Genomic DNA, 72,089 nt, shown 5'->3' with positions numbered 1-72,089 from the left:
TCTGCCAGACCAAGTACCAACCTGCCTTCTCAGATAGATTTCAAATTCATAATTGATTTTAAGGCAGATTACTTGCTAAGGTGCAATAGTAGGACATATTTTCATGGGCAAAATTGTTATTGATTTTTCTGTTTATTTAGGGAATTTCTTAGAGACTTTATAGAAAGTGGAAATGAGTCCATATCAGCACAAGAAGGACTTGAGCTTTATCAACATTTAAATATCTGACTGAGGATTATGGGTGAGAGGATTTATATTAAGATGTCCTTGTTAGGGTAGCATTACATTCTCAGGGGACTGGTTTTCTAAAACAGTAGAGGGATTCATAATTCTTTTCAAGAACAATGTTTTCAATTGAGAAAACAGACTCATTATGAAAAGCAGCAAATACGCATTTTCCTTCTCTGCTGCCTCAATGTTTCCTAGCAGACTATCCAAGCAAAAACAACTTCTGTTTCGAGTATTTTGTTTTACTTATAAGTTCTTTCATTTTCTGCTTCCTTCCTGTTTGTTTCCTGACCTTGGCAAGAAAATTTGTGTGACTTGGTGTAAACTTGAATTCTCTTTGGGAGGGGGCCAACTTCTCCACAATGACTTTTGGGTGCATATAGAGATTAATTCCCCTTTCTGAGTAAGAAAGTCTCAGTTCTAAACTCGTGTAACTAAAGACTGTATAACTGGAATTGATTCTCAAAATAGAAAATAGAAAGAACTGTGAAACGGAAATCATGTACAGTGGGAATCTTTTATTTTTAGAACTTCCAGGTAAAGTCCAACTCCAGAGTGTGGATGATATTTAGGATTTTACCCATCTTTTTGATTTTATTGTTCAGTAGTTAAAACTTGGAGTCATTATAGGAGATGTTGTCAGGCCAGTCTCACTAGCCGCCTCCCCTGTCCTTCCTTGTTTGCCTGGAAGTTCCCGGCTTTTGAGATTATGGTGTAAATGTAGAAGAGACAGAAGTCAGTAGGAAATGAGTGAATCAGTTGTCTAATGTGCTGTGTGTCACATAGCAGGAATTCCAGTATTTTCAGCAGTCCTTTTGCTCCCTTGTGAGAGCATGGCTGTTTCATATTGTCCTTTTAAGATAAGAACTGGTGCCTACTGCTGCAGTGCCAGTATTGCCTGAGCGCCTCACTGCATCAGTGTCATTCTTTGATGACTCTGGCTTGCCAGTGTCTGGTAAGAGTGGCTGCCAGCAGGACCACAGAAGGCTAGTGTTCCCTGAGCAACGCACGTAACCTGTGACAGCTTCTGTTTTTCAAAACTGCTTGAGAATAAGCTTCTGCACTTCTGCAGCACCACACACTGCTAGTGCCCAAAATTCGTGTTGGGAGAATGCAACAGTCCTCCTTTTTGTTCCCATTTCCTTCCTGTCCTTACAGTGGTGTTCTGGGGGAACCTGGTTGGAGGCAATGACCTCAAGGACAGCAGGCTGCACGCTCCCATGCGGACACTTTCTTTAATCAGAAATAAAAGGGGCTTCAAGAACTCCCCCATGTCAGCTTAACCCCACATCCAGAAGCGGGAAATATGTTGTCCTTTAGTCAGAGACAGGGTCAGTGATGTTTCTTTCTCTGATTATGAAACAGGGAGTGTTGCAGTCACCACTTGTATTTCCTGATAACAGCGATACTGAGTTGTGTTGTCAGATACCTCACTGCGGAAGGAGATGCTGTCACATTTAATCCTGCTGCCTCCCAAGGAGTGGATGGAGCAGGATGCTGTAGGCGATCACAGTGGATGGGTGCCAGGCACCAGGAAACCACGGAGCCTCTGTCACCCAGAAAGGTTCCTGTGAGAGCACCCACTGTCATGGGGAGCTCCAAGTTGCAGATGAGATCCTGGTATCTTTAGGAGACAGCTACCTCTTGTTCTTTCCAATGATTAAGCATATTGATGCCAGATTACACAAGTGCATGAGGTGCTGATGGGATGTGGTGGACCAGCTGTGGAGGTGTGAGGAGATGGGGTTGTTCAGAGTAATTTTGACTCTGCCATCAGCACTGAGTTTCTCCAGCTTGTGGAGAGGAGACAGAATCAGGAATTAGCACGTGGAGTGCAGAAAGCACGTGGTGTTTTTGACTGGGCTTTTTTTGGATGAATATCCCAAACGATGAATATCCCCTGAGCCCCTTAACTTCCTTCTCACCCTTCCCTTCAGGCTCACTCTGTGCACTCATGCCCTTTCTCTCCTTCCAAACCCTTTCCACCCTTTCCCACTTCCTTGTTGTGATTACCTTTCCATCTCACTGACCTTTCTGTTATGGATATGACACTCCTCCCTCTGCCCAGCACCCACCTGGTCTAGCAGTGCTCAGCCACACTTGCATTTGCAGAAGGGCAGCAAGCCTCTTCTTGTGCAGAACTGCTCTGAATTTGGTGTTGCATCTAAGCAGTGAGTCTCTGAATTAACTGAGGGCTGTGAAGCAACTGCTGTGAACAAATGCATTTTTTATTTTTGATTTAGTTTCTGAGACAGGTATTTATTAAGAAAAAGATAAACACACATGCTTACACAGACCTTCTCCACAAAATGTACTCTCTTTTACTAATCAGAGAAGGGACCAAGCAGTAGTATGTGCGAAGTATGAAGAACATGAAGTAACCATATCTCCTCTGAAAATGTTCAAATGAGTTTGGAGAACTAGACTGATTTGTGGTTGATCTTCTGGATAAACAGAGGCTTTTGAATAGGGGGAGAGGGGGGAAAAGAACCCCCAAGAAAATAAGAACTATATTTTTGAGGACTTATTTAAGCTCTAATCAAGCACAATTTTTATGGTGTGACAGAAGATCATCTTCAGCTTCTCAGTTTAACTCTAGGAAGACAATAGATTCACTTGGAGACTAAAGGCCTTAACATTAGGGAGAAAAGATCTTGCAATCTTTTTGACAAAATTTATAAAGGTCTTCTGTTAACTGAAATGAACTGCTGCCTAACAGGCAGAAGAATTTGGTTCTATGACAGAGCAAGAACTGAGTTTGCAATGTTAAATTACTACAGACCAGAACTTGTTGAGATTATGCTCGGCTGATCCTTCGCTCTGTTAAAAGTATCATTTCTGTGAGTCATTCTAGGTGATTTCTGAGATACTTTTCTGGTCCTACAGCAGGAATCCTCTCCTTCTTTCTGGTGGGAATTTTCCCTGTGCAATAGCAGAGGCTGCTGTGGTTTCATAGAAAAGAAAACCATATGTCCTTCCCATGTACACAACTGTCAGGTCTGTGGTTTTCTTTGGTAATTACAATATTTTGACCATATGATCAATTTATTCCTTCACTAACTCTGAGAGCAATGAGCAATTGTATTTAGAAGGTTCTGTAGCTAGTGGTGTCATGAAATATTGACAACTCTTGCTCTCTCTGTCTCCTAAAGAGAAGTGAAAAGCTCTGGGGACATCACAGACTGTGATGCTCTGCTAAACATCTTTTTCCCAATGTAGGAGTAATTGCTGCCCCAGCCAGCAGTGTCAGCTGTTGTGCTTGTACTGCTCAGGGCCAGAGTACAGTGACTGTATCCAGGTCACAGTGGTCTTGCCCCAGCCCTCTGTGCTCCCTGCAGTGCAGCTGGAGCTTTAGGACATGACTAACGTTTCTTATGTGTTTTCTCAGTTCAAAATGTCTGAAACAATGAGAGGGCAGCCCACGCAAAGGTACTTCTATAGCATGAGGCCTACGGATACTTCCAGGCTGCAGCATGCCAGACGTGTGAGGTGAGGTCATGGGGAAGCTGGTGCCTTGGGGAGCCTCTGGGGGACAGGCAGGACAATGTGGAGTAACAGTAGCCAAACCTGTTGCAGATCTCCTACACCACATCCTCAGGCCATCCTGGGGTGAACTGTTTTCCCCATTGCACCTGAGCTTGGTTAACAGTTGGACTTGATGATCTTAGTGTTCTTTTCCAACCTTAATGATTCTATGGTTCAGAGGGAACCAGCTGCCCTCTCCAAAAGATAGGAAATGAGCCTGTACTTCTCCAGGGTGGATGAGCATGGGGCTAGGAGTCATGGTGGGACTGTCTTAACTCATATGCTGAATGAGGGTATGACGCCACAGCCAGAACAGCATCTGCTCCCACCCATAGAACAATAGAGTGCCTAAGGTTGGAAAAGACCTCCAAGATCCTTGAGTTCTACCATTAATCTGACACTACATTTCACCATTTTGTCATATGTGCCAGTTATTTTATCTTGTTATCAAAAGACCAGACCTCGAAGGCTTCCTGGAAATGGCACCATGACTCCAATTCTCATTGACTTGGGGATGCAAGAGAGACTGTCATTTTGCTGAGGCCCAGAAGCATTTGGACATGACTCCAAGTGCAGCATAACTGCATAGAATGCCTTTGAAAGGGCATGTCTCACTCTTCTTTGTTGCTGGCTGACCTTCCTGCTGCTTTCCCAGAGTAATTTAGTGAGCAGGTGGCCAGACATGGAGCTGGAGCCACCTGTAGAACAGCCAGAAAGAGGATACATCTACTAGAGACTGACAGGTTGGCAAGAGCCAAGCTATCCCTTTGAAGAGCAATCCCCAATCCTCAGTTGCAGGAGGATATGAGCCAGCAGGGTTGTCCTGGCACCCAGTTGCAAGCCCAGTCCTGCTCTCTCCCACATTACTCCTGGAATTTCCCCTCCTCTTAGTATGTGGTAGGTGTCTTGTAGCCGTTGTCTGTCGGGGACACAGGGAATCCTCAGGATGCAGTGGGGGGGGGATTGGAGAGTATGTCTGTTGTCAGCCCACCTCCCAGGGACACGAAGGAAAACTGGGATGACTCAATTAAAACTGCAAACTCAGTCCACAGAAATGAAGGCAACTTAACTGTACCCCAAGCATGCTTTTACTTGTAGAAATGGAGTTCACACCTTTAGCAGAGCCTTCTTAACTTTCTTGAGAGTCAAGCTAGCCCTGTTTAGATAAACATTCAATGATTTCCAGAGGAAGACAAGAAGCCTTTTTAATGTCAATGTAAATATGGCCAACAGGCACCCCATCTATGTGGGTAACAATCTTCAGCTAACAAGCCTTGCCTTGGGCTACTGGCTGAGAGGGGAATTTTGGTGATGTGCCCTTTGACAAAGAAACCTGAACAAACAGGGTCTGACAAATTCAAGTAAGAAAGCACCAAATGGCAGTCACTTGCCTTCACAGGATACTCAGAAATAAGTGTAAGAAATGCAGCTTAAGGATCCCAGTCTTGGTAAGGGCAAACAGACACACTTGTGTTTCATTTTTCCTAGGGTGAGTCAGGAATAACAGTATCTATCATGATTCAGCATGAAATAAGCTTGTCACTAAGAACAATGTCCTACCTGGACTGTAACAGAAAAAAAGAAAAGGAAAAAAGGAAAACGTAGTTTAAAGAATTAGATTTGAGAATTGGCCATGGACTCACATCTCTGGCTCCAGCTGTGTCTGGTTACTGACTGCAGCTGCTGTTTAGAGCTTTAATCTAATATCATAAGAGGAGCTCATCTAAACAACCCACTGCACTGTAAACTGGGGAAAAACCTATTTACATAAGGATTTATACTTTGTGCATACTTTAACATTTCATTCCTGCTAGAAGAACATTACTTTTCTACCAGCTGATGGAAAACACCTCAGGAAAACACCAGTTGCAGCTTCCTCTCTGTCTGTCAGCACACTGCCAGGATACTGATGATGTGATTGATGCCTGTCCCAACAGTATAGTCATCCACTTCCGTCATACAGCACTGATTGGTCTGCTGAGAGCTTTCATCTGTGCTGGACAAGATACTTCCTCATCCTCTCTATTGCCTCTTTTAAACCTAGCAACAGTTTTGGTAACATCTTTGTTTGCTGCCCAGCTTCCCAAGAAGGGAATAAATGGACTTTTGTCATTGGAAAAACCCAGCATGAACCATGAAGGCCTCAATGAAGAGATGGAAGGCAGAGATACTGAGATGAAAAAAACACACAAAGCTTGTGGAGAGGTGGATGTCTTTGAAATGCAGGAGGCCTGGCCCTAAGGCAAATGAAAGCAAGGAGGGAGCCAGTTGCAATGCAATCCTGCCTGATTTCCTTTTAAATGTGGGGAATTTTCTCCTGGTATTCTTGCAAAGTATCTTGTCCAAATATGCAAAACCCCTCCTTTTGTTTGTGTCATCTCTGCATTGTTTTCTTGAAGATGCCTTTTGGTTCTTCACTTGATATCCTGAATAAAACTCACTCTACTTTTTCCATAATAGTGTTGCTTTTTATAAAAGCTCTGTAGGGAACATCCCTGTAATGTCTGCTCTACAGGCTCCAGAGTCACAGGCAGTGCCTGCCTTCTGTAGGACTCCCTCACCTTCAAGAGTAATGCAAGGGTACTTGAAATTACTACTATACTCACTCCCTTGTTGAGACCACACCTATAAGCTCCCTTTACTTAAAATGAGGGGCTTGCATGGAAGCCCTGTATTAGCCATGCCTACATATACCCCTGTCCTAAAGCAAGCTGTCCAGAAAAGTGCAGTATTTTTACTGCCTCTTTCCATTCATATGTAAAATAAGGGAAGGTAGGACACTTCCCCTGTGACCCCAGTACTCAGTGCTCTGCAGTAACAGGTTTGGTCTCCTCTGAGGTTCAGCCCAGCCTTGAGGAGTTACTTCTGGCCTCTCAGAAGCCTCTTGAAGCAGTCGTCCTACACCTGCTTGCATAGAAATCCTATACTTCCTTGCAAAAATGCTCTACAAGGCATTGCCCCTAGGAGTAGCAGAGAAGACTTTGTGTTTTCAAACCTGGGCTCACACAGGTGCTGGGAGTGCTCAGCCCTGCCCAAATACTCAGATGTACACACTGGCCAGTGAGAGAGATCTTGGCATGCTGTGCACCTGACTTAGTACAAAAACACCCAGAACAAATGAAAAAACCTAACAGAACCACTGGTAGAAATTCCTGAGGCAAATAAATCTGTGGACTCATTATATGTAAAACCTTTCCAGCAATATCAGGTCAGTTAGAAGTATGGAGGGTTTTTACTAACATGGTTATGCCACTAAAAGCACTAATGTAGATTCAGTTATACCAGTACAGATTGCTTTTTACTCAGGTTTTACTCATTTCCAGAATGAAATAATCATACTAGAATACTACAAGATGGAGTTCCTCTTGTGGAGCCTTTGAGCATTTTAGGCTGTTAGAAGACATGGTAGCAAAAGCTGTCTATTCTCTGGACAGAAAGCCAAGGATCTCTCAGTCTAAGTTACTACAAGAGCCTCCTATCTGGGTAAACTGGCACATTCACAGCAACACTGTGGTGCAAAACAGTTTATTCAAGTATTCATACACTTGAATCTATATATAGCTTGAATGGGAAAACATGGAGAGAGATTTTTGATGAAGAAGGCTTCCAATTTACCCACGGTGACAGAGACTGAGGAGAGAAGGGAAGACTGGGAGACAAGTACTAGAAAAGGTTGGAGTCCTGAGTCAGGGAAGGCAAGGGTTTCGTGACCACTGCTGTCTGTGAGGAGAGGGGTGGACAGATCAAGACAGTTGTTAATGAGTATTTGTGAGGTTTAGCTAGGAAAGAGGTGAACAGAATCTCAGCAGAGTGCCATTTGGAGGCTCTAGACTGAAGATAATGTAAAACCCTTGTGCCAATGAGTTTAAAGGGAAAGAAACCCAGAGGTCTTCACTGAAAAAGCAATAGAAATTGAGTCTGTTGTTCAATAAGGGCAACACCCATTCATAATATGAAGGAAAGAACCAGAGGAAAGTGAGGGTGGAGCTACAGTCAGTGTTCTGAGCCAATGTCACAGCTTGTGGCCACTGAAAGAGGAAGGTCCCAGCCCGCCACCCACTGCCCCCTTTCTCTCCTTGGCCAGATGTTGCCTCTTCCCCTGCCCTGCTGGCTTTCAATTCACTACTGTAAATTCAGCCAGATAAAAACCTGGAGGAAAAAAATCCAAGCTAAAAGCCTCAGAAAGACATTTTCTGCAGGGTTAGTAAATGGAATTGGCCCAAAAAAATACTCAGTGAGCTGTCATTCCTGGGGATCAGTGAGGGAATGGCAGGAACTGGGAAAGACGGGGCAACACAATGGTCCCCTCCCACAACCCTGAGAGATGAGATTGTCTACATTACCCTGTGTGATGCCAACCTGAGAAGCTGCAGAAGAGGTAGGGAAGGGGGATGAAGAGATAGGCTGGGGTCCTTGGGGAAAATGACTAGGCAAGAAGGGAAAGGAATTCAGAAAATAACTTTCTGACAACAAAAAGACTGTGCTGGTGGAGAGGCAGGAGGAAGAACAAATTAAGCTAGAGGTGCAGAAATGTTTCAATAAGATTAAGGAAGAACAAGAAAATGAATTTTGTAAGGCTACAGGAAGTCAGCCTGGCCATAGAGTCAGCCAAAGTGGTCCTCAGCTCAGCCACGTAGCAGGTAATGTGGGCCAGTTAGCAGTGCTGGGTGAAGGTAAGAGCAGTGCTCAGCAATGCTGGAGAGAGCACAGTGCCTCCAGAAACCCAAGTGCCTTAAATGTCAGATGCAGTGCGTGGGAGGACAGGACTGTGCTGGAAGGCAGTGTGACAGAGTGACACCAAAGAAGTAAACAGCTATGAAATTACGGCAAAATATTGATGTTATGAGAAAGGCAGAGAGTTGACAGTGGTCAAAGACAGAGGGAAGGGCATTAGGAAAGGGGGAGGGAGAGGAGATGACTGGAGAAGGAGGGAATGTGGAATATAAGCTAAAATGGGAAGGAGAAGCAGATGCAGATTCACTTATTGGTCATGTGAAGAGACTAAGGCACCATAATTAATACTGTTTTAGCCTTTGGCATATGACAAGTGACACACACTCTATGTAATCCCAGTCTGATCCTCTGACCCTGACTCCCAGACTTTTATCCCTACCCATTCCATCCTGCCTAATTTTGGTGCTTGGTCCATCTGCATTTGTGTAGGCATCTGTCTTTTCTCTCTGTGTCCTGGGTTTAGGAGGAGCCAGGGCTCCCCAGATGTATTAGCACCATTACTGTCTCAGCTCTGGTGTTTAAATCTGGTAGTGCTCTGCATCAGCCTTTAGCACAAATCTTTCGGAAGTCCTGGTTCTAGACATGCTCACTGCAACTGTCCCTGGGGAAGATCCAGTGAGGTTTTTCCTGAGGATGTGCAAACTGAAATTTCTCCAAAAGCTTCTATATTTTGACCAAATTTGGGTAGATTGTTCCAAGAACAACAAAACTCCCTCCTCTGACTGAAAGCCATTTGCTAACTGCTAAGCCCTGCTCCAGCATGTTGGGATACTGCAGCTTTGCCAAAATTATATGTCTGCCAAAATTATGGGCTAAACAGTGTTCGTTATCCAATCTCACACTCACAAAGGGTTTTGGCTGCAGGCTCCTCCATGTTCCTAAGGAAAACTCATCCCAAAGCAGTCACTTGGGCATGAACAAATTGGGCCTGAAAGCTGAAAGTCATATGAGCAGCGTCAGGAAGCATAGATTTCTGTGGACATCTTCCCACACTGCCTCATGGCTTCACTCTGCTCCTGCATGCAAGAAGCATCTTCCTCTCAGCAGAGCTCTCACATACTACATCTCTTTCCTTCCAAAATCTGCACCCCAGAGTGCATACACTTCTCTTGTTTCTACACCCAGGAGCAGACCCCACTCCCCTCGAGGCTGTGGTGGCACTGTGCAATTTGGCAGGTGCACTGGCACAGGTCTGCAGGTCCCCTCCTGAGGACATGCAGAGCCCAGGCATGTTCCTGGCATCAGCCCTCTTGGGTTAGGTCCATGAGCTGGTGGGGCAGTAATGGCTTTTGCTCCCATCTCTCACCCCGAACCCACACAATATCAGAGAACCACTTGCCCTCGAGGCGGGTGATGGCAGCGTGAAGGCATCTGGCCATACTTGTGTGCCACTAATGGGGTATGAACAGATGGAGTACAATGAAGGGAAAGACAGCCCGTGGACCTGTGGTCTGCAATAAATAAATACAGATGAAAGGTGAAGGAAAGCAAGGGAGATGTTTTCTATTCCCCTTCTCCACTGGGGATGGACACCATGTGTGGACACTCCAGCAGTGCATGGTGCAGGGTGGGGTACTGATGTTATCCAGCTGGAGTAGGCAGCCTGAACTAAGAGAATGCCTGCCTGCTTAGTGGGAACAAGTGGGACTTACAGCTTCTCCTCTGACTATGTGGGGGACACACACTCAGCTGCCACCTTAGGGCTGCTGTGCCCCTTAGGAAAGTCAATGGCATCAGCAATCCTCTGTCTTGTTTGTAGCATAAGGTGGGAGCAGGTGAGCAGTGCAGAGCATGTCTGATTGAGGATGAAATAAACATCAAATAAACACCTTTATTCATGGGCTGAGGAGGCCAAGGCACCTCAGGCTCAAGTTCATCTGTGCTAGGGCAACCTGCTGCAGGACACCCCTGACACTTGGCCAGGTCATAGAGATGACTGGCTGAATTAGGACCTTTGGTGCTAAGTGGAACCCTTCTCTTGTCGGAGCAAGGGGGGTCTGAAGCACCCATGGGAGCCCTTATATTTGTTTGTCAGGGCCTCAAATCTCTCTCCACTACTCAGGGGTGCAAAAGCCATTCATGGCTGTTGCCCAGCACAACAATACCCAAAGCACAGTCCTGTTTATCTTCCCTGCTTTGGGGTGAAGAGGGCAGAGGGGAGGGAGGAATGTGCAGTGCCTGACTGGGGGTCAGTAGGGCTGGTAGGGAGCAGGGGGTGGGCACAGAGGAGGAAACAGGACACCCAGGAGATAGAGAAGGAATTTCTAAGGGTCAGGGAGGACAGTCACTATGGGCCCCTGAAAAATGCAAGGGGGAATGGAGAGCTGATGTGGGGTAATGAGGAGGAGAGGGACTCCAAAAAGCCTCCAAAGGACCTGGCGTATCTGGAAAGCAGGGTGAAGGTGAAGGGAGGAGGCACCCCCAGCTCCTTCTGTGAGGGAGCAATGGATTTGCTGGCAGAAGTAGCCAATATATGGCCACCTCCAATGGATTTCCCTGTCTCGTCCTGGGGTGCTAGCTTCACCTGTTTCAGGAAATCCTTCAGCCACACAGGTTTATAGGGAATGTGAACTTCCAGCTATTAGGGCAGCTTGGAAACACCAGAGGATTTTGCTTTTGGACGTAGAAGGGGCACAGACACCTCACTTTGCTTTTCCAAACATTCGACGCGTCAAAACAAGCTGGAAAGCCCGCACGGGTATTTTTGTCTCCTTGTCTGAAACCTCAGTGCCCGCAGCCTGCCACAGTAGGACTCGAAGGAGGAGGAGGTGAAAACAAAGAGGTGATTTCCCCCGGTGCTGTGCGCCATTCCAGCTGTGCTTGACTTCCCTTTCTGGCGGTGGGAGGGAACTGTGACTTATTTCTTCTGTCAAGAAGTCGCTGTTCCTCTTCCTACTTCACCTGCCATTTGATTGCTACAAGGGTAGTACTTTAAACATTGGTGGAGCAAAAGGAATACCTTAAAATAAGTGTAAATAAATGCTTTCTTTCTGCCTAACAAGTGATAGCTAGCTAGCTGGAGTCATTTCTTTGCACCTCCCAGCCCTGTGAATCATGGTTATTCATCCCAGAAGGAGGCTTTGATCTTTCTGCATGTACTTATCCATTAAATAACTGATATGTCTCTTAGACCTCTTGAATGCTGATATAATTTTCCTCCCTTTGGCTCTTGAAATCCTGATTCTAAGTGTCTAAATATATCATTCTCCTGTTGACTAGAAACCTTTGCTTCGGTTGCCTATGTTTCAGGAAAGGAAATGTTTTTTGGAGCACACGCAGAAAGAGCTTTGCTTAGGGACAGGCTCCAACCTTGGGAGTGACTCTATATTCCCAGGGCTAGGATACATCTAAGATCTGGTAATGGAATGCTGTTAGGTGCCAAAAGATCAGCCTGCTCTGATGCCCAAAAAATCAGGATATTTTTGAGAAGGGCAAGGAGATATTTCATAACAAGGAAGACTTTTTTTTCAGGACTATATTAAGCAGCTTTAAAAATAGAAGGTTTTGTCAAGGCCCATCATGGCTTGCCACATGCTTCCTGCTGTGTCCCTTCATTCCTGCTTATCTCATTACTTTTTTCTTTTGCAGAAAAGAACTCCTTGGCCTACATTTAAAAAAAAAAATAAAATAGAACACATCCCTGGCAGCATCATTTTCAGTGCCTCATGCATTGCAGCTACCTGGTGCTGTGCCATCCAGGTGGACACTGGCACTGGCAGCCAAGTGTGAGGGCCACTCTGTGCTGACGAAGGTTTCTCTGGACCACTTCAAACTTCATCTACCCCACCACCTAATCTCTACCTCAGTGGCAGTGCAGGCCTTAGTAGCTTCCTTAGTAGCCAGCTGTCCCAAGGGAGCAGCAATGTCTTTGGCACAGGCTGGGTGATTTCCTGGTGCCTGCCCTGCCTAGTCTGGGGTGGGGAGGGAGTTTCCTTTGAAGATCTACCAGTGCTGGTGGCTGCACTCCCTCTTGGCCCCCAGACCAGGGTATCAGCTACCACCTCGCTGTTCTGGACATCCCTATGACCCCCTGGGAGGGTAGGAGAAGTAGGGAGCCAGGTGGTCCCAGGTGAGTTATGGCGCTTCAGTGAGGCTCAGGTCATCTCCAGTTCTCCACCAAGGGAGGATGCATTACTGATGTGTGATCCCGTTTGGCCAAAGGGCTCCCTTTGTGGGACCATCGTATCAGCACCCATTGCCCCAAAACTGCCTGAGTGTTCCCCTCCAAGTGGCTGTCCAGTGATGGGGACCCCTGACCATCTGGCTGGAGTGGCTACGGAGTGCTGTGAATGTGACATATGTTTTGGAAGGGTGCCTTCAGAGAGACGAGTGAACTGGAAGAGACTGGAAAAAGGAGAAGTTGGTGCAGAGGGAGAGGTGAGGAAGAAGCAGCCAAGAGGCCCACAGGAAACACTCGGAGAGGGAAAGAAAATGAAAAAAGGAAGAGATGAACAACAGAGAAATTATTTAAAGACACAGACCCTTGGTGAGATTCAGAATAAAGAAATTAAAATAATTTTCCAAGGAATATTTGAGCAGCAACCAATGTACCTTTCAGGCAGCACTCCTGTTACCCTTACATGAATACAAGCACCCAAGCTGGCAAGGACTCCCTCTGTAAGCCCTGTCCCTGCTACCTGTCACCTCCACTATGCTGTCTCATCTCTCAGGAACAGTGCCAGTGTTCACATATTCTTGACTGTGCCTGACAGCACTGGTAGATTTATCATGCACAGCTCTTTCCACAGCCTGTTTCGTGAAAGAGGCTTTGGCAGACACCTTGGCTTGTGTCTGCGGAAATGGAAGCACAAGAGGTGAAATGACTTGCTCGAGGTTATCTGGGAAGGCACTGGCAGAACCAAGACCAGAGCCCAGAGGTTCAGAATCCCCTTGACTGTCCATGGGGCCACAGTTACTGCTTTTAATTTATTTAATATCTCCAGAGTGCATACAAATGCGAATTTTGAGGTGCTCATATCTGCAGTGCCAGGATCTTTATTTAAAACATCTGCTTCAACATTTCCACTTTGAGCCAAAGGAAACATTCCTCTGCTTTGTAAGTACATCGTCAGCCAGACCTCTGAGCAGATACCTTACCGATAGCCAGCAAACCTTGTTTTAAGTTGACCTGTTCTGAATAACATTCTCTAGTGCTAACTGCTGCTTCTCCCCAAACACACATCTTCCCCTGAGGCAAAAAAAACCCCAACCAAACACAATAATAATAATAATAATAATAATAATAATAATAATAATAATAATAATAATAATACTATTTTTATTTAGTTGGAGTATGTCATAAGGACTTCCCCTTCAGCAACCTCAAGAAGCCTTGCTGGCACCTGCTGGGGGATCTGCAGACTATTTACATTCCAGAGGAATTTGCTGGGAAAGTCCAGGACTCTCAGGGCTTTGAACACATCTGAGGAGAGACGCCTGATTGCCGTAACCCGAGATGGGGTTCTTTGCTCAAGTGTCTGAAGCCCTGGTCCACTTGCAAACCAGCTCTCTGCAAGTTTGACTGACTTGGTCTGTACCAACAACAACAACAACAACAAAGCAAGTGTGCAGGTGCTGGCCAGGCACATCTGGCTGAGTTTGCAAGGCTACATAGCCTGTGGTGAGAAACCTCAGGTTTGCTGTTTGTTTGCCACATACTCAACACTGCTGTTATTGTTTTACTGCCTGTAGCTGAGGTGCTTTACAGTCACAAATATCAAAGGGAAAGAAAATGTTTTATGGTTCTCCCCCACAATCCTGTTAACAGAATGTGTTACCAAAGCAAAATGATTTTCTTACAGGTATGACCCCCATAATGAAGCAGAACAGACTCAAAGGTGAGTACCTTGGACCACAGGTCCTTTCAGTCCTGGAGGATGCAAGGGCAGTTTCATCAGCTAGCTCACAGCTGACCTTTTGGCTACATGGGACATAGAGAAAATACCTTTTATTGTAAAAAAACAAAAGACAATAAAGGCCTAGCATCCAGGTGAATGTGTACTGCTCAGTTGCCTTTGGAGCTGGCTCAGAGATTCTCAGCATTGTGCAGAAAATTGCTTTTTGGTGCCTTGCATGTGCCAGCAGCAGCCAGCCTGGATTTCTACAGCCCTGACTGTGGAGCCAGAGTCATCATCACACCCAGCGCACTCACTCTACAACCCTTCTCCATGCTGAACTCTCACCTCCCTGCTCAAGAGAAGAGCCAGAGTGCCTCCCAGAGTGCTGGGGCTCTTCCAATTGCCAGTTGATGTTTCCTAGAAAGACCAGAACTACCAGGTAGAGCATGGGTATAGCACAAACCACAGAAAAGTGCTGTGTGATCAAATACCTAAGCAAAGTCTTTTTTGCACATGCAGCAAAGCAAACACTGACTATAGGGGCATATGTGTGCTCACCCTGGAAAAGAGGTGGCTTTCTGTGGTAGCACACTGGGCAGAATGTATTCCCAAAGGCTGTGGCAAAAGAGGGAGGAGTGGACCTGGGGGGTTCTTATCCCCAGTCTGCTACCAGTGGATTATCCTGACACAGTTAACTTCTCTGTTTGCAGACCCACAGAAGACTAATGCCTGATGCTTTCTGTTCCCAGCACTGCCCTTTAGCCTGCATTTTGGGTGTGCAGAGCAGAAGTGAAGGCATTAAACCCAGAGTCCATTTTCTGTCATGCAAAGGTGGATGATTGTCAAGGGCCATAGGTCTCTGACTCACCCTCCCAGCTGTATTGGTTTAAGACATTGCATCCATCCTCCCTCTTTCTTTCTCCATGCACTGATGTCTGTGCCTCTGCTCAGCTGGCTTAACCTGTGTGCTGGCTTAACCTGTGCCAGGTGATAAAAGCTAATAAACCATCTGGGAACTGAGTCAACAGAGCAGTAAATACACATTTACACCTGCACACCTAGCAGGCACTGGTTCATTGGCTTTGCTTGTCAGAGGCAAAAGGGTTCTCTGAGCCTACATGTTGGCTACCCAGATTCATTCTGCCTTTCCCCAAGGGTGTAATAATTTCCTCCCTTTTCTTTTCTAACCATCAGGGTGAACAGTCACAGCCTTAGGAATGGTTCTTATCTCCCACTGCTGTGGTTGCCCTGTGGTCATAGACAATATAATTTCACGGGGCATTTGGAGTTTCGTGTTGCCTTGCTGCACTCCCCGAAAGTTTGTCACCCATTTCAGCCTGGCACGGGCACAGACCCATGAGTAACACTGCTCCCATGCATCTCTCTGTGTGCCAACAGAATGAACATCACTGGTCTTGACCTGAAATGGCAAGACTGAGCCTGCTTAGAGGTGCAGAGATTTCAGGATACCACAATAGCTATTTGTTTATATTATATAACTCCAACATAAACAGGCTTTGGCATAATGTTTTCATTTAAAACACTGCTGTATAGGAGAGCAAATATTATGATACTTTTTTCTTGGTAGAATCAGATCTGGAAAAGGGGTAAGAAGGACCATGTGTTTCTTAAAGAGTGAGCCTCCACAAAGCAGGAACCTGGAGAGTTCAAAGGCAAATCGCCTGGCACTGCAGAGCATCCTACAAAATCACATCAGGTTTTTTGACTTTGCTGTGAGCCCACTGGGGAGAGATTGTGCTTTTGGCCTTGGGTAAATCACTGGCTGTCTCTCTAAATGCCATTTGTTTTTTGGGCTATGAAGTAATGACTTTGAAGGGAGGGAAAAAACTTATTGGACTTCCCCTTTGATATATCTATTCAGCTTGCCAATAAGCAGTGGAAGTTTGATGCTTCCTTTTATGTCTACAGTAGAGCCCAAAAGTACACGGTAAACTCCTCTTTCCACTGCAAACAAGTCACACAAAAATAGCATAATTGTAAGGGTGATTTCTCCTGGAGATACCTCAGAACGAAAGAGCATAACTCCCACGCATTTAACCTCCCACAAGGCTCAGTGTGAGCCACCAGCAACATTCTCTGTGTGGTCTGTCACACTGACAGAAAGGGCCAGGGGATTAATAACCTCATGTGAACTGGTAGAGGCCTTCTGCCTATGATACAGCCCTCTGAACACCCCCAAACTAAGAAGCAGCTGTATTTAAAGAGATCTTTAAAGTCTCACATCTGGTAAAGTTCCCAGATATTTTTATAAATGTTAAAATGAAATTTAAAAGCAGAATGAATATGTTTGGTTAAGTGAAAACCTGGATACATCATAATTTTGTAGTAATTCAGTATAGTAGTACTGTAATGAAGAATCAAGCAATTTCTTTTAAGACTCAGCATAGCAGATCTTTGTAATCACAAATTCAATGACCCTCAGATTGACCCAAGCACAGAAGATCCATGTAATCACAAATTCCATGACCTTCAGGTTGATACATTAACATAACTTGCATACTCTCTCATTTCTTGCAAGAAACAGACCAAGAAAGGGAATGTTTTCTCTTGTTCCTTGTATAGAAAAAAACTAAATTAAAGAAACTAAGAAAGGAGAATGTTCTTTTCTTCTTAGCACCCAAACCTCTTCCAAAAAGGAAGAAAAGAAGCCTTTGTTCTAAATATTTGTGCCAGTCCTTTCAGCTTGAGATGCAGATCTGTAGTTCTACCTAATACTGAGAGCTTTTAGCCAGCTTTACAAGAAGATGAAAATATAACCTCTGTTTCAGCACTTCTTTTGGAGATGGTCAGGGGTTTTTTCATGTTGAAATTTTGAAGTAAATATCACCACTTAAGGAGAAAAAGTCATTGCTTGTCTCATGAATTTCCCCATTACCATCATTTGAGGAATAATGTGCACAGAGTTTTAAGGACCTGTCAAGAACCACTTTCCCTTGAAAAGAATATTTTATAAACATGTTCCAGTTATAAATCCATCTCAATAGTCTAAACACAAATGTGTTTTGATATGCTGATTGTATTTTCATGTAAGTCAAAAACTCTCCATAACCTCTGCCTTGCAGATAAAATAAATTAAGGAAGGAACATGTATATGTGTCTCTTGTGTGTGTGTGTGAGCATGTCTGAGATCCACTCTCAAAAATATATAAAATTGGTTTTGACTCAAAATTGCCTTTTACTCCAGCCACAGATGTGACCACTATTGTCTTAAATAAACCACAAGCCATTTCTCCTACCACAGTGCAACTTCCATTTTTGGTGCCACCAGAAATGTGGTACTTTTCAGGCAAGGGAATGATCCCAAGAATTTCCCAGAGAATTCTGAGAGGAAATAAAAGGCGTCATAATGACCTTGTCCTTGTACTGTTCAGAGCTGTGATTACATCTTATTTGCTTTTGGACTTCTTTGCTTACTATCAGAGAACAAAAAGCTTTCCATGGTACTCATTATTAAAAGAAAACAAACTTTTGAGTAATTTTTGGACTAGAATGATGTTTGTTCACTCAATCTTGAACCTTGTGCTTTCCATAAAAGTTTGTTGGAAATGTTCAGCTGGCCTGGAAATTTTCTTAGACAAAGCCAAGGTATTATTACCACGTTTCTTGGGAACACTGGAATTACCCAGCTTTGTGGATGTCTGTGTAGTGTTATTGAGCAACTGCGGGGGATCCCAAGTGTGTCCAACTGGGACAACATGGGCATGAAACCACAGGTTTTGAAAGCAGCCTCCTCCCTTTGAAGACCACCAGGGGCAATATGTGATCTCTTCTCATTAATGTTTGTGTTTTGTGCCCCCAATAATCATATTAACAATGAATGCCAATGCCACTGTCAAGTGCTTCCAACCTTCTATGAGGGCATCACGCAGTTGTGACCTCTCCTGTATGTCCATGGATAGTGTTTGTGTGAAGTGGCAGCAGAGAGAGATTTGCAGCTCTGGGCAGATCAGTATCAGCCTGGCCCTGTCCCTGTGAACAGGGTCAGGAAACAGTGGCAGGGCTCAGGTCTTGGCTGCCCATTCAGTCTGCAGGCAGGGGTAAGGCAGGTGAGTTTGTTGTTACCCATGGTCTCAGTTAACAGGTATGAGCAGAACAGTCTTCCTCCAAAGTCACGGTATGTTTTGAGAACTGAGGTTATGTTTAGTAATATCACAAGTTACATTTGATAGCAACATCACACAATGTATTAATAAAAGGCTATAAAAGTCTATAACCAAATCTCAGTAGCTTTGGGAAATAATTTTCCTAGATCTTTAAAAGTGATGAGTTGAAATACCAGTGTTATTACAACCAGGGGATTTATTAAAACAGATACCTGTGCTGTCTGTAGGGGTAAAGCATGAAGTTTTTTTCAAGATAGGAGAATGAGTATATCAGCCTTTAGGTTTTGATGGTCTAAAAAAGTACATCCATTATTTTAATTTGCTAAGGATGTGCATGAATATCAAGCTAAGCAGAGGTTAAAGCTCCAAGCTGAGGAGCTGAAGCAGTATCTGCTCTAGAGATGGGACATAGCTCTGATACCAGCAGTGGCTTCTGACTGCAAATTGCCAGAAGAAATTATTATTTTAGTCAAAGCTGTTTGTCAGAGCTAAATGTCATATGACTGGTCATAATCAAGGAGGGCAAATCCGTTTGAAGTGATGTTCACTGCAGACCTAAGAGGTCTTGTAGTGATCTGACGCAATACTGTGTGTGCTGTGGAGGCGGAAGGAAAAAATACAAAATGTCAAACATTACTGAGCAGTTTTAATTTTGGTGGCTCCCTGAACCAGGTGGGGTTTCCGTGCATTTAGTCTCTCACTCCTGATCCTCTCTCTGTTTCCCCTGCAGTCATGCAGGCCCTGATGGCGCCTTTATGCTGAGCATCCCCTAGCCACAGGGCTACCTCCTTCTCTTTGTTTGGGGATGTCAGGTGAGCAGGCAGAAATAAACATGGAGCCCCCCGACTCCACAGTGGCCCCCATGGAGTGATATCCAGTGGGTCAGACCCTGACACCAACTGAGAGCAAGAAGGTGTTGACTCTTCCTGCCTTTTCCTGTCCACACACTGTCCTGGTGCTGAGTCCCATCCTGGCATGGCAGCGGGCTTCTGGCAGCCCTGAGCCCCAACACTCTAGTGGGATCACTCAGCTTTCACAGCCAAGGGCTCCACAGCCCCCTCCCTGTGCACTCCCCTGCTCAGGAGAAGCATGGGACGAGTTTTCCCAGGGGTGAGCTGGGGGGACTGAATCCGTCGCACTCCAGTTTCCGTGTGAGTCTGCATGCCCATGCTAACACTCGTTATGTTTTCAGGAACTAAGATCATTTTTCATCAGCGCCTGGAGGTATCCACGTAATTTTAGAAAATACATAGGATCCTCTGCCTCAACTGACCTGATTTTGATTTGTGGATTGGGATTTTTTTCTTGTCAAAACTCTTCCGGGGGTTGCAATGCCCAAATTAGGATGAGAAGGCAAAAGGGACAGTGTGTTCCAGTGCACTTATTTTTTTTTCTTTTCTGGTTATTAATTAGCAGAAGTGAAAAATAGGACTTAAGGAAAATGACTTCTTTTTTTTTTAAATGGAATACCCATTTCATTGAAAAAAAATTGACATCCCTCAGAAAAACTTGGAGGGATATTACAAGCTTTGATGGAAATTCTTTTATTGTCTTTAATATTTTTTCTTAGAAAAACCCATCTGTCTAATTTTGAGCAATTTTGCTTTGCAATAAAAGATCATCTAAACACAAAACCCATAAAATTTAACCAGTCTTTTTATTTTTTTTCCAGTGAGCAGAAACATTCCCATTTGGACTTCTCCCCTCTGTCCCAAAGAAGAAAAAAATTAAATAAAAATTTGAGAATGTTAATGAGATAAGAAAGGTACATTCTGGTCTCATAAATACCTGTACATACCCTACCCAGGATACCATTTCAGTGTGCAGCAGTGGCACTTCACAGTACCTGTCTGATTTCTTCTTATTTGCTTCAAGCTTAATTCCTCCTTATCTCAAAGGACAGAAATCCACAGACCAAGTTTGACCTTGCTGTAATTCTGAATGATGTCATTTTGTCATTGCTGAATTTGGTCCATTATGATTAGAAAGTGTGCTTAGCTGGCAAGGAAATTAGCTGAGCGTATGTAGTTAATTTTAAGCATGCTTTTAATGCTATCCCTTTTCAACAAACCACTTAGACACATGCTTAACAGCCCGTGTGCTTGAAGTTAATTAAGTGCCTAATTGCTTTTCTGTATGTGGGCCTGAATAGGGATGGACTAGAGCACGTACTTCAGTTCTCAGTTAAATTGCATCCTTTCTAGCAGGGCTGTTGCAATAGGACAAGGGGTCATGTTTTTAAACTAAAAGAGGTCGATATAGATTACATGGAAGGATTAAGTTTTTTACAATGAGGGTGTTAAAACACTGGAACATGTTGCCCAGAGACGTGGTGGGTGCCCCAACCCTGGAAACCTGCAAGGTCAGACTAGACGAGACTCTGAGCAACCTGATCTAGTCAAAGGCGTCCCTGCTCACTGCAGTGGGGGTGGACTAGAGACCTCTAAATGTCCCTTCCAGCCCAAACTGTTCTATGACTCTAAAAAGCAACTCTATTCCTAACCCTTCAACTTCCCCCCTTGTTCAAATTTATTAAATTTCTGTGTCACCAAACTCATCCCTGTGTTTGCCTAACAAAAATCCAATCAAAACAAGTTGTGGCCTCTTCTTGCTGGCTCTAACTATACTTGTGAATAGCTGTACTGCAATCCAGAAATCTAGTAATGTGGCATTAATTAGCCTAATGGAGAACTGAGAGAGAAATGTGGTTTCTGAGGCAGTAAAGTTCTGTGCCCTGGAACACAAGACACGCCAGTCAGAACTCGGCTGAGAATGCCTCTATGAAATACTAAACCTCGTCAGGGTTCCGGTTTTTGGTGAAAAAAAAAAAAAAGGCAGAAAATTCAGATCCACCAGAACTTGTCCCGAAGTGCAGCCCGTGGCTTCCCTCCAGTGGCTGGTGAGAGTGGGGCGGAGGGACGTGCTGCCCGGGAAGCACTCCTCATGGCGTGGGAGGGCTGGGCCGGGCCCAATCACAAATCCCTCAGCCAAACAAGGCAGAGCCGCGTTCAGATTATTTAAAACACCTTCTCTTTGTCCCGCACGTTTTTTTCAGTGACAAAATGGTGTAACAATTCATCTTTTGCTTTCTCTGATCCATGCCAGGGAAATTCCCTGTTGCCATAGACAAGGGGTAATGGTTTTAAACTATAAGAGGGCCGATTTAGATTACACGTTGGTAAGAAGTTTTTTTACGATAGAATGTTGAGGTTGCCCAGAGAGGTGATGGATGCCCCATTCCTGGCAGTGTTCAAGGTCAGGCTGGATGAAACCTTGAGTAACCTGGTCTGGTTTGTCAGGAAAATCCACAAACGCCAGAGGTTTATGTCCAAAAAGGAGATAGAGGAGTCCTTCAACTTCATTCGTATAAAGGGAGAGAGTCCACCGGGACACACGCCCGCGGGGTTTTCTCTCGAGGTTTGGGGGGTCGCAGCCTCCCTTTGATCCTAACTCCCGGCCGCATGTTGCCCTCTTCCTTTTCCCGCTGGCTGAGGTACAGGGAAGGTACAGCCTTCCCGCAGCGCCTACCCCATATCCCCCCTTGAACCTACTGTTTTACCCCGAAGTTCAGAAGCTCAGGCTTGTGCAGACCCGTGTGTATTTCAGGAGCCAAGCTGTCTGGGCCCGGTAATGAACCTGCTGCCCGAAGTCAGTAGAGGCATTAAGACCCATTTCAAAGACGTTGACACCCATCAAATTGTTTGAAAAGACACTAGCACACATCTTTCCTCTCAGGTTGAGCATGTCCCTGCCCGTGGAGGGGGGGGCTGGAACTAGGTGACCTTAAAAAAGGTCTCTTCCAACCCAAACTATTCTATGAATCTGTGACCCTATGAGATGGGGCTAGCAGGGCCCGCGGGAGCCGCACCTCCGGCAGCTCCCCCGCCGAGCGCTGCCCGGCCGTGCCGGCTGCTGCGGGAGAGGCGGGACGGCACAGGGATACAGCCTTGTGGCGAGGGCGCAGCACGCGGGGAAAGAGGCGGTGAGTTTGGAGTGTATCCACGCGCCTGTGCATCACTTGCAAATACTGTGGCGTTAGTCTGTCCACTCTTTGTTACCAGGAATTGGTGATGAGCTTCAGGCTCCCTTTGGAAATGGGAAGTGCCTCTGCTGAGGGAGCTGCCACAACACTTCTGCGGTCCAGAGAGGCAGAAAGAGGTACTGCTTGTCCCTGTCCTAAGACAGACCATGACAAGTGGGATATATTCCATACTGGGGGAAAAAAAGCACTTCTCTTAAAGGCCATTTCATGTTTTATGTCTGCTCATGTGAAGAAAGTGACCTTGTCATCTTACTCCTTTCCCAGTACATCCCACAAATCTCATACATAATTGATCCATGTCTTACAGCAACCTAGCTTCCTCTTCTGGTTCTCTCAGCACCCTGTGAGGCTGCCTGGCCCTCTCTGACCTCCTCTGAGAGTACCTTGGTTTCCAGAGGCAGCAAGCCTGAGTCATCCATCCATCCATCCATCCATCCATCCATCCATCCATCCATCCATCCATCTGCTATCTCTGCTAAGGACTGATGTTTGAAACACCTTCATGGACATCACAAGGCCAGGGAATGCTAGCATTGCCTGTGTGGTGGGAAAAACAAAGCTCCTTCCTCTTATGCTGTACATTGTGAAAACTGTGCTCTCATATTCTGTGACTGGCAAGTACATTGTATTTACCCTGTAACAGGCTGAATGTGTGTGTGTACAAAATGAAATTTCACTAAGTAGCAACACTGGCAAGAGGAAGTGTGGATTGTCACATTACTGCACTGCAAACATCAAAGTGCCCCCAGACTGTTTATCAGAGAAACCAGCAAATCACTTGAGTGATTCATAGATATTAGATTATACAAGAAAAAAAAAAAAAAAAAAGATGAGAGAAGTTGCCAGAAACTGGAAGGCTGGAAAATAGGGCCTTTTGTAGTAATAACATTTATAGCCATACAATACCCTATACTATGACTCTGTAGGCACCAAATGGTTGTTGGACCAAAGATAATTAATAAACTGCATCACTGCAGAAAGCTTTTTTATGGAGAAATTTCCTGATACCTCCCAGCCTGTCTGGAAAACTAACTTGAACCTGAGCCCTTGCAAGATGAAGTCTCCACCTCTGGAAAAACCCTATGCTAGTTCCTTGAATCGCATGTGCTGCTACAGTGGTAGCAACCATCACTACAGCTGCGAGAGAAACCGATGGACCACCAAGAGGACCTGCTGCACAGCAGACTGAGTTGTGTTCCAGAAGCAGATGTTAGATCTATTTTGACAGAACTGCAATAGGCACCTCTAGAAGCCCAGGCCTATCTGCAGCAGGGATCACTGCAAAGGAACTATTGTTTCCCTGCACAGTGTGCCCCCAACCCTTATCTCCACAAATGGTCCACAGGCAGCTGAACTGCTATCCTGACAGAGACTCTGCAGTTTTCCCGGACTTTTGTAGAACACCTAAGAGCCCAGGTAGCTCTGGGATTAAACCTGTTCCATACTCAGATTACTCAGGGGTCTTCTACAGAGTGGAGCTCAGTGAGACAAGTTTGGGTCCCTTGACTTCACCAAGCACCTTCTGAAATGCTTTATTTGCCTCTGGAATTGCACATCTATAGCACCCAAGCAAGCCAGCCCAGGGGCCTCACCCCAGGACCTCTCTGTGAGGAGGGACAGAGATCATCAGTAATGTACCTAGGTGATGGAATAGGCACAGTAGCTCCTTTCCCACCTGGCAGGCCTCAGCATACCCACAGTGCTTCTCATCCACATGCTTCCAGTGCAGCTCTGCCATGTGCCTTTGGGAGAGTCAAGAGCAGACTGCAGAGTGGCCTTGGTCAAGCAGGCAGCTTGACCCTCTTGGCCCATTCTCACTTGGGCAGTGGCCTGCGCCTTCAGAGCATCCAGGAGCTACTTTTGCCTGTATCTCACCTCAGCCTCCAGCACTTATGTCAGGGAATATCTTGGGGCCTTGAAGAAAGCCACACTGTGCATGCATGCACTATCTGATGCATCTCTGGAGGCAGGGGTACAGGCACACTGCTGAAAGAAGCCTCAGGGACCTCAACACTCTGCATCCACTCATCCTCCCAAGGCAAGTAGTGAAGTTCCCAAACAAGGGCAAGTGGATGGCACATCCTGGCTGCAGGATAGAGCTCTAAGCATGGGAGGGGTCATTAGCTCCCAGCACCTAGTGAGCTCTTCATCTCTGCTGCCACTGGTTCAGAAGGTGGAACGTCTAACAACAACCAGGGAGAAGCCAGCCTGTATACTGGATGGCAACCTTCTGGGTTCTTTCTCACCTGCTCTGTGTGTTGAGCACACTGATGACATATTGCCTGTTCAGGTGCCTTCCTGAAGCCTGGCAATCCCTGAAGGGCAGGGGTAAGTTGACACGCTCATCTTTAGCTATTTGCTCTACAGCATGCTGCTCCCCAGCTTGATCCAATATATCTGCTGCTTACTGAGTTGCTCTGATCACAAGAAGGTACTGGTCTGGAATTTGCCCTCCTCCCCAATCCTGAATGAGTCTCGCTGGTGTGGGAGGTTATTTCACAGTATGTGCTGACTTTCACAAGGCTTCTCTCAGCTCATTTCTCCAGGTCCTCCTAGAGAGCAGCTCTGCAGCTCGTTGTGATGAAGGGAGCCTGCCATGGAGTGGCAGCGTGTGGGGATCCCACTGAGGCCCCACAGGGCTGGGTCTGTAGCAGGAAAATGGTTTCAGAGAGGTTGGCCTGCAAGGAGCAAGGGTGTATGAACTTATGTTTAAGCAAATCAGTGGCTTTAGTGAGATCTTAAGGAGGGAGGTGCATGAATGTAAGTGGGAAAGGAGAAAGATAGATTTAGATCACCACTTCACGGGCATACCACAAAAACCTCATTAATTCAGTCCTGGCAGCTGTTGTTATTGTTTCTGAGTAAGGGGGAGGTTGTATTCTTAGTCTAGGTGATAACACCTTAAAATGATTCCTTGACCATGTCACTCAGGGAAGGTGGCACAAAGGAGAGACTGTGCTTGCCTCCCAGTTTCTCTAGCGATCTGAGCTAGGCAGTTGTAGAGGTACCTGACTGCTGTGACCCTGCTGCCTTGGTGTCAGTGGCGTGGGGACTTGGGAAGGTGACAAGCAACCACTGGAAGTGAGGAGTTCACCCTTCTCACCAGAGCTCTGAAATTGGTCAAGAACTGCAGGGTTTCATCCAGAAAATTATGTCCTGTTAGTCAGAGTGTCTTGTGTTTTACCATTGTAATTCAAGCACACGCTGATGGTAATAGGCCAATCATCCCGTGCAAGATGGATCCAGCATCTCTGGAGCTCTATTTCTTGCCACCTTGACAATGTCTATCAAAGGAACTTAACAGTTGTATTATTCTTGCTCCTGTGCACTCAGTACTAATTAGCTTTGCTGGATGTTACTGTAAGACCTTGTTGCAGAGACCATCCCTCAAACCAGATAGTTCTGCATGACTTTCTGCATGATAATCCAGCATCTAGGAAAGCAGCAAGCTCGTCTTTCTAGGAAATAATGACTACACTCAGAGAGCTCTATTCAGGCATGGTATTGCAGACAGAACTCCCTCATATCTCTCAGCATATCTAGAACTTGCCTCTTGGCCATGCAATTTTTAAGGACTTAATTCTTGCATCCCTGTTCACCATGCAGAAAAGAGAGCGCTGGGGATTCCAGCAGCTAGTGGGATGCAGAGTTACTTAGTGCACTCACCAAACTCCTTTGTAGCCTCAGCCATAAAGTAACACTCAGGAGTCAGTTTTACAGCGATCACATGTGGTCTGACTGGGGAAAAGCAATAAGAGCTTGGTTCAGCTGTGGGCTCTGCTTGCAATTATGAAAGACTTCTTTTGGGATCTAAATGCGTATGTGGTTTTAATAGCTGAACATTCTCCCAGGAGCTAGAGGGGCCTTTTTGTGTTTCTTTCTTTACTTCTTTTAATAAAGACAACAGCAGCTGGAAGCATTTCCGTGAAGACAGCCCTTAGCAGTTTCCCTTTTGCTAGGGATTTTTTAGGGAGTGGATGGGAAGGTTTTTCCCCCACCACAGGAGAACAAAGCATATATAGAGTAGTATTTCTGAGCAGATTTAGAGGGATGTTCTGGTTTTATACAACTTCAGAGTTCAGCAGAACATAAATATTTTAGTGGTGAATGGTTATTGCACTGCAATGGCCTGACTACCTCTGCCTTCGGTTAGAAAAGGGAAGCAGATCAGCTTTTCTTTGTAAGCACATGCTTTTCTTTCCATAGAGGCAATACTCGGGGGGAGAACCGGGGTGCAGCCTGGGCCCCGCAGAGCTCCGCAGAGCCGGAGCGGCTCCCGAGTGCGGCCGCCAGGGCGCGCTGCAGGATGCGGGATGAGGGATGAGGGTGGGGAATGCGCGGGGCATGCGGGGCGGGAGGCGGGCTGCGGGATGCAGGGTGTGGGGTCGGGGGAACAGACCCGAGAACCCCACCGTGGGTTTCCTGGCAGTCTGCTCCGTGGCATTGTCTTCAATTGCGGTGTTTGCCTTCTCTCTCTGTGGTGAATTCGCGCTGGTTTTTAGAGGTGGGCCGGCTAAATGTCACCCGCAGCAGAGTTGCTGCAGGAGCAGCAGCCTTCGGGAAATTTCAGGGGTTTTTTTGTGAATTCAGGCTTTATTTTCTACAGAGAAAAAATTGCTCCAAACTGTGAACTAATGTATATGAAAAGGACAATAGCAGTGACCCCCAAATAATCAAGGACATTAAGAGTGACAGGTGGCAGAAAATCAAGCTAGTTGCTTGTTGAGACAGACATTTTGGGAGCAATTTGAAGAGTTAAATGAATAGCTGGAAAAGTGAAAAAAGACCTTTGTTTCACAGGGTGTACCGGTGCTTAGCCCTGGATGGCAGCAGCAGCTTTGCCTCCTAACACTGCCTTGGAAGCAGCAACTTCCCTCCATGTTTTGGCATCAGAACCTCAAGACTGACCCTGTCTCTGCAGCGAACCTCCATGCACCAGGGATTGCCAAAGTCAGTCTCTGGAGAGAACACACTCTTTGTGTGGCTGGTGCTCACTGTGGCTTTGGGTGAATCACAGGCATACTCCTTTCAGAAAACTCCCAATCACTTGCATGTATGCTTTTAACTTCTGCTTGCAAACCAGACTGGAAACTGCTGCATGAAATAGACAATGAATGTCAGATGTGTTTTCTTCTGATGCTAAATAAAGACCTTCATATAAGGAAGGGAACCAGAACCATCCTCAAAACTGGGTTTCCTTTGCTTTGCAGACCAGTATTTAACTTTTCTTGGTACTGCCTGGTCTGACCCTGAGCTGTGACATCCACCCCACCTGTGGTTTTGGGTGGTTAGTTGGTGCTCAAAAGATACTTTCATGCCAATTATATGAGTTGGGAGGCTCATACATCTTATTGTCCAACTGTTCATCTGAAAGCAGGACCTGCTCCTGCAGGAATGCTTTTGGTGGGTGCCTGTAATGCCAATGGGTAGGTTTGTTACAGTCTTGTGCACTGAAAGAGAAAGATGTTTCTGTGGTGGAGCAGCATCTCAGGAGGAGAAGGAGATGTGGGGTGAGTGGGCAGCTCACACAGAAGGAACCAGTGAGAGAGGAGGTTATGCTTTAAATGGGCTGGTCTGAGAGTATTGGGGCTGGGTGCAGGTAGTGGGAAGAGAATGTAGGAGATATGGGAATGTTTAGTTTGTGGCTGATTGGGAGAAATGTGGTAGACAGGGTGACTGTGGCTGCTGTAGAAAGTGGATAGGGTGTTTGCCATGTTGACAAGTTGAGTACTTTACTGCCCACAGCAGTCTCTTGACCATGTTGTCCTCTTGAAGCTTAATTGCCAGGCTTATGCAGGTCTTTTATCTCAGTTGTTTGTTGCAGAACTGGAGGAAATACATTCCTTAACTGTTATCTCGAGTTCTGCCTCATTTGTTAACACGGGGATCAGAGCAGGGTTTTTCTGTGTGTTGGTGGGTGAGTTGTTGACACTGGAGATACAACAGTGTGGGAGAGGTTGTGGGAAGAGGACATGTGGCAGAATGGTCTGGCACCCTTTGCAATGCCAGAGCATATTACAGTTCTCTGGTTGTGCCGATCCATCCACTGCTCCTGAAAACTCAGCTCTTCAAATCAGCTGTTCCCAGTGCTCACATCTCAGACATGAAATAAAATGAAATGAAATATGCAAATGATGTAAACTCCTCCCTCCACCATACTGCACAAGGGGATCTGGGCTGGCCTGGGATTTCAGCAGTTCTTGGTAGCAGAGCCTCGATGTGGATAAAGACACAATTTGATGATGTTCAGTTCCAGATAAGAGAACTGGTTCTTGCTCAAACTTTACCAAGGCAAAATTCACAGAGAAGGGGTAACCAAGAGCTAATTCCTGATTTATTCCACTATGAGGGAGGGCTTTTTATGTCCCCCTTTTCCCTTTCTAAAGTGCTTAGCTGCTATGGTCTCTGTTCCCCTACACCAGCCGCAGGGATGCTGGGACCTCTCAGTGGGGCTGTACCCTGAACATCTCTGTGGTTTTACCTTTTCCCTTTTGAGTGTTGTGACTGCATGGTCAGCAAAAGAGAGTTTTCAGAGTCTGTGAACAACACCCAGCAGCTTTCATTGCTCAATCAACTTGTCTGCATCACAAGATCTTACCAAGGGTACACATGGTTTGGGAGAACTGCGCAAAGCCCCAAGAGAATGTTCATCTACTTTGAAGATCTGTGCTTGATGTTACACCAATCCACTTGTAGCTAAACTCTCAACCTGTCCAGTTTATCTATTCAGAATTGCTGTGGTCCCATTTTAAGGAAATAGAACACTATGGAGAATATTCAACTTAGGAAAATCTGTTCTGCATTTCAGAGGCAGAAGAGTTTTACATGTGTGCTTAACACTAAGACCAGAGGCTGGCAGGACCTCTGTCCCTTCTTCAGGAGCCAAATTGGATATAGTCGTGATGTGAATGTATTTTTATTGGCATTACCGCAGGTGCACCATTGCATCTCAGCAAGGCAGAGGGGCTATTTTCAAACTGTTGATGCAAAACAAGCTGAAACAACAGCATCCATCACACCACCAAATTGTCATTCACAAGAAGTATGGAGGCAATTTTTGTTTAGATAAAATTTGCTGGTAAGACAGCAATGAACACGAGATATTCAACATTCTAATAAAATAGTAATGCTGCAAGCTCAGCGGCTCATGAAACATTTACAATCTGCAGCTAGTAAAGTACAAACAAGAGATTTAAGCGCCGCTGTTGCTAGATGGATGGAAACCAGTAAGAAGATTAACGGAAAGATTATTCCACACAGGTTAGAATGAGGTTCATTAAATGCCTATCAGTTCTCTCATTTGCTGTAGGAGACAGAGCTGCAGGACTGCACCTGTTGAACCCGGCTCGTCCTCAGTGCCAGTGTTAAGCCAAATGAGCTTTTCTTTTCAGCTTGTAGTTTCTTTTGCTTCTCATGTCTCCCTGCATCAGAGGTTTGCAGAGGTAGCATCACTGGTACACTTGCAGATTGCTATTTTTTATATATGAAACTACTTAGGTGTCAACTTGTAACAGGCTCTGGAGGGTGAGATGAAGAGGGCACAACATACACAAAGCTCTCCCATAAGTTCAAGATAAGCAGTGTAATTAAGGAGATTTAATGCACTTCCAACCTGGGTAAAAATTACACACCAGGCAAATGATTTTATCCACTGCTTGTTTGGTTTTTAACCTTTGATCCAGTTTATCAAGGACTACAGCAGATTTCAGTCATTACTGTCACACCTAAGTGCTTCTCCATGGATCCTTCAGAGATTAAAGGTTAAAAGAAGGGTGTTGGATAAAATCAGACAGGGAAGCCCCCAGATACCTCCCTCTGTGTTTTCTGCATTACTGTAGCTGAGTCATTTTGATTCTTTTCTAAGCAGTTCTTGTATAAAACAAGCAGCCCTTGCTTTTTGGTCTCTTAACTGTACAACAGGGCTCATTCACCAGGCTACTCTGCTTCTTTTAAATCTGGCTCATAGTTATTAAAATTTGCATTTTAAGAAAAGCCCTGAGGCTTTCTGTACCACTGAATATGTGAGAAACAAACAAAACTTTTAAGCAGCAATTTCCTTCCTCCACTGATGGAGAAACATTTTTTTTGTGTCCAGAGTCCATGAACAATGTAACCCTGTGCAATCTGGTGCCTTTTTAATGCTGTAATTTTAATAGCAATAATTGTCTTGGGTGAAACCTTGACCATGTTGCAGTTAAGAAGTGCCCTAGCTGCAGGTTGTGCCTGTCATTAAATCTGAGATTTCACTCTATGTACAGAGACAGGTGCAATAATCCCACAAATACTACCACAGGCTTTGACTGGCAAGAAGAGACATATCTGCACTGTGTGCGGTCACAGAAAAATCACAGCAGTATTCAATTTGAAAAGTTTGGGTCCATGTATTTTAGGACTATTCTCAATCCAGAAATATGTTGCAATGTCAATAAAATGTGAAATGGGAACCGTCCTGCCCAGGTTCCTTGAGTGTGCTTCTGAGAGTAATGGTTGAAGAAAAAGGCCCATGGTTTGGGGATGAAAGAGAAAGATGGGTAATTTCTATAATAGACAGCAAAGAAGGCAAAATGCTTTTTGAAACAAGTATAGAGCTACTTAAGGTCACAGATCACTGTTTGAAAGACAGGTCAAATTATTTGTGACACTGGAGTGAATTGCTGCAGTAGGTGAGAGTGGTTGGGGTTGCTAAATGTAAGGGTTGCAAGTTTTCGGAAATGATTCAGTTGACAGCAGTATGAGTGGTACAGATTGTATCTGTAGTCACAATGATGAGGCAAACTTACAGAGGCAAAGCAAACAGATGCACTGAAGCTGAAACAATAATGTAGGGACTTTTCAGCTTTGGGAACTTGGAATTGGTATGACCTTAATTACTTTTAGGGGAGAGAAATATGGAGGGAAGGATAAAATAATCTGTACTGCTGTTGGCTGTAGACTGTGGAAGGTTTAGCATGTAGAAGGCCAGTAAACTTTAAAGAGCTTCTTAGGGTGCAGTTACAGAGATTTTGAAAGTACTGCAGCCTGAAGTTGTCATTTTAGCACCTCAGAAACAGACCTGTTTTAGGGAAGAAGAAAAGCCTTGCAAAAAAGGGAAACATGAAAAATTCAAGTACTTCCCAAAGTAAATGCAGGGATTATAGTAGTCCTCTCAGGCTGTATTAGTTTGTCATCCTTTTATAACATATTGCATTAAGGAAATGCAATAAGAAGGAAACAGACAACTGAGAAAACTGTAACATCTCTGTTATTTAAAGACAGTAGAGAACTGAATTTAATTCTTGTTGTTGCAAAGTAATTGTCATGAAAAGTGAAATGAATATATGAATGATGTTCTAAATAAAAATTTGTTACTTTAAAAAGATAATTTTTACTTAATTTTAAAATGTTTTAAACCCCATCATGTTGTATTTGTTGCTGTGTTTTCAGTCTTCTTTGAAAAATGAAAAACATTTTTCTCAATAAGAATGTGGCTGAAAGTATGCAAAATATCCAGGAAGTTTTGGTAGTATTTTGGAAAACAGGACTTCTGGTCAAATCTAGTAACCTGATTAGATCACAGCAGTTAGAAAGGTAAAGTCAAAGTAGAGCTGCTTGTTCATTAAGTCTGTGTTGCAATTACAGTGTCCGTTGATCAAATTCCAGCAGCATTTTTCCCATCTGTAGTTGAACTTTTCCTGAACACAGGGAAATTTGGATAAAACTAAGTATGTCTCTTCTGCTTTCAGAATTCAAGCTAGGTCCCCATGGCGTATCTCATCACACTGTGTAGATCTAGCAGTACGCTGAGTTCTAGCACCTGTGTTTCTGCAGAAGGCATTTGTAGAAATGACTTTGCTCTCTGAACTCCCAAATCACTTTGGAGACTGGGACTGACAAACCTAAAATCCCCAAACTGAGCAAAGCAAAACTGAGTACCTTTAATGATGTTTCCTCACCTACTGGAGACTGTCTCTTGTTAGGGCAGGCTTGCAGAGCTTCTGTGTTTGATCTCAATGGAAGCAAATGATCTTCACCTCTGCATGACTGTTTCGTAGTAGTTTCACTTCCAAACTCCTGTAGGAGAGCAATAAAACCCCCTTTTTAACTTTCCACATTTTAAATCATGCAAAAATATCCCAGAATTTTGGGGCAATGATGCTGAAGCAAGAACTGGCGGAAACTGATGCACAGGAAATTCCACCTGAATATGAGGAAGAACTTCTTTACTGCGTGGGTAACTGTGCACTGGAACAGATTGTCCGGAGAGGTTGTGGAGTATCCCTCACAGAAGATATTCAAGAACTGTCTGGATATAACTCTGTGCAATGGGCTCCAGGATAATCCTGCTTGAGCAGGGAGGCTGGAATAAATGACCTGTTGTGGTCCCTTCCAGCCTGACTCACCCTGTGATTCTGTGTCACAGGACCAGTCTTATGAAGGACTACTACAGAATCACACAAACACTTCACAAGACTTCCAGGGAAAACTGTGTATGGACTTTAAATGCTTCACATTTCTTTGAGCTCACTTTGAAATCTGATTGCCAGACCATAAAACTGTATCTGATGCTCTTAGCAATTATTGTTACTGCTGCCAATATGATTGATATAAATAATAGCAGAAACTTCTGGCATAGGATGTGTCAAAATAACTCTAATTTCATCCTATGAGAAGCTTATATATAGCTTCTTTTTAAATGAATGGTATTTTGGTCAGTCACTCAAGTGAGCATGCATAAAGGCTACCTTTAAAAGCAGAATGTTGTTAGCGTATGGCAGAGAGAGTTTGTTTACTCTGCTTGGGGAAAGCAGGCTACCTGTGTAATTATTTCCTTAGTGAGTCTGCATAAAACTTCTATTGCATTTAATTCAACGCAAAACATTTTCTATATTTCATGTCATGGGTAGGAATGAAAATGGAGATAGTTCATCAATGCTGATATGTGATATAAAAAGAGCTGAGAAGCCAAGGGTATGAGAGTGCATAAAAATGTTTTGTGTCCTGACCAGTACATTGCTTAAAAAAAAATTTTACAATCAGCCCCAATTGTTCATTCCTCCCATGCAGGAGATACTCACATATTCATTTTTAAAAGGGCAAATCAACCATAATTCAGTTTATAAACTGTGAAGCTGGTTGCGAATGTCTGGATGAATATTCATTAGAATCTCTTAATCTGCCATCGACTGTGATTCATTAGGCATATGTAAATATCACTCACTTTAATTGCCCCTAAACTGACTTAACATAATATTGTCATTAGCAAATTATTAGTTATTTGTGTAACTAATGGTACATTATGGTGTACACGTTAAATCGCCAAATATATGATTACAATTATGATGATGTTTTATGCGGGGTGCTTTGTAAACTATTTGATGAAATATAATGGAGCCAAATCAAATCTGGTATGTTAATAGGACAGTTGTGGAACTTTATTATTATATTTCTACACCTTGGTGACTGGTCTAATACTTGAGCCTTTACCTCACCTCATGCTTCAATGGGTTATGGATTGGCTTCACTTTCCATATGTGAGGCTGGCGTGACATTCCAATGCCTGCTTACCCTTTGTTTTACCTGATGAACTCAGTTCCACTTAATTATCGGTGAAAGTGCCCTAGGTTGCTGTGGCAAGATCTTTTCACTGAAAGGCCAGGGGGAGGGAGCAGAAAATATCACCTTTGCAGCATGAAGTCATAACAGGCCTTTCTGGGGAGTGCTGCTGTTGAGGTAGCAGTGGCTGTAACCTGCTGGTTTTTCTGTAACCTGTTAGTGTGTCCTAGGATTTTGTATTTCCCTGGCCTCTTAACTCTTGACTCCCATTCATTTATCTGATGAGAAGCCTTGCCTGGAATGTTTGACCCACCCACTTTCCAGCACTTCCAATAGTTATGCATGAAACAATCAGCTTTTAAGATGACAAAGTTATGGTGGTGAAACCTTCAATTAGTGCTGTTAAAAGGATTTTAATTACAAGGCTAATGATAACTGGAATATGTTTGTGCAAAAGGGATGAATGGTATGCTCAAAGGCTTTTATTAAGTCCTGTGTCTACATGCAAATATATTTATGAGCGTGTTAATGTTTATAGACCCGGGAAGTTAAGAAAGGACTGTTTCCCATTGCCACATATTTATTCAAGATGCATTTAATATGGCAGTTACTTTATTTCTTTAAAAAGAGCTTATTAAGGCACATTTACTGGGAACTAATTAAAATGTAATGAACACAGATCTGTTTGCAAATTAATAGAAGCCTGTGAAAGAATATCCTGCATCATCGAGTGGTTCTCCAGCCATTCCTGTTAGCCATGCTGCTCCACGTGGGACCTCGCCCCTCAGGTGCTGCAAACCGGACTGCACCTGCAGTCTGTAACATGGAGGCAACTTCTATCAGCTGTACTTCTGCTCCTCCAATCAAACAAGACACTTCACAGTCACTTAAATACATGCAGATGTCATGAATGTCACGGAAACTTTTTCACTGGCTTCAAAAGACTTTGGCACAGATGCAAAATATCAAATGTTTGTTAAAAGAAATTAACAAAAGGTATTGGAAACAGATGCTGAGGATGCAAAATGGAGCTACCACATTGGAAGCCTGGTTCAAAAGGCTTATTTATTCCCAGTGTTGGCTAAAGCTGTGGCTTTCCACTGATTTAGCTGAAGCTGGACAAAAAGCACAGGGGAATTATTTTGACCTTAATTGTAATGATTTACCTTAATTCAGTTAGAAGCAGAGTTATGCTAAACCCCAGAAAACACCTCCAACACTAGGAAAACAAAGTAAAAATACTCAAATGGGATTGTATACTAATTTAATGGAACTAGCCCCTATTCTTATGCAGACATTCCCTAAAATTTGCAGGTGTCAGGTCTGGCCCCTCTCCCAGGTGAAAAACAGACTTTTGGAACAAATCAAGGGAGCTCAGATGCTGTTCAGAGGGTATTTGCAAGAAACTCATGGCGAATTAATTGCAGAATAATTAATATAAATTATTGTCTGGGTAATTTTAAATAATGAGTTAAGCAGGAGAAAAGCACACATTATTACATAATTTGTTCCATCCAAACAGAAACATTAATAATGCTCAATAAAGGTAAAATAAATTGCACTTAGAGACTATTTAGTCCCATCTCAAACCTCACTGAAGGCAGCAGGAATGCTCCTCTGGGTCTGATATGGACAGAATATGTAAGAGAGAGAAGCAGAAGATGGGCTGGGAGATGGGCTGTGCAACAAATCTATTTCCAAGGCAGATAAAAATGTCAGTGGGTGATGAGCTCTGCAGGGAGGGCAGCTGGCAAGCCAACATGCAGTTCCACCCTATAAAGACCCTATTCTAGTGTCCACTGAGCTCTGCAGACTGTCCCTATGACCTTGGAAGGTTGCTCCTGATGGTTGGAAGCTTTTGGAGGGTGAAAGAGGAGGAAGGGAGGAAATGGATCTTTGGATCATGTGTGGTGCTGTGATGCAGGACTCCAGACCTGTTTCCAGCTCTGTCACTGCAATGCTGGAAAACCTTGGATCAGATTTTGCTTCTCCTTCTATAAAGCAGAGGTAGTGGTGGGAAAGAGGCACAGGCTCGTGGATGCAAAATAAGCTCGTTTGAGAGATTCCAGGCAACCGCTGTGAAATTGTCCATCTGAAATAATCTGTTTTAACCTTTTTTTCTTCCTGCATTGATAATTTTGTAGATCTGCAGCCATACCAGCAGTTGCATTGATGCCACAGAGGAGAGAGGGTTTTATCAGCATGAGGGCATGGGCTAAAATCTTTTTTAGCAAAGGTACTTGGGGCTACTTTGTAGAAGGCCTGCTTAATCAAGGGCTCGGATAATAGTGAAGTGGCTGAGTTCACACGTAGGACGAGAAGTTTGGATTTATGTTACTTGTTAATTAAAAAGGAGAACAAAGATAAGATGGTTTTATGTTAGAATGTTTGGGCTGCTTGTTAGAATTCTTCCTGGTTAGTAAACCACCTGCCAGACTAAAATATAATAATAATAATAAAACTACCATAATGTGATGATTAAATGCAATGCAAGCTTGATTTTAAATATGAGTGCTTGCAACATGAGTAAGAGGTACACACCTGAAAAATGTACTTATTGGTAGAAAGAAAAACATTTGGGAAAAGAACATGTAAAATAGATACCATAAAACATAAATTACTGAAATAGGACTATTAGAAGAAGTCTTCTTGAGGTGATGAAATATGTCGCCAAATTCCTGGAGTTGTGGGGCTGGGTTACAAAGATAAGCAAGATGCCTTGAAGGAAAACAATTACTTTGATCCTGTACCTACAGTACTTTAGCTCTGCCTCTCGCTTTCTGCTGAGGAAGGCACGTGAGCTTCTGCAGTAGGTTCAGGTTTTGTGGCACACATAATCTTACTCATTCACTTGCTCCTGGGGGAATAATATTCGTAAGACATTAATTATGTCCAGGGAGCAGCGCTGCACACACTGAGGGAGGTTCAAAAGGCTGGTATGGCTTAAGCAGATTCTTACACTGACCTGCACACAGGCAGGAGGTGGAAGTTCTTTTTGGCCAACTTCTTCCCTCTCACTTATCTCTGCTTTACTTGGAAAAAGAGACAAGGCTCGAACTCTTAGAAGCTACTGGCAAGCCTTCAAAAGCATGAAGGTGTCTCCTACCTTATCACTGTGTTTGGGACACACCTGCAGGAGCCCACTTGCCACTGTCCCTCTCAGGTATAAGACACATCAGTGCTAACACCACCCTGGTGCTTCATGAAGGTGCTTCCTTCCTTCTTGAAAGAAATTTTCAGTGACTACGGAAAGTGAGTGCGGAGTCCATTGGATGAGAATGTATCTCACCCACATCCAAAAGCGTATTCATAGGCTGCATCTGACCACGTGGGGAGGATGAGCAATGACGATGCCTCAGACATGTAGAGACAGATAAGTTTGTGTCCCATGTAGAGATATGGATGATTGTTGGTAGGGAGAGAGTTGGGGGAAAGAGGAACAGAGTGGATAACTAAAGAAGGCTCAGTTTGCTTTGGATCCTGACTATGGTGGGCACCTCTTGTACCTTGAACAGTTTTCAAAGCTAACTCGCACTATTTCAGCACAGGCCAACTCAAGCCAAGGTGCCAGGTACACACAGCCCAAAATTTCTCCTGTTCTCTCCTAATTTTTATATCAGAGCTTGCAAAGGGCTCTCCTATATACCAGAACCTGAAACACAGACTTTGGCCCCCAAATCTCTATGGCACTTTTAAAATCCCTTTAGACTGCTCCATTTACCTCCTTTTTTACATGTTCCTGGCAGGGTTAGAAACCATACTTCCTGTTATTACACAGAAAAGAGACACAGCTTCCAGACTCTGTTTTGTGAGAAAAGTATCTGACCTGCCCTTCTCCCATTGTGTAACATTTTGTAATATTGTGCTAGATGGGGGTGAAATGGTCTGGCTTAAGCATACTCTTAAAACACTGAAAAAAAATGACAAATTGCTGTCTGGATTGAAAGCACATCTGGGGAACCTCTGCAGCAGTTACTGGAGAAGACATGGAGTGAAGACCTGATCACACATTAAAGAAGTGGTACTTTCAGTCCTTGGCAAGCAGATGGGAGGAAGCAGAGGAGAACTGCTAGGGCTGCTGAGAGCAGTGCTCACTGTTGGGGTCTGCAGTGTGCCCCCTGGCTTCAAATCAGCTCTTCAAAGTGATTTTTTGAAGGTGCAAATTCAGAACAATACGTTCTTGCTTTTGTAAAGAATCTCTCAGATCCGCAGGTTAAAAGCTGCTCATTACTATAATTATCCTTTTTGTTAATACACATACATAAACATCTAACTTCAGGTTGTTTTCAATGAGGAATACTTGAAGTGGCAATGCAATCGCTGTAGTACTTTCTACTTGCTGTTAGTCTACAAAATCAAGACATATGCCCATCATGGAAAGTTTGCACCAAGGTTCACAGTTTGGCTTAGGAAGACATCTTTTAGGAGTCATGCTTTCAGGCCTTACAGAAACAGAGACCATGCCATCACCATCACATTGCTTACCTTGTCTGATCAGATGAAAAAAGGGCTCTCTGAGCCCAGGGAGTTTGAATCACAGAAAATCAAAATCCATTAAGCTGCAATAGATTCAAACTGTAATTGCTGCAGATTAGAATTCAGCAGAGAACTTTGCATAATGCCAAGAGGTGACCTTTTTCTGGGGTGCTCTCCTGTGATTGTTGGGACCTTGTAAAAAATGCCTAGTGCCATTTAACGAAGGAATGACATATCTCTGATATGCAAATTTTTACAGCACAGCAATTAAGCGGTTTAGAATTTTACGACAGTGTTTGGGCTTTATACAACAAAAAAAGGGCCAATAAAGGGCTGTGATGGATGGGCTAATCCCCACTGGAAATATACCATGTAATCTCATGGAGACAATGCATTATGGATAGCATTGTGATTATTGGTGGTTAATATCTCCCCCTTCTCCTCCCACCCTCCCCTGCCCACAGCCTCCCCCTCCCCTGCCCACCGCCTGATGAAAACTGCATGGCTGCCACATTGTTGGGGGCACAGGCCTGGGATACAGATGGGAAAGTTGGGCCATTGCAATCTGCTGCACGCACGGACGACAGTGAAAAGGGGGCTTGCAGCGAGGCAGCTTGTCAGCAGGGGACAGGGCTGGGGTCCATATGCCTCTCTTCTTCTCCCTTCTGTCGCCAAGTCTGCTGCCACATCCTGCTGTCGGGGGACACTTTAATGATGAACATGTTTTAAACAGTTTTGCTTACCTAGCGACAGCTTTTCAGGGAAGAGGAGCTTAATTAGACACCTTCCGCAGTTTTGGTGGGTTGTATTTTTCTGCAGGTGTCTGTCTGTCTGTGGGTCCACCCACTGCCCTGCCCCCTGCAGCCGGGCACTGGGTGCAGCTGCAATCCTTGCGTCTTGCCATCCTCCACCTGCCACAAAGGGCGCATCGCTTTTACTCCACGTGCCTCTGGCTGGCCATCCCTCTCCTTGCTGCTTGCAGCTTTTATCTGAGGTCTGCTGTGGAGCTGGCTGAGGTGTTTGTATCAAGCGTTACTTCACATGCAGAGTACGCACAGTTTCAAGCAGGGTGAGAGAGCTGTGATAGGGGCTGATCCTGAAGTGTGAGGACAGTTGCTTTGGATACACGATAGCAAGATAAGCATTGGGAATTTTAACTATGTTCATGAAACCAACTTGTAAAATTAGAAGGGAGAAACATCTCTGACTGCTGTTTGGAGTGCCAAAGTAAAGTAATTTAAAGCCTGAAGTCACCGTCTTGCTTTTTGTTCACTATCTTAAAGAGTCAAATAAAGCTTGTTGTTTATCTTTTTTTTTTTCTCGATCTTTTATACCTTTGGTTAGAGCTGCTACTGAAGTACATTTTTATTCTTAGGACAGAATAGGGAACTGGGAAAAAAACAATTCAGTTATTTCTTTAAAGTATTTCTTAGGTGACAAGAAATTCCATCAGTATATGTTGTGGCCACAGTCAATTAAAGATTAATTTTACGAAAGCAGAAATTAACAAATTTTACAAAAAACCCCTTGGCAGTGGGATTCTGGGAAGCAAAAGCAGCATGGGGATTCCCAGGCAGGGATCCTTAAACTGGGAAGCATGTGGGACAGGGGGAATGAGATGGGAAGTAGATTTGCTGGGGCAAATACAATCTCTTCTACCACACAGGGGCCTTCCACCACCTGATTGACTCCTAGGAACCACAGAAAGCAGGACAGTTTGTGTGGAAGAAATTGTTTCAGCACCAGCTCTGATTTCCCACATCTCCTTATGGTCCTTTCTCAAACAGTATCCAGCCCTCACAGAGGGAAGTTTACCCTCATCCCTGCCATTAGGCTAAGAGGGGCCCCAAGCAAACATGGTGTGCCCCCTCCTTTAGGCTCTCAGAGGTACCTCTTGTTACTTAATCACTAAGCTGCCCTCTCCCTGACTATTTCAATGAAGAAAGTATTGAGGGCAACAGCTGAAATAAACAGCTGGATAGAAAGATGGATTGATGGGTAGATAGCTGGATATACAGATACAGACAGATATTGGGAAATAGGTATGGACAAGGATTTTAAACATCAAATGAGTCCTTTGCTAAGCTGGTACCAGTCAGCAAGAACTGTCCTGCTTCAAACCTCAGATCTCAAATAAGCTAAAACACTTCTGAACCAGGAAGCACGATGGGCTAACTCTATTCTTGAGATACAAAGTACCATATGTGCTGGTTTTCGCAGGACACTGTAAATTTTTTCGGTAGCCAGGAGGGGGCATGGTCAAGGCCCAGATATTATTCTGTATCACCTTATGTCAATCCTGGAGGCCAAAGGAAGGGACTGAGGGGAGGAGGTTCCTTCTGGTCAGGAGAAAATGTGCCGCGGAAGATCTGGTATTGTTATGGGCTTTCCATGTACATGTTTTCTTTGTCTTATACCTTTGTTATTAATATTGTTGCTGTTAGTGTTCCTTTTCTTATCTCATTGCTGTTTCCAATAAATTGTTCTTATCTCAACCCATGATCTTTGCCTTTAGGGCATCCAATTGGAGGAGGAGGAGTGAATAGCAATGTGGTTTTAGCAGGAGTACTAAATTGGAGAATACCATTTCTAAACCACAACACTGTGTCGTGCAGCAAGTTCATTACAGTTTCCTGTGCAGGATAGGCCAAAATAAAAATCCTGAATAGCTGGTGGTTTGAGAGAAACATCTTTGCGGCTGTAAGCGGGAAGCCCTTGAAATGTTTGGCTTCTGTGGAATTTTTAATATTGTCTTCTTCTGCCAGCTGACAAATATATTTCCTGAAAGGGTCAATTTCTCTCTACAACACAATGGAGATAATCAAAGGAAAGGAAGCACTTCTAGCAGCAAGTCTGTCTGTCTTCGAAGGAGCGACATAAAAGAAGTGAGAAGGTTCTTGCAATTTTCACGTTTTAAAATATGGCAGAAAATACTGGAATACAACCCCTTGTATGACAGATGAGAGACTGTGCCAGGAGAAGGATGAGTAAGCCATCTCAGTAGCAATTTCCACTTTGTCCCTTTCATTCCTGCGAGGAAGAGTCCCTTCACAAGGCATTGCAGTTCCTATGGATGGGGAAAAGGGCCCTTGGCAGGTTAGTTGCTTTGTCTCTGGGAGACCTTGGCCATGCTGTTCCCTTCAATTTGCTCATCCAGACAACTTACTTGACAAATGCCTAACCTAGTTTTCACCTGATTCAAGATGGCCCTCTGCATCTTTCTTGCTTGCAACAACCCAGTGTGCAGTTCCTCATAAGAAGGACAACTGACTACCTGGCATGGATCACCACTCCCTGCTAGTTGTCACAGTGGCAAGTGTGAAGTAGTGAATCCTGGAAACAATCACACATCACTAATTTCTGATCCTGAATGGAAGTGGAAGAACATGGCAATATTTGGTGTTCAATAAAAATACTTAATGGCACCTGGGTCATGCCACCATGGGGAAGCCTTCCTCTTGCTGCCACCCATGTGTGGGTACAAGCAAATGTTTGTGTCAGCAACATTGTACAGCTTTATTGATTGCGGCAGTAAGAGATGTGGGAGGATGGTTGGCACTTGTTTACAGTAATGGAAGTACCTAACAGTACTAACCAGGGAATCCCAGGCAGCACTAACTTGGTGATATCTTTAAGGATAACAAAATTAAGCTGTGACGTTAATATCACCTGTTGCAAAATGTCAACAGAACCACTGAACCCCATAAGAAGACAAGAGTCCTCTCCAGCTCCTGGGCTCCCTCCCCTGTTTGATAACATCTGTGAAACTTTTGCATTAGAATTTGAGTATCTAGAATGGAGATAGTGAGGTACCATGTGTGAATCTTCAAGGAAAAGTCTTTTTTTACCTGAATCTAAACAGAAGTGGAATGACCCAGCTTATGGAACATTTGGAACCAGACAGATATATTAATAAATTTAACTGAAAGTTTTCCCCAAAGTGTCAAGACTGCTCATGGAGTGAAAAAATGTCACCTACAAGGTGCAACAGCTCTCAGCATTCACACTCCAAACCCAAGGTCACAATTGATCAGGTTTCTTGAAGATTTTGTGAAGCTCTCAAAGTAGCTTTTGTTTACAAAGTTGCAATGATTCAGTCATGGAAATTATCTGAAGTCACCACATGAGATAGTCTATTTTCTTTGCTTTAAACTCTCTTGAAAGACAACTATAAATTAAATAATTTCCAAGCATTGAAGGATTTCCAAATAATTTCCAAAGAGTACTTTGAAAATCACTGCCACAGCAACTGCAAGTCACAGGTCACAAGATGGTGTGCAGCCTTCAAAAAAGGGGATACTGTTCATTTTGGTAATCTCCATGTAAAAAACCTTAATATACATGCAAATTGCATTTCTACCAAGATATTGTACACTTGCATCTTCAGTTAGTGTTACTTTGTATTTTTCATTCTTGCATTTTGAGTAACTGGTAGATGTCATAATATCACAGTTCTGCTTGCTTTTCTGAAGTGTGCAAAAAGTCACTCTTCTTTTGTTGCTCAGCAAAACTGGTGGCATCAGGAAAGTTAACTCCCATGGTGGTGGTGGCAGAGAAATTGTTTTCACCGTCTTGAATAACAGAAAGGTATATAGGTGAGACAGGTTAGACAGATCAGACCTGAGACCATTTCAGTGCTCCAAGCCAAATGAAGTATTTCCTATTTGAATTATGAGCAATATAATTTTATCACCAAACACTATCAGTGCTATCACTCAAATCTCTGTCGTTCCAGTGTCTGAAACACTATGCTGGCACATGTTCATACCACAAATGTGTTGTGCTTTTTTGAGGACAACCAGTTCCTTCTGTTTCTAAGGCAGGAGGGAAGGTGGCTATTGCAAAAAGAGATTGAACATAAATCAGATTGTTTTCTCAGAGTAGTTTATTTTTATTAAGGACTACTATTCTGTTACACTGTTACCCCTGCTGCCACTCTGAAAATAACGAAAGTAAAAGTAAAAGAAAACGTAGAACGGAAGTTCCAAAAGTCTGTGAATTTCCAGGTCCCAGAGAAGATAAATTATATGTTTGGTTTAAGAAAAAGCAAATAATAAGTGTGAAGAAAGCTTAAATGAGGTTGGGTTGATAACACATCTTTCTGTATGGAAAGAAAGAGGCCAAATTTAGAACTAACCAAATAGTTCATTCTCCCAGAATGTGTGGGAGATGCATGACTTCACATGGATCTCGTTATCTTGGGATCTGCCTAAAAACTTGCAAAATAATGATGCAAATAAGAACAAGATCTCTGGTTACAATGAAAAGAAATTGACATAATCACGAGTTTCTAATTCAAAATATAAGCTAACCTACAGTTCACTGCAACTGCAAAATAGTGAGTAGGCTATTCCTCTGTGCTGCCTTTTTTTTCTGCCATTGTTTTATTAGAGGTGATAGTGGATCATAGTATTCATCAGTTTTACCCAATTTAATACTGGAAGTGGGCATCTAGATAAAATTTGGATGTGTTCATCTTTCACATCTGTATGTTCTGAAAAACAAATCAGCAACTTTAACATCACAGTAATTTAGGGCAGACTATTTCAAGTATCTGATTTTGGTGGTAACACTAAATGACTCAAATGCTACCTAATTTGTATGTATTGGGGGAAGAGGAAACAGGTTGGTGGTCATTTTTATTCATGCAAAAATGGAGCTTTCAGCTACAACATTGCATCAGAAATGCAATTTTCTTGTTTCCTCTTGCCTGCATCAGGTTTTCTTTGGTGTTATGTTTGGGGTATAATATAATTATATTCACAGAGCTGCTGTATGATTTTAATTACAGAAAAGAAGAAAAACTTCATGGCAAGCCAACAAACTTCATTATATTTTTAATTCATCTCTGGATTTCTCTGGATCACTTCGTGTTTCTGTAGTCAGCGCTGCTGACTTCCCTCCTCTACTGTGGAGGGAAATCAACTTATGGTTAGGATTATGGATGAGATAACCCAGGAGAAGAGGGACAAAAATCACGTGAAGACAGAGTTTTAGCTTAGATAATTTCCCAGTTTTCCCACTAACATCATGTGTAATTTGGGATGAAACGGATAAAGTATGTTTTTCCTGAAAGAAAACACTAAGGCACAGTGAGGTGAGTGAACCACCACATGGGATGAAGATATGGAGTCTGAATTGGATGTCAGCATCCCGTAGGAAAGCAGGCACGGGTCAGACAGGCTTGACTATGGCACTCAGGTCTCTTTACTTCTAAGTATGAGCAGCCGCACGATGATTTACAGCCCTCAGATTTATGCACTCTAATTTCTCGCACTTCGTTAATTTGTCTCGTGCTTCTGAACGTCCCGGGCTCTGCCGCGCTTAAACGGCTCATTTTTCTCTACCTTAGTCACAGCCGGGTGACAGCCGCGGTGGCGAAGTGACAGCGGCAGGCGGTGATGGATGGCAGGGGAGAGATGTGCGAGGAGAAGGACAGGGGAGGCTGGGAAGGCGGGGGAGCGCTGCTCCCGCACCCCCCGCTCCCTCCTGGGGGGACGCTGCGCCGGGAGGTGGCACCCGGGGGTGCTGCGTTTGTGGCGAGGCCATGAGCCGCTGCAGTCAATAGATGGCACTGCTTGGTTTGGTGTTACAATTTTGCGGCATTGGGAAGGCAGGCGGGAAGCTGCTGGAGTTGGCAGCTTAGCCAGGCTCGGCTCTGCCTGCTCGGACTTTATTGAAGGAGCTCTTGTTAAAACAAACAAACCAAGCTCCCCCGTGCCCGACGCACCCCTAAAGGGGCTGGTTTCCTCCCCACGGCAGCGGGAGTGGGGCAGCCTGTGGCGGGTGACAGCCTCCCTTCCTCCTCTCCCCGCTGCCTCGGTAAAACCACAGATCTCGGTTTGACAACGTCTCCTGTCCTCTTGAGAGCTGATCCGCTGGGAAGGGGGGAGCATCCGGGGGTCCCAAAGTCTGGTCCAGGCTTTGTGGCTGCCGTCGGGCATCTGGGCACAGGGGCAGGGCAGCTGGGGGAGTGCGGGGACTTGTGAGCTGTTAACAGCCTGTCCGATTCCATGTGACATCCTTAGTCCATCCGAGAATGCTTCCCCCTGGCCCGAATTGACCCCGGATACCAAAAACTGGTATAGTATCTGGAAAGTGCCCACACTTATTCTTGTTTTGAGAGAGCTTTGAAAAATACCGGGTCAAAAAAGCCTGGAAGAGTGGAACAGATATTTGGCTTTTCCAGAGAAATGATAAAGCTTACAACATAATCAAGGATTTTTAACTTTCATTAGCACAGTCCAGTGTACTACACTCAGTTCACATGGCTGTGGACCTCTTCCCCACCTCACTATGGCTGCACCCACCATTGCTAATATTTGTTTGGCCATGTTGCCCATAGCCAAAAGTATCCTTTTTTTTTTAATGCATACATCCCCTAAACCTCACTTCTCCCATCATTAATATGGGTAGGCACAGCATGATGAGGTAATTTTTATGGAATACAATTCAGACAAATTGAATTTGGAAAAGGCATCCTGCTAAGATAGTGACTGGTTGATAAAACTGTATTCATAAGTAATACAGCACGGACCTGATTCCAGTCTGTATACACTCATTCACAGATGTTATTAATTGACAAATATATTAATGCAGTTGAACAAATCATTTGTGCCAAGGATTAAATACATCCAATACTATTAACATTGCTTACTTCGCCGCAGAACCTTGGAGACCTTGTGAGAGATGGTACTCATTTTGCTAGGTGCTGTATGAATAAAAAAAAAATGTGTCACTGCTCTACAGGAATGTAAGAAAAGTTGCGGATTGGAAATCGCTTGAACGCAGACTCACAGAAACCCAAATGTGCTTGAAATCCCAAATGCACAGTTAGCAACTAGGTTTGGCCTCTCCTTCATTAGAAAATGCTGTAGCAGCCCCAGCCCTGCTCCAAATCACAGCAGTAGACAGGGGGGAGTTAGGAGGGAGTCCCAGCCCTGGCTGGGTAAAGCCACCTTTGCAGGAGGATTGCTAGCGAGTTGAGTGGGAACAGATTGCATTTGTCATGTGCTGGGATTTAGTTTCCACACACAGTCTGGTGGGGGTTTTCAGCATTGCTGTACAATGTAATTTGTGATTTACTCCATGGTTTATTCCAACAGCAGTGCTGAAATCAGGTTAGGCTTGCTTCTTGATGTTGCAAAATCTAAAGGTGGTTTTTGTAGACAGAAGGGTGTACTTCCTGACAACTAACACTGTTCTTATCAGGACTAACAAGCAAGGTCATGAGGCTTTGCATGAGGATTTTCTTATAATAGTTCTTCGTTGCAGGTCTTTTGAAATCAGCAGTGAGAGATATTCCCTTGTAAGAGGGAGGGAGGATTTTTTGCAAAGTTTTATCATGTTGTACTCTAACAAGCCCTCCTAGATGATGGAAATAGGAAGCGCTTCTTATACAGCAATCATCCCAGGGTACAGCTGGCATGAGTGTGCTATGGTGAAGGCTTTGGCAAGGAATTCACTGCAGTTCATCGCAGATTAGAGCAACAGGAAAATTAGTGAAGTTGCAGCACAAGAGAAAGACAGATAAACCTGAACACAAAGGCAGAGATTTTAGTAACAGTATTTGAGAACATGTTAGTACAGGAACAATGGAAAGGTGTTAATGCTGTGTGGTTGAAGTCATCTTGAAGTTAGCAGTACTGAGCAGAGTGAGGACAATTGTTATATCAGGGCCTTCCTTACAATCTGGACCCCAATTTTGCTGCTGCTGGTGTGCAGAGTTAGTTAGCAGTCAGGAGAAATGATGTCTGTATAAAATACAGCTTTAGCATTGGAGACAGCTTACAATGTAGGCAAATAATAAACAAAAGAAGGAAAAATAGTTAATGACAAAAGGCGAGAAAACCACCTTAACCCCCAAATGTGTAACTGCCCTCAAGCTGTTTCACAGATTTCAACTCAGTAGGAGCCATGCAATGAGGCAGTAGTGTGCAGTTCATTGCTCCTAACTGAGTGCTGAAATAATACACTTGACATTAGGTTTGTATATGATGATTTGTATATTATCAGTGGAGCATATGTGAATATGCCCAGAATGGCAGGAGAAATTAAGTACTTCAGTCAGGTATAACCCAATGCTTCTGCAAACTGGCTGAGTTTTGCTGAAGTGCTGAAGCTCCAGCAGTCCATACCATAGGAAAGTCTGATCCAAAGCTTTTATGTACCTGTATAACTGTTGCTCTGTAGATAGCGTGCCTCTCTGTGCCACTGTGTCCTGAGCTGCTTGTTCACTTGACAGCGTATAAAGAAGTACAAAAGGCTGACTCACATCCCAGTCACCACTGTTAAACTTAGTAGGAAAAACTTCAGAGGTGCAGGAATTTTCAATTTGATTTCAAATACTATATTAGACATTAGTTGTATTTATTTCCAGGAGACAGCAAAGCCAGAGTGCATGCATTGAGAAAAAAACTAAACCTTGCTGAGAGTAGTGGAAGTTCAGGGGAACTCAGCTGCTGATGAATTACTTGATAATCTGCCACAGGTATCTAACAGAATAATGAAACCTTTCAATGAGAAATAAGTTAAATTAGAGACTATTGCCTATATTTTTGATTTCCACAATCTGCTGGATCTTTAACTTAAAACTTTACATCTTTTAGCAGAAAAATTAATTTCTCTTTCACAAGTTCCACTTAGATTTTGTTGCTAATAAACCCAAGGATGTAAATACTATTAAGTACAAAACAGCCTGCTGCATAATTGTTTCAAAGCAATTACAGATTATATCGAGCCATTCATTGAGCAGAAACAGTTTTTTCCAAGGCACCAGCTCCCTGTACCTTGAAATTTTATTAGTCTAAGAATTTCATGCACCATATGTTGTAATACGAGACTAGCTGCAATTGAACAAACAACTTTCTGATATATAAGTGAATGATAACCTGATTTTAAATGTGTTTATCTAATGAGATAGTAACTGTAATTTACAGCACATATAAAAACTCCCACTGTTACTCCTGGTGCACCTTTTGGCTAAAAAGGGTGATGCGCTGAGATATGCTAATGAATATCATCTTGGTTTTTACCAAGTCAGTAATAAAATTTGCATTTGATATTGTGCACAGTAAACTGGGTTATTAGCCTTGAAAATGAGTCTCATAAAATTTAAATATAGGCTTAAATCATATTAACTGTCCTGTAGGTTTTCTGAGAGGCTTTAAAGCATTGTGCTCTCATTCTATAGCGTCAAGCATGCAGATGTCATTTTGCCTTCAGGGGTACCCCAAAATACTCACTTATTGGAGCCTGCAGGATGAGCAGCAGATCGACCCCTTCTTTCACTCTTGGGGAAGCAGAGGTAGTTCTGGGGCTGGGAAGACTGCAGTGGGAAGTAGGGGCAGGAAAGGGGAGAAAGTACTGTTGCTTAGGTGTTGCCTGTGGGCTTGGGCAAGACAAAGCAGAGGGTTCAGTCCTGCATGTCCAACCTCACTGGTGTGATCACCCATTACCACATGTGGGCTGAAATTTTTGTGTGCTGGGGTCACGTCTGGTGCCAAAGTGGTTCTGTTGGTTCACAGGAATGCTGTTTCAACTGCACGGTCACAGAAGAGATAAGAATTTGATCCCTGGTGTTTTGAGTGAGTAGAAGGTATTGGAAACACAGATCTACACTGTGGACAGATGAATCTGATTCTCAGTACTTTCAGAGGGCAAACTGTTGGAGAGGAAGATGGGCAAAGTTGAAGAATGATGGCCTGTCTCCATCTGGAGGGAAGCCCTAGTCCCAGAAGTTTTCAGGGACAAACTGTATTGAGCTTGGTTCTGTCTGGCACTTGGTATCCTTGTGCACATCAAGGTTAGGTCTTAAACACTTTAGAACATGTCTTGTAAAACTTCTGTCTGTTTTAAAAGGAAGGTTGAACACATACAGATTGCTTACATGGTATGCCAGGCCTTTTAATTCACTTTGTGAGACCAAATCTTCTAGTAAAAGCTGATGTTTTCAGGGAAAGGAGGACATTTCTTGCAGCTATTGTCTATCACCAGTGCAGTGCTGTCTTTTCTTACTTAAGATCTATTTAACCATTATGATTCTCTTCTTTTACCCAACATAATGTTGTAATGTTTGCTAGAAATCAGTCTCTTTTTTCCAACTGGTTTCTGTGATTGCTGTAGGTCAGAGGGTAGGTTTAGTTTACCTGTTAGGATGACTTTTACAGTGAACGTGGTGAGACACTGCCAGTGAAGTTGTGGATACCCCATATGTGGAAGTATTCAAGGCCAGATTGGATGGGGCTTTGAGAAACCCTGTCTAGTGGAAAGTTACAGAGGAGTTGGAACTAGATGATCCATGGCAGAGGAGCTGGAACTATATGATCTTTTAGGTCCCTTTCAGTCCAAACCATTCCATGTTCTGTGACTGTCAGAAAAGCTTTGTCTCAGAAAGAAGCCTCTGTTTCAGTCAGTCAGGTAATGATAGCATTGCATAATATTATTATAGTTGTACTACTGGCTATATGTCCATCTGGAAGATGTTGACACTTTGAAGTGAGGCAGAGTCAACATGTATTCTGTGCCAAAAAATGTAGTGAACGTGTTTGCTTATCTATGTGATGTTGTCTACTCTTACTCTTACTCTCTCTACTCTATTCTTACGACACAAGCATAACAGGGATAAAATTACAGTCTTGTAACAAATTATGAAATCTCAACTCTTCTTGTCAATGAAAGTGTCTGGACATGGTACAGAGTATTAGACAAGCAGCTTCAAAGCATGGTGCCTGCTGCCTTCAGGGTAGGGCTCACACTGACACTGAGAAATCAGCCTTAAAGTCTGATATATGGGGTTGAACATCCCAACCATGCTGCTGCTGGCATTTATTACTAATAACTCCAGGAATTCTTTATAGTATTATTATAAAACAATTTTAAAAGTAAAATTATTTTAGCATAATCAATGTTATAGACAGCACTTACATAAGCAGGAACATGGTTATCTTCTGCTACCCACTGAACAAAACCAGTATTGTAATACCAGGACCCTGTGATGCTTCATTGGGATAGGCTGAGTGCCAAGGCACCAGTCCTTGAAAAGTGGAGGGGAAAGGAAAAAACAAAACCAGAAAAGAGAAGCAAAACATTCTCCTAGCCTGGAAAATGAAGGATTTCCTGACAGTGCAGGAAATCTAGGTGCTGCACCGTTAGGCAGTTTGCAGTGCCCTTCCCATAGTACTCTGTCTCCGTCTGTTCCAGTGTATTACGATTTGGCCGGCGCCCGAGCTGCATTATGTAGTGTTAAAAGAGACTGACACTTCCTTTGGCTGAGACATCTTTCCCGACTGAGCCTTCCCTGCTCCGCTTAAAGAAGAGGAAGTACCAGGCTGGTTCCTCTTGTTTGACTGCTAATGACCCAGCTCCACAGACCACCTAGCAGATCCTTCCTGGTATGGCTGGCTGAGGAATTAGAGGATTGCTTTATTACTAGGTTTATCTAAAGCAACTATACCATTTCTAGATAAGGATTCCCCAGGAGAGAAATTAATATCTCAAATGTTAATCACCAAATTTGGTTTTGCTTGACTTCTGTGCCAATAAGAAATTTTTCTTTGGGAAAAGGTGACAACACAAAAGACATAACTAAGGGCTTGGATATTGGCTGAATAGTTTCAACTTTCTTTTGTCATTAAAAGCAGCTGAAACGAGCTCTTCATCATCATTAAGGGTTCCATGGTATCATGACTATGAGCCCTGCTTGAGGGATTGTGTCTGACTGGGACAAGCACAAGAGTATCCGAATAAGGTGTAAACCCTGATTTCATCCCTGATCTTACTGAAGGCCTGGGCTCCTCCTTGCTCCTTCCTGGCAGAGATGGCTTCTCCTTCTATGCAAGTATCATTCAGGGGAGGGTGGATGGGAGAGAGATGGTTTGGTGGCAGGGGGCAGGTTTGAGGCTCCACGCACTTCCTGCCATAGTGCAGAGGGAAAACCGCATCTTTAGACTGCCTTCAATCTAATCTCTGTTGCAGGCATTTCATGCCAGAAAATACAGATTTTTAATTTACCTGTGCCAGGATGGTGCCTTCAAGTAACTTTTGACTGGCTACACTGATTTGTGGAAATAGCAATATAAAGGAGTGAACACCCAGAGAAAGGAAGACCGTTTCAAGATAGGTCACAAGTGGAGGTAGAGTATCTGTATAACGAGTAAGTTATTCCCTTTAGCTCTCCTGGCTGGTCACTGGTAGCATTAAAGTGAAGCACCATTGCAAATCATGCATGTAGAAGTCATCATGTAGAGGTTTTTTCTTCTTTAGGTTACCCTCGTGTATCCTCAAAATATGGAGGATCCTGCTCATTTTAGCCCTCAGTGCTGGAATGCCTCTGTCTGTACCAGCATATTCTGTCCCCATTGTCACTATGAAGTGTAACAACACCGGTGCTTACAATGGTTTATTAGTTGATTTATAGGGGTAAATCAGGGGTAAATTGAGCCCTTCTTTAGCAAGCCTTGAGTTCACAATGCCAAGATATGCTGAGCATAAAAACTCATGCGGGGAAAAAAAAAGGGCCAGAACAATAGTGACACTGTGTGGAGCCAGGTTCTATATGCAATCACACAATCTCAGGAGGTCCGTGAAGAAAACACAGCATGCAGTATGGTGGATGGGTGTGTAAGCACAGGATCACCTATTGTGTTGTCTCAGAACCATGTAAGTATTTCTGGGGGAAAAAAAAAACAGCACCAGAAGTAAACTGCTGTTGTTTGGTGGGAGGAAAGAGAATTTAGGAACAACTTTTACTAAGCCCAAACTCAGATTTTCAAATTTGGCTTTACACTCAAGGAAACAGAAGAACGTGAAAAGAGAAGAATTGAAAAAAAAACTGTGTGATGGTTTTGTTTGGACAACTACTTTTTGTAAAAATAACTATTTTGCCATTTCTAGAAATCATATCTGTTTTCAGTATTTCTAAATATACTGCATATTTATTAAATGTTTATAAAGGCATGTAAAAATTACTTTTTTATATATATATGTATAAATACAGATATATATGCACACACATGTGTAAAGTAAGACTATTTCTCAGGTTTAAGTACACAGCTGGAAAGAGCCAAACTTCACCTCGGAAAGCTGTTGATGGAAAAGGCAGAAGAACTTGAATGGGAAACTCTATCTCCTTGTTTTGTCAAAGTGCTATCACTGTGATACCAACAGCCACAAAGATTAGGTGACAAATCAAAGTCCCAGTATCACAGAAAGTCTGGCAGTGCTGTCAGCCTCATTAATCGGTAGTTAATCTGTAACTTCATGTCAGGAGCTGAAGACATCCAAGTCTTAGATTGTGCTATGCTGGAAAAAATTTATCAGAAAATTTCAGTCTGCTAGTGATAGTAGAAAGCTGAAGTTGTATCCATGTTAAAGGATCCTTGTGTCTCTGGCTTTAAAGTTCTGATAACCTTCATGGCTATGTCCAGACTGTAGAACAAATAGGGTCTGAGGTTGGAGACTTGTTGGAAATAACTGTGTGCCTCTTGCTTTGAATTACCCAGCTTTCATCCTCTGGAAACTGGAACACAGGAGGTGCCATCATAGTGTGCATCAATTCCCCATCTTCTTGTGTGTCTGGAAGGTGGTAGATGCATGTGCCTGGACACAGGAGTTCAGAAACAGTCTTTTGCCCCAAATAGGCTGTATTGCCTTTCTAGCAGGTAATTTTATGCCCTTTCCATGGAGGAGAGAATAACAGTGATAGAGGGAGAAGTTAGAAGACTTAGAAGATAAATTCCTCAGACCTACTCACGAGATAGAGTGGGTCTGCTCTGCTCGAGCAGGGGGAAAAGGAAGCTCACCTCCTCAGCAGCATGGCCCCAAGTGTCCACATACACACCAAAGGAAGTTGGACATACATGTTTCACAAGAAAAGTCTGTGTGGTACTGGCGATATCTTTGTTATAGAATAAACATCCTGCTTCAGCCAAATGCAAACTAGCAATCTGTACACAGTCTGAAGAGGTGGTCTTTGTCCCCCACATGAGCAGGTTATAAAGTTTAGCAACTGAAAATGTTTGGCTGATGTTTTAACTCAGCCAATCCACATAAAACAAATAAACAAACCTCAACACCAAAATATTTTGAAGTACTGTTCTCCCCAAAACCAGCCATAGTAGTAACGGGATACAGCAGCCTGAAAGACTGCCCATTTTATGGCACAGTGCATCCTCTCTCAAACTTCTCAGCACATCTTCTCTCAAAGGTTACAGGACTGCTTAGCAAGCAGGGTGACCTGACTACACAGTATGTAAGAGAAGGCAGAAAGAAAAGAATGCAGACATATATTAATGAGTTTTATATGGTGGGGTTTTTTTAGAACAATTTTCTTCTACAGAATTTCTAAAAGTAGTCCCTTTTTTAAAAAAATTTCTAGAATAAGTTATTTTTTCTGTGTGAATAAGTGAAGTCAATTCTCCTCCTACCTGTTGTTTTGTTTCAACTTTATGTGAAAATTACTGTGCCTGTGAAACTCCCTGTTTCAGTAAGAGAAGGCTTCTGGCCCACTTGATCACTGAGGGAAATCAGGACATGAGCAATTGGGCTCAAACCCCAAAAGAAAGTGAAAAGAATAACTCAAGATATAAACAAACTGTATGTTTTTTGTGGGCTTGGCTCACAATGTGTGTGATGGGCAATGGACCATCTTTTACCGTCCTGTTATTTAGACAGCACTGATGATACTGGGTCAGTCTTGCCTGAGACCTGGGATGAGCTCCTTGGTAGCCCTTCAGTCCCAATGCCAAGACTGAGTGCTTACCCAAGTCTTCCTGCAGAAGCCTCCCCACAGAGGCTGGCTAGAGATGCCCACCCTCACCTCAGTCCCAAGGGTGAGCTGGAGCCACAGCCTCTGCCAAACAGATGCTTGCAGGCACTGCTGAAGAAGCTCAATACAGAAATGGGAAATTTCTACAACTGTGTAGTTTTGCAGATGAAACCAATTTGCTTTTAGTCTGGTGGGAGCTTGATGGCTGGTACCCCTGTACCTCTGCACCTTCCCTGGGTCATTAATCATCTTTGCATCTGAGATGGACTAAGCAATGGATAGTCTGACTTGTTCCTCTGTGCATGAGAGATACAGACATTTACTTTGCTGACCATGATGCATGCACAGTAATCCCTGTGTCACTGGTTTACACCATTAGGCAATATGTTATGTATGGTGTATTTTCTTTAAAATACTTGAAGATAGAGGGTGTAAAGGAGTAGCAGCTCATTCACTGCTTGCCTTTTAGCCTGTGGGACATTCCTTTGCAAGCCCAATAGTCACATATGGCATTTCTAATTTCAGCTACAGTGATATAAAAGGCACAAAGACCAGTTTCCCCTGAAGCCATCAAGATTCCAGGTATTACTCCATGAGGTGTGCCTTTAGTGTAAACTCCGTCAGAGTTTTGTGGGGGATTTTTGCAAGGCTGTAGGAGAACATGAACGAGGGTCATGGACTCTGATCAAGAACAAGCCTAGCAGTTCAAAATAAATCCCTTTACTCACATAATCTTCTATATGAAAAAGGGTGGGGGAAAGCAAGAAAGAAGGAAGGAAAACCTTGTCCATTTTGGCCAATTGGAATAGTTTTCCATATGTTAAAATAAAATATTCATCAAATATAGCTTTTCTGGCACTGGCTCTATCACCAAAGTGAATTTTATTTACATGTCTCAGAGTCCCACTGCAGCCCAGCACGGTTCTGTCTGCCTCAGCTGCAGGCACGTTTCCTCTCCCTGGCTCCGATCCGCATCGCTTCCCTCATTCGAAATGTTAACAGAAGGGACAAAAGAGATGGACTTTCAACTGGTCCTCACCACCGATGTGAACAGCGCTACTGACAGTGCTCGCCAGGTTTTGCTGGCGATAGGTGCCTGATCTAACAGTGCAAAGGGAGCAAAATATTCTGCCTGTTCGGGAGAGCACGAGGCACCCAATCCGCCAGGGAAGCAGAGTTGTGCCCGCCACCCTCCCACACTAAAACGTGACACCCAGCATGTCTGCAAGGGTTTAAAAAACCCCTCCGGGCTGCGGAGGGCCGTGGGGGGTTAATGCGGAGCTGGGTTGCCACAACACTGGAGGCATTCAGAGAAGAGGGCTGCGGTTGCTGCATAGGCACATTTGGCCCAGGTTGCCAAAGAGGCTGTGTGTGTTACTGCAGAGGAGTACACTGCCTGCCACTGTTGGGCTATTAGTATGGAAATGAGGCATGTGTGTGACAGGTGGCCTTACAACCAACACAATTAACTTTCTCCATTAGCTGACGCACTGACAAAACAGATGCAGCATCAATAAGCACCAAAAAACCCACAAACACTGAATAGGAATGACACGTTGCACACCCCTATTATTTATAAGGAGGAACAGCATAATTTCTTTGGGATGCAGTGGTGAGTAGGAAGTGGTTGGGTTTTTTCTCCCCTGATTATGATGTTTGTTTGCTTTCTTAAAATTATCATTTTAATCTTGAACTTTATAGAGGCATTGCTGCGAACTATAAAGATCTCTCAGTGATGCACAGCAGTCTCAGGAAGGTTTGTCACAGCTGTTGGGTAGGAAGAACACAGATCCTTTGATAGGAAATAATTCCAAGTTGCAAAAGTCATCTGACCAGGTTCTGAACTATAGAGAATTGCTTCCCAGCCCTCCAGTACAGCACATTTTAGTTGCCTCTGACAACACTGGTAAGGACAGTTAAGGTGGAGCAGCTGGTCATATCCCTAACATGAGTTAAAGAGCTCGTGGCTCAGCTGAAAACATGGGGTTGGGAAGGAACACTTGGCATATTAGATTGCAGCAGAGGATCATCTCATGTTGGCTTCAAAGAAAATCAGCTTAAATATTGGTTGTTCATAAGAAGTAAAAAAAAGGGGGGATAGTTGGTTTTGGTTTTGATTGTCATGATTTGGTTTTTTTTCTCAGTCAAGCATCTCCTCCTGACAAGGTGTGTCAACCACACTGGGGATTTAAATAAAAGCAGCAACTTGAACTGTCTGAAATGGGGAACTGTAATGTAATAATGAAAATTTGCATAACGGCCTCCTTATGTCAGCTGGTACCTCGTGAAATATTTAAAGATGCACTGAGTAGTATCCTTGGCACATCCAAATTCTCATTGGCCTTTGGCTCCACTGGTCTACACCAGAGTTTTCCCAGGTTAAAGTCACTAAAGATCTCATCCTGTATTATCCAAGTATGAAAATGTCCTGGAACACAGCATCAGCTGTCGGGTTGCCCTGGCAGCACACTAATTCATGGCATATGGATAGCCTCCAATCAGGAGGATGTTTGAGGAGATAGAGCACTCAGTCTGTAAACCAGTCCAGTACTGCCCTGATTAAAACCCACTGACCATCTTTCACTGGCCTACGAAGTGATGGGTGGGAGTCAGCACCACATCACAGACAAGGAACTGCTGTCCTGACTGTGGACATCAGTGCTGGACTGTCTGCAAGTGCCAAGATGAGCTGCATCAAGCTGGTCAACTTCCGCGGTGATGAACTGCTTTCTGGCCATCCGTCTACCTTGCACTATTTTCAAGTGCACAGAGAATTCTGACTGCATTTTACAGCTGCAGATTTGGAGCCAGGCTTTTCTCAGTGGTGTTGAGCAATAGAACAAGAAGCAATGGGCAGAAACAGATGCACAGAATGTTCCACCTGAACCTGAGGAAGAAGTTCTTTACTGTGTGGTGACTGTACACAGATTGTCCAGAGAGATTGCTGTCTTCTTCACTGAAGCTATTCAAGAGCCATCTGGATGCAACTCTGATCCTGCTTGAGCAGGGAGATTGGACCAGATGATCCACTGTACTCTCTTCCAACCTTACCCTGCAAAAGGAGAATAGATCCAGTGGCAGCAAGGCCAGCATCAGGCTGGCCATGGTGGAAAGCATGAAATCATACCTAGAAAGTAGTAGCTCTCTCTCCATAATAATTACATGAGCTATTAATTTTTTTATTTTGTGTGGCGCCTTGGGATACATGCCATGGAAGACCCTGCTATTAAAGCATACTTTAATTGATTGAATTATGGGACATCCAAAGCACAAAACCCCTGCTAATCTAATTAGATGCCCTAGGTTATACATTTTCTTCTCCCTTCACTGTAAAGCCGATTTCCAGCTCTGGTGTGAAGGTGTCTGCACTGTCAAGCTTCACTCCAAGGACCTTGCTCCATAACCCAAGCCACATAAAGCTGGGTGGACTTTCCCATCCCACTCATCCAGCTGACCACCTAATGGATCTCAACATGTAGGTGTTAATGAGGTGGTGTGAATGAAGTTGTCTCCATGGAGGGGGATGTGGAATGGTGTGAATGTGGGTTGTTCTTAATGGGAAATTCCCATTTCACTGCCTCTCTGTGACTAAGGAATGCAGCTAAGGTGATTGACAGACAGACAGCCTCTTGACTCAGGTCAGGGGGCTTCTTCCACTTTGGCTGTGATTTGGATGGAATGACTGAGTTATGGATAATACAACTGAAATTTCCTGGTTCTCCCTGTTCCCTCTTGGGGAGCACTGTCTGAAAGGTTCATGGAGCATTGTTCCATCTCCTGGGTTTTGCCAGTTTTATAGCTATGATTTATTTGTGCATGATTTATTTGAGGCTAAAAGCAAGATTTTTAGAAGGAAAGGAGGATTTTTAGAAAGTATGACAAAACAAAGAAAGGGACTTTTTTTCTGGTGTTAATTACATCCATTTGGCAATGCAAGTAGATAGCCACTTGTTCACATGCACTTGTGGAAACATGCATTTCAGTAAATGTTCTTAGAAAAGCAAAGAAGAGGAGTGGCTAGGATGTTCAGCATCCACTCAAAAATAATAGTTCCCATATTTGTTCAAATGGAATAATAGATTTTCCTAAATAGCTTTTTGCTTGCTTTTCTTCATCCTAAAGGTGCCCTTTTGTTTGATTTTGAAGAAGTCTGAGACACTTTTTGAATAATTATCAAGCCAAGTCAAAAGGAGGTTTGTGGATGTAGGTGGGTTTGTATGTGAATATAGCTGTCTGCTTCCATACTTATTTATGTATCTAAAACTGTTCTTTTCCCATTTTAAAGTATTAAGTCAGAATTTTTTTTGGCATCAAACTAGAATGCACCAATGTGTTCTGGCTATTCACACAATTACATAATAAGTGACAGGAGTTCTTAGCTTGAACTTAGTCATTCTTATTAAACCTGCCTCTGTGTTTTTGACTAGGGAAGCAGCTGGTTATTCAAAATAAGGCCTTTTCTCACAGGTATTTTAAAATGTCAAAAAAAATTTTTAAGCTTCTCTGTTTCTTAGAGCTCTTATTTAACCTAGTGAACTTCCTGCCTCTATATAGTGTTGAGTTTTTACCTGGTGAGGATCTAAATCATAACAAAAGACATTTTCAGGACATCTCTTCAGACGTGGCTTGTTGGCATGACAAGATGAGTCACAGGAACCTCAAAAAACTCTCTACATCCTAATTTGTTTGCTTTTGTTACAAACTGATTCCAAGAAGATGGTTATTATGAGGGGGCTGGAAGACTTCTTTTCCTCTTTCAACATTTCCTTGTGTGTGATTTTTTTCTTTCAATACTAAGAAGTAGAAGAGGGAACAGAATCCTAGACTTCAAGAAACTAATGGTTTTCAGATCCCTCTGAGAAATATTAGATCTTGGTAATCTCTTGAAAATATCATCAGAGAGGTGCTGCCCTAAAGGTGCACTTCAGTAGATTGACAAGGGGGTGGAAAATTGCCATAGGTCTAAGGGAGACAGTGGACCTTCTGTAGGAGCAGTTTGCAACCAGACAGGATGCCTAAAGCCTCTTAAATGGATTAGATGCTTGTGTGTAGGCAATAGCATTGCATCTTTTAGTCACAGCAAGAGTCATGAGATTGTAAGAAGTAGGGCTACAAATCCTGAGCTTAACCTATTAATATTAAATGTAGACTTAGTTTTTGACAAAAGACAGTAAAACAAAGGGGTTGAATCACAGCCATAGTGAAGATTACCCTTAAGATAAAAGCTCTAGGCATTTTTTTCCAATGTGAGATGGATTAGAATAAATAACAGACAAATATTATCTCTTAATACTTGCCACAGGAAAATATGTTCAAAGGAAACTTCTTCAATTGCATTTAGCTGTGGAACTCCTTGCTACAGGATGGTGGGGGTACCAGGAATTTACTTGAGCTCAGAAACCAGCTGGACAAATTCATGGAAGAAAAAACTATCAAAGGCTATTATGCCATTGTACTAGGAAACACAAGAAAGTCACTTTTGTTCAAAATCTCCTACAGCAGCACAGAACTGTGCACCAAAGGGAGTATTGCATTTCTGCTCTTTGATCCTTCTCTGTGCATCAGCTCTTGGTGACTCTTGAAGCTGTATTCTGACATAGATGGATTTGGGGGCTCACCCAGGATGCCCATAATTATGATTTTGGGCTGCCTTTCACCATGCTTAGATCATATTGGATCTTATTGTGCATGAAATGTTTGAGGCTTATTTCTAAATTCAGAGTTCCTTTGAAAAAAGAGGTAAAAAAGGGGGTCTGTGATGCAATTCATTTACAAATGTGCAGAACTGTTATCTCTCTCAAAGACCTCATTATGAATGGTGGTTGTCTTGAAGCTGCATTTATTTAAATCTCAATTAATTTAAGCTGCATTTTGTTATAATAATTGATCATTTGCAACTCCAGAATCAGAAAGTTATTGGTTGATGCAGTCACTCCTCTTCAATTATGATTGCTTCTTTGGAAATGATTGCAAGGAGAAAAAGCCAGTATACCTGTTCCTTTTCCATTATAATTTTATATATATATGTGTGTGTATATATATACACACATATATAAAATTAGACAATTATATATTAAATATTATAGTTTATATATATTTAAAATATTACATATGTACGTATGTATATGTATATATGCACATATGACAAGTTTATATATGTAATATTTTAAACAATATATCTAATATAAAATTTTAAGTTTATAACATGGTAAGATTACGAGGCTATAAAACTAGTCCTTACTGAAGTCCTTTCAGGTACAGCAGTACAGGATTTGGACAGAAGATGATGGGAAAGATCCATCTGATGGTAGGAAGATGGTGGTGGATGTGCTCCTTTCTTGAGAGATCTTTTGTGGAAAAGTGCAAAAGCTGAAAAATTGCTGAGCCCGAGCTGGCAAACTGACTGCAAGCCTAATGCAAAGCCTATCGGGGTCAGCTGAAGCTTGAGGTAGCACAGCTTTGTGAGGGGTATTTGCTGGACTGGGACAAAAACTGCTCCAAGCCATTTTCTATCATGAACATGAGGGAAGGATTTTGTTCACTTTGGAGCCTCTAATTCCTCCTCTCTCACTGTTTATACCTTCTCTGAGACTGTGGGACAGTGGCTTGGATTTACAGTATCTATGGCTGAGCTATAAAACACATATCTGTGCACTCAGAGTACCCAAGGCTTTCTTTCCTGCCATGTGAAATAAAAGGCCTGCTTAAAGGCGGAAAGCTGGGGGAAGCAAATGGAACTAATGGGAAAGGTGCATCAGTGTGACCTAACTCCACTGGTTTAACAAGGCTAAAAATGCATGACTCAATTACACAAGAGTTAGCTAATGAGGAATGGGGAAGATGTTACAGTTTAAAACAAATGGCTACTAAATGAATTGGGTGCTGCCTTTCAAATCTTTGCCATTCAACAAAAACCTGGCAAGACATTTTCTTCACAGGATATGAATCATCCGAGATAAAAAAAGCAAGACTAGGGCCACCTACATTCAGAGTTTGTACAGTATGACCTTAAGGCCCAACATCTACCAGAAGTTGAGTAGCAAAAGGCCAAGCTCCAAAGAATAAAAGGGCTTACATCAGTATTAAATAATTCTTTCTTAGAGATGCAAATTTCTAATTAGTTACTGTGGAAACTGTAGAGGCCTGGAAGTAAGCCCTGCACAATGAGAATGAGAGTTTACTTTTTTGATTTACTGCAGGGCTGCAGTAGTTGAGGGAGGGCTGAGAGGGGGAAATAAATTCATTGCTTTTAACATGACAACAGAATAAAGTGCAACAGAAGAAGTGACTTTGTTTTGTGCGCTGCTGCTGCTGCTGCAACAGATCCCTGAGGAGCTTTATGTGACATAGGCTCACTTAAAACATCTCTCAAGGCATTGTAAAATGCTTTGTTTACAAACAAGTGACTTTCTCAACACCCTCACTTGTTACATCTCTGACAAAGCCTTTGGAGGGTGTTTTTCAAAGCCAGCAGGAGACTGGGGTGCCTTCTGTTGGTTAGGTGACCAAACTGAGGTACCCAAATTTCAAAGTATACCACTACTGAAAATCAGAGTGCCCTAACCCGACCTATGCTGAGCACCAAAAATATTTTGTTGGAAATACTTTTAGGATCCTGAATGTAGAGTAGAAATGATTGGTTATGTAGTTCTTTGCCTTCTTGTCTTTATTTCTGTTTTACTTTACTTCTAATTATTTGGGAGGTGCAATACTTCTTTTCGGCTCCACCTGTCTGAGCCTTCCACTGGCATCAGGTGATTTGCCATCTGCCCAAGGAGCTGTCAGGATGAAGGAGACTGAAAGCACCAGTCTGCTTTGTAGATGGACCACAGCCAAAACAAAGGATTGGTGCATTGCTGCTTGTTAGTAACTGCGGAAGGCTAGCTTGGTGTGATTCAGCAAAAACAGGAATACTAGTTCAGCCAGAATAGGGAAAGCATCTTTCCTCTTAGCAGGTCACAGAATTAATTTAATTTGTACTATGCTTGTTTTAGCTCTATTTCCATCCTGATAAGCCCCAGATATTTCTGAAGCAAGAAACCACTTATGCCCAAATAATAGGAGGCTGCCATTTTTTTTTTTTCAAACATTTCAAATGCTAAAAGCTTACAGATAGCACAGAGAAGGAAAATCAGAAAGCTAATAATTGCAACACTCTGATTTTACCATGGGAAACTAAGAAAAGCTAGAAATACTTTAAACTGGTACATAATCTTTATGAGCATGATTCTAGATCAGCATCAGTGCAGAATTTCAGAACATAGCCTGAGCTGTTGCTGCTTAACACTTTGTTCTTATGAAGTCCATGTCAGAGGCTGGAGTTTATTATGCTCAGTCCTCTTTAGCATCCTTAACCTTTGTAGGTAATGCAGGAGTTGAAGTTATCCAGGTGTGCCCTTAGTATTTTGAATAGGGATTGGGCTGAGCATCATCTTCTCTTGTCCCGTTATCACCTCACGCCCACGTTTGATGCTGAATCAATTTTTAGCAGTGACCTTAGCTGTCCAAGCCCTTCCCTGAACTGTATAATTAGCCATTCATAGTAGGACACAGAGAGCACTCTTCTGCACATCTGAGTTACCTGTAACTCTAATGAAAGTCTCTGAATAGCTCTTTTTAATGCTTCCTGTGGGTGACTCCTCCCAGCAGTTTGGTTATTACCCTGGCGTCCTGGCCAGCCTTCCCTAATGACTTGTTTTCATCTGATTCTCACTGCCCCTCAGAGCTGCACCCAGAATTATCTGTCAATCCCTGATCTGCTGCCAGGGAAGAAGTATTTTAATAGCACTTGTTTTCTTTGCTACTTCTGTATAAAGTACTTTCTTTAATATTTTTCTACTTTCTCATGTAGGGGGTTGAATTTTCTCTTTAGCAAAGTACTGAGTCAGTCACACAGCCTCTTCTGAAGTTAATAAACAAGAAAGGATCACAATTTGAGTTCCTCCAGAAGTGAAAATCTGTCTTGGAGAAATTTTTTAGTTGATACAAAAGTTGAGAAATCTGCAAAGAAGGACTTTTCCTGCACACTTTAACTCCTCCAGAGCTTTGAAGAGCTGGCACCATCTGAAGTGTGCTGACAATTCCTGCACCAATATTACCAGAGAATAATCTCATCAAACCTCCTCACAGATTATGAGCCATAAAGTTCTTATCTTCACAGAGACATTCCTGATAACTTTTTCCTGGCTGCTGCCCTTTACATAAGCATGTGGCTCAGATTGTATAGTAATCAAGCAGTGTAACAGTAGTGCTTTTACCTTTTCTCCTTAACTAAAAATAAAATAGTGTTCATAGCTGAACAGTTGGTGCACAAATAGCCTCAAGGACACCTGATAAATCATGTTATTCACCTATTTTTATCTTTGATACAAGGATTACTATATACAGTTTGAAATACATTTGCATTTCAAATGCCACAGAAACTATAAAACTCTCACCATTAGTTCTATCCCAGAAATTATTTGTAAGGAATTGGTTTAAAGTAGTCCATAAAGATATTTTTCATCCCATTCTGCTGATTCAGCTTCATTGATATTTTTTCAGAGTTTGTTCAGCATTCAAATTCAAAACATTGCTGATGATATGAAAGTCTCTGACTAGCTGATGTCCTGCTTCCTCCAAATCCAGAGCTCCCAAAGTGCTCAGATCCTCATCAGCTCATTTGGATGACTGGCTGGGAGCCAGAAAGCCTTGCTATCTTTAGCTTTCATCTTCTTCTGGCTTCTTACACAGTCCAGAATGTCAAGATTCATGGTACCAGGGTGTCCATCAGATGGATTACCCAGGAGCCGAGATTTGATTCCCTTTTGTCTCCTATTGGAACAAAACCTAGATATGAAACTCCCCATGAAATGAGGTTACTTTTCTCTGACAAGTTCTGCTCCAAAAAACCTGACAATATAGTTTTCCAAGGCTTATGGGAACTTTGGGAAATAAATCTTTTAATTCTTCCTAGACTGATGTGAGAAATAGTTTATTGAATCATTTCTACTGAGAAATTACAGGGAAAGAGAAGAAAGGAGCAAGGAAGTAGTATAACTAAAACTCCAGGGTTGTGGCCTGACAAATTAAAATTTAGTCTGCTTTCTAAAAATGGGCTGGAGACATTTTATTTGAAACAGTCTTAAAACATTACTGTCCCTGAATACTTGGGGAGGTGGGGGTGGAGTCCATACAAGAAGAGAGGATCATTCCTCTCACAATGCTAATGGCTTTACTAGGACTGTAGAGAGTGATTACGAATAAAACAACATTTCAATCCATTTTCCTAAGGAGCCTTCACTTAAAGAACCAAAAAAAAAATAAACCAAGACAGTAAAACTCTGAGAAAACAAAGGATGGGAACTGCCAGCCTGTGAAGTCCTAATGCTCATTATATCTGGTGCATGTTTAGCTTGTAGGGAGGGTTTGGGAAGGAAAGTAATTCAAGCAAACCAACCTGGGCCATCTTTTCATTCTTTGTTATGCACTGCTGTTGTTACCTTTAGAAATCCAGCAGTGGGGCTGGTTGTGTCCTGTTTTAGTGCCCTTCGTAAAGCATTCCCTTTTCACCAGCTCCGATGGCCCCATTGGAGTGGCCATGACAATGGATGTTCATTTTACCGCTATAAAAGGGTTTAATGATTAAAAGGCCACACCATTGCACTCAGCCACAAAACTCATTCTTCCACTTCTGTGGAGCCCTTTGATTCAAAATGTTCTTTTGACAGGATCAAGAGTGGTTTTCATTCTGTCGGGCAGCAGAAACATCTGCATTTTTTATCCTCTGCCTCCTCCTCAGTGCACATAGTTAATGTGTAATTAATGAAACATCCCTTCTCGGAGTGGCACACAATCAGGGTAGGTCTCCCACCAACCTCGCTCCAGCTCCAGTAAAGCAGGTTTGCTTTTATATCCTTGTACTCTCATTCAACAGTAGTAATAAACCCAGTTCCAGGCTTATCTAGCCAGCTTACATCTTAATCTTTCTTTTTCCTCCCCCCTTCTCTCTCTCTGTCTCCTCAGGGAAAAGGGATGAAAAAAAAAAGAACTTCTCTTTCTTTTGGGTTATCCGAGCACATTGGGAGGGGGGAACCAAACACACCGCAACATTCAAAGCAAAATAGAGAGAACAAGGAGTCTAGGGAAAAAGTCCCCTCCTCCCTCCTTTCCCTGGAAGAAAAAATAAAGACCTTGGTAAGTAGTCAAGCAAGCTGAAAAGGCAGTTACAGAGGAAGGATTTCTAAGCCCTATAGGGTAGGGCCTTCAAGAGTAGGGAAGTTCTTGCTCTCATTAGTCCAATCGATCTGAAATCTAACACATAACGTGTCAGAAAACTGCTACATCCTCCTATACAGGAGTAGCCTCTTCATTTGCTCTTCCATTTGTAGAATCTGAAGGGCCAAAGTGTGCTTGAGAAATACAATATTAATGCCCAAGTACTGTCAAGTCTAAAGCTACAGTGACTGATGACTGTTTTGCAATTGTATTTACTTACATAAGCCTTGTATTCATTTGTTTAATCTTTGCTAAGTTTGCCATGAATGACTGTGTAGAATAATGGAGAAATGTAACTCTAGCACTTGTTCCATTCTAATAACACCTCAGCAACACTGGATGGGTTCTAAGTGATGAAAATTGACTCAGATGGGTCATGGTCCACCAGCAGCTCCCAGGTTCGTTCTCAGAGCCCCATTTACGCAGCAGATCTAAAGAGCATTGCACCGTGAGTGAGTTGCCATAAAGAGCTTTCCTACAGAAATACACAACAAGGCAAAGGCAAGTAACAGACCAAAAGGAGCAATATGTGGGCCCTATGTTAATCCTACCTGCAATAAAGTAGAGTATCTGTAAAGTTCAGGAGATGAAAGCCACATGGGGAAGCAAACCCATCACTCACTTGGCTGTGAAGATGTGACCCTTAATGTCCTGTGCCTGGCCTCTTTTGGTTCTCAAAGAGGAAGTGATTCCCAAAGATTTCATTTTGAGCTAAAGGCTCAGCTGCAAATGTAGTAGGGAGAGAGAAGTATCAAAGAAAATTAGCTAACTAAGAAATTCACTTCTGAATGAAGTCTGTATCATGCCAATCTGCTTAAAAACTCAGGCCAAAAACAGAAAGTAGATTTGCCTTGAAGAAAAAGTTCAGAGGGAAATCATAATATTCCCTCATCCCTTGATGCTCTTGCAAAGTTGGGCTTCCTCCTGTCCAAGGATTTTGCCCACCCAGAGGAGGTGGAAGCCACAGATGCAAGCCATTCTTTCTATTCATAGGAAACACACCTTTGCTTCACAGTTTTTAGGACTGTGTCCTAGTTGTCCAACTCCACTCTCAGTAGGAAATTGTATCTATTGTTCATGTATCTGTTAAATGAGCAAAGTTCACAGGTAAAAATTAGAGCACACTGAAGATGTTTTGGCCCCCTTCTGAATTAGTCTGATTGGAAGCTTCCCCCCTCCTGCACTTGAGGAAGAAAGCAGATTTCTCCCCAGAAGTCTGCATGTTGTTCCTTTTATTGTCCTGGTTTCAAAGAGCTGAAACTGAGTGCATAAAGCATCACCCACTTTTGTACAGTACACTTAATCTTAAAATTTACTACTGTTCCAATAAAATAAGATTAATGTAGGAAACAGTTGCAAATATGTAATGCTGCAAATACTGTCTCTGTTTTTTGGAACTGTAGCTAGAAGGAAGACTTGCCTATGAATTCAAGGACCTGATAAAAATTTGGTACAAAAATACCCATCCAGGGTGGTACACAACAGATGTGGTTCTTGTGCCAGTCCACTTCTGAGCAACCCCCAAGAGATCAGCAAACTTACTCTGTTCCATCCATGTGCACATATACAGCAAAAATCTGTTTTCAGTCTGACACTTACTTTAATACAGACTCTGTCACTGTCAGGTGTTATTTGTCTACAAAAAGGAAGAATCAAGATTTGAAGCAGGGCAAGGATAACAAGCATCTTGCAACACAACATTTTGGGCCAAATTCCACATGCACAGCTCCCACTGAGATCCAAATATGGGCAACATTTGTTTCCAGATTGAGCACAGAATGTGTCTCTATTGTTATTGAAATGAAAAAGGGCATGAGCTTTTGAACATTATTCCATTGGTCAGACAGGCCAGCTCAACGTATGTCCAGTGATCAGAAATAATTTTGCTAAACCACTTATTTTCTGTTTTCACAAAGGTGCATGCTGAAACATAAGGCATTGGAGATAGTGGACGGATAAAAACAGACAAATCTGCTGTGGGTAAACTTTACTCAAGACTGTTGGCTGCAGCCATGCTTAAATAAATGGCTTCTTACTTCTTGTAAAAGAAGTGTGTCCTTCTCATCACATGCTACAGGAAGGCTGGTGTGTTGGGAGGGCCTGGGACAATTGCAACAGTCACTGAGCTGCACTGTGATACATTTGAATTCTGGCCAGAATCTGGGAAGTTCACATTAGCTTGCCAGACCATTCAGAGAAAATGGGCTTCAAAGAGAACTTTTTACCCTTGATTCCAAAGTGTAAGTGAGTATGGAAAGAGTATAATGTTTGCTGTTGGGATTAGCCCCCTACCGCGTCAGCCACATATGAGTGCACTGAAAATTGGCGGCATGTAGGGGGAAGCCTCTCAGCTCACTGCAGCTGAGCTAAAGCCAGGGTAGATTTCCAAGCACCAAAGCAGAAGGTGTGTGAACCTCATTATCATCTCCTAGCACAGAAAAGAAACAAAGCAGAAATCACACTGAAAGGAATGGAAACCAAAGACCATGTAAGATGGGAAAACATTCTTTATTTTAAATAGTATACGAAAACCTTCAGTAATATTGAGGGACTGCTTAGAAGGACTTGTTGCACAGCAACGTACAAAGCAATGAGTTACAATTTATGTTGTAAAGAAAAAGATAATTCTGATTAAAATTATATTAGAGGATTTTTTCTGTTCCATGAAGACATAATAGGATAAAGATTCTCCTTTATTAGATGGCCAGCACTCTCCTCAGTTTAGAAAGGACTGGTGTCATGCTGCACCAGTTTTTGCTCATGCAGACTATTCAAGCGTAACACAGATCAAAGAGTCACTCTACCCAGTATGATCTCAAGGTTCTTCCCTCATTTCTAGCTTCTCTCTTATGTCCCTTTCTTGACCCAGAAGTTTCTACAGGAGCATTTTGTAGCTCGTACTCTTAAGAACCAATTTTGACTTCTTGGAGTATCGGCCAGAGAGAAAGCTCTATCTGCACAAGGAATAAGGTGCTCACCCTTGGCATTGTTATGCTGCTGGTTCAGTGATTTCCCTCACTGTGCTATCCGCAGCCCCACAGTGAGAGGTCTAAATTCTTCAAACCAGGCCTGGGGAAGAGCTATGCACCACAGACCAAGCTGAACAACAGCCAGCATGCTGAACAAAAATGTGCCTGAAATGGCTTTGCCACAGTGCTGAGAGAGGCTGAACTAGGCACCTCACACCCTCCTCCATGTTCGTGGGAGACTGCAGAGACACATATTTCAGATACCAAGTTTCACACCCAGAGCCATGAAATGGAAACCAATTTCCCCAAAGAACTGAGGATGGCCAAGAGAAACATAACCTAGACACATTAACAGAAGTGACAGGGAGCTGAACACTGGGCAGCAAAATGGGAGCAGCAGCAAAGGAGAGAGAAGGGAGAATGCTGTCCTGCCTCCCTTTGGCAGTACTGGGAGAGGAAGGATCCAATGCAGTGCAGTAAGACAGGAGGACATAAACTAGTTGCAAGGAAGGAAATTGTTGAGGACTGATTTCAGTATATGTGGATTCAGTATCACAGACTGAACTTTTTATTTTTTATTCTAAGCTCCCAATTGACAGTAATAAAAACCTCCAAATGAAACTTTGTCAAAAGGGTAGAAACTGTTGGGCCATGTCAGCTGACCACAAATGAAAGCATCTTAACATTGCCATCTCACCTATGAGTATTCAAAAAATTGTTTTCAAAATACTCTGTTTAAATATGGACCTAAGTAATGCTTAGTTTTCAGAATAAGTAACAGCTATCTCCCCAAACCTCATGCTGGGTGCCTAGGTCATGCCACTTTGGATAAAAGCAGAGGTTGAAAAATTCATTCATATATTGAGAGTTATTAAGGAACAGAATTTTGTCTGGGTAGGACAAAAGGGGAAGGAAACGATATCTTGAATCAGTAAACTGAGACTGTGATACATATTGTGTCAGTGCTGTTTAAACCACCTCTAACTGTCCTCCTCGTTTCCTTTATACCTCTACTTCCATTCCCATCTGTCCCCTCCTGTGTTAGCACAAAGAGTTTTTTAGCACTGTGGTAAACGAAGACATTAACTAATCTGATTGAAAAATAATCCAGAAAAAATATAACAATGTTTTATTATCACCCAGATCAGTTCCTTGATATGTTTTGCTGTAGAGGTCATGAGAACAGCTGCAGTAGCATAGAGGAGGATGTGATGCAGGAAAAAGAATCAAATAAAGCAGGACTGATGCCAAAAAATGGCTCACATAACCACAGCCTGAAGAACAACATTGTATAAAACCAGATTTAAGGAAAACGTAAAATTGCATACCAGGGATGTGCACCTGACCTTCTCCACTTGCTTGAGTGGAGATATATATGCCACATACTCGTAAGATAAATTTGAAATAATATATATACTTCTAAATCAAGAGGTAGTCATATTACACAGCACTACTGCAGGCTCCATTGCTTGCCTGAACCTCTCATGGATTCATGACCATTGTTGGTATTTCTCAGCCTTTATCTGATATCTTCTGCTTTACTGTTCTGTGTCCAGAACTGTCAGCTCTAAAGTAATCACACTGTGTTTTCAGATGATCTTTAGTTCCATATGACATGGTTTCCTTAATGTAAAGAACAGGGAACTGATTGCTCAATTCAGCATAGTTGTTTGCTGGATGCAGACAAACTCTTGCTACTGTGACAAACTGCTACTGCTTCCACTAATGCAGGTGCAGCAACCTGGTTTACTGTTTTTTTGCAATTACAAACCTTACAGACCTTTTAGGAATGTCTATTGTGCAAGGACAGAAGGAACAGCTATAACTCCAAGGTTATAATCAATTTTAAAAGAGAAACCAGGGAAAGGAGGAGGCAAATAGAGACTAAACTGATTACAAACAGACCTAGAAACAATAATTTTTAGATACAAGCTTTTCTAGCAGGACTGAGAAGAATAGCTTGCTTCAAACACAGCACTGATTTGATTGTCCTATCCCACTTGTGCCCAGTGTAAGCATGCCCTTGAAATGGATACAGCTGTAAGGTTCATTTTGCTATCTGGGTTCAAAGGCCTGATTTAATAGTGCTTCTTTTTTTAATATCTAAATGCCTGTATGCTCATTTACAATGTTGATTGCCTTTTCTTGATGGTTTGGCTTCAGAAACATGCTGTGGAATTTAAATTCTTCCCCCTCCCATGCTAATGTTGGCATTATTTGTGTGTAAACACATTACATGGGATAGCAGAAATGTAAATGAGATTTCAATGTTGAGTTGATTTATAAACAGCCAGTCTCCTAATTTATTGAAGTTGTCTTTGTGTCGTTTGCACATGATTAGCAGCATATACCATACATAGGGTGCCCTTCTGTAACATGTTCAGAAAAAAGAATTGCAAACTGTATACCATTATAACACCAAATGAAGATCTTATTGAGCTTCAAGATGCTTTGAAACATGTAGTTACTAACTTAACTCTGCCTGTGAACTTGTCCTCATTAACTCCATAATTAGCAAGATCATGTTTGATCTTGGAGTTCATTAGACATTGCAGCTGGAAGATTGTTTCAGTTTTAACACATCAGAATAGACAATTAAAGTGATAATAAAGAATCAATATCACTTCCCTGTTTCTTAGATTTTTTTCAAGGTTGCAGTGTGCCTAATTAAACCTGGTTTGAAACAGTGAAAAAGTAAAAAGTAATGTGGTCATATTTATTTTGGTTTAACAGGCTATTTAAAAGGCTGTTTGAAATGTGTCCTGGGAAATAGTTTCTACCCACATGATGAGTAAATAGTTGGGATTATTTCAGATTCAGGGGCTGACTTAACTGAAGACTTGAGCAGATATTATTCTCATGTGCTTTCTATTGTCTGTGCCACATGCAAGTCCCTTTCCCTCTTTTTACTTTGTGACTGGACCCAACCTTATACTTCACATCACCTGATGCTCCAGAAAAAAGAGACAACTTTTTCAGGTCAAGTTACTTGTATGTCCCTGGCTTTTCCACAACATAGGCTCAACTGGTCATTAAGTTCACTTTCCAGAACAGCAGCCTGATTCTCCAGTGCATCAGGATATCCTTATGCAAGACAGCTGTAAAAGTCACCTAATGGTGAGAGTGTCTGTGGTAGAGCCAAGTCTGAATTCACACCATTAAGGGGCTCCTTCCCCCTCTGCTGTCCCCAGGAGACAGAGTGGGATCCTCAAACACACAGGTGGTTCTCTACTTGTTATCACAGCCTAGAATGCAGTATAAACTAGAGGAATAAAAGAGTGGTCTGAGCACAGAAACCTCATGTTCAGGTGGACCTGATTCTGTTTTCTGCCTGTCTCCTGTGTGGTAACTGAACTGTAATACATTTCTGTGCTTCTCTTTTCCAGTGTCAGAGTGAGGCTTTTAGACTTAAAACCAGAAGAACATGTAGGAAACCTCCATGAAATTTTCTATTTAATGAAATGCAATAACATTCTAAACAAGATTAGTGAGAGTCAACATCCTCCTTCTACTTACATATTTTTACTTCAATTCTTCATCATTCTCATTTAATAAGCACAGTTAACTGAAAACATGAATCATGTCACTGAGGGAGAAATG

The sequence above is a fragment of the Aphelocoma coerulescens genome, chromosome 3, assembly GCF_041296385.1.
Source record: "Aphelocoma coerulescens isolate FSJ_1873_10779 chromosome 3, UR_Acoe_1.0, whole genome shotgun sequence".
NCBI lineage: Eukaryota > Metazoa > Chordata > Aves > Passeriformes > Corvidae > Aphelocoma > Aphelocoma coerulescens.
This window is presented reverse-complemented; position numbering follows the sequence as displayed.